Source organism: Castanea sativa, chromosome 7 (assembly GCF_040712315.1).
Source record: "Castanea sativa cultivar Marrone di Chiusa Pesio chromosome 7, ASM4071231v1".
Classification (NCBI taxonomy): Eukaryota; Viridiplantae; Streptophyta; class Magnoliopsida; order Fagales; family Fagaceae; genus Castanea; species Castanea sativa.
This window is the reverse complement of record NC_134019.1, coordinates 42710654-42782742: the sequence shown is the minus strand read 5'-3', so window position 1 is coordinate 42782742 and position 72089 is coordinate 42710654. Positions and strand designations below refer to the sequence as shown.

Genomic DNA, 72089 nt, shown 5'->3' with positions numbered 1-72089 from the left:
TCGCCTGACTTACAGTGGATACAGTTAGCACAGTTGGTGATCTTTCTCCTACTCAAATTAGACATAATAGGGAGAGATTCAGTGCATGCTCTCCGCATGAAACCTTTGACTTTATTTGGAATCCTTAAATTCCACAAACCTGACCAAAATTTCTTGGTGCTTTCCACGTCTGAGGACAAATGTGTCATGTGTCGACTTAAGTTTTTTAAATTTTGCGCCAAGTAAGTTAATGAGTATAAAATATTAAGAATTTAATATTAATGAACTATAAAATTATTTAAAAATTAAAATTAATCACATACACTCAATAAAAATCACCACAAATTCTATCTTTTTAAAATTTAGAAAAAAATGATCATTAGTAGTATTAAATTTGGGTAAGAGTTCTAGTATGTGACTAATTACATTTACTTTTAAAAAAAATAATTGACTAATTATTTATATTTTTATGATAAAAATTGGGTTTAATTTTACTTTTATCGATACTTATACATATGTGACAAGCTATTTTTTTTTATAATTTGATTAATTATTTATATTTTTATAATAGAAATTATGTTTGATTTTAATTGCATCCATGCATCTACATGGATTATATGCTCATATATATTAATGGTTCATGTTAACGAATGCTCTTAAAGCAATTGTTAATAAACCATAATAAAAAAGTTTTGACACAATTTTTATAAAAAATGTAAAAAGCTATTAAAAACATTTGGGGTATGTTTGGTAAATTTTTTTTCTCTTTATTTTCTATTTTAAAAAACAATTTTCTATTTTTGAAACTAAAAAACTTATTTAGCAACTCAAAATGGACTGAAAACAAAAACTGTTCTTAAAACTCATTTTGTGAAGGAAACTGAAAACATGCAAAATGTTGTTTTCAATTTCTAATTTCCAAAAATCAATAAAAATATGCATTTAATTTAATTAATCTGTCTCATTTAATGAGTTAGCATTAAAGTTCAAATCCTAATAACAATATATTTTTTTACTTTTTTTCTACAAAACTCTTTTTTTTTTTTAATTTCATCTAACCAAAAATGTTTTTAATTTCAAAAAATATAAAAAAAAATTATTTTTTCTTTATATTCTCAAAAACAAGTTTTTGAAAATAAAAAATAAAAACTGTTATTACTAAACATAACTTTGTTGTTTTATCATTCTTTTAATAAAATATTTCTAAAAAAGTTCAATCAAAATTTTAAATTAGAATCTAATTTTATATATATATTTAAATTTTATATTTAAATTTATGTGATGATTCACACCATAATTATCCTTTCTAAATTAGATATCTAATTTTATGCCACCAATCCAATATAACTTTTATTAATTTGTGCAAAAAACAAAGAGACTTTTCCCATAGCCCAGAAAACCTCCAACCAATTACTGTACGAAGAATTGAATACGTATTATGTGCTCCTTTGAATTATATTATACATGTGGAACACTTGAACGGCGTGTTCAATTAGAGAAAATGAAAGCTGAGGATAGTTTCCAGAGAAAGTTGTTGTTAGTGTATGTTTTGATAAAATTTGTCTTACCATTTGTGTTTCAATGAGCTTTAAATTCAGTTTATAATTACGCGAGCCTTTGCTCTCAGTGGAATAGTTTACCAGGAGACTAAGGCATGCTTAAACATGGTTTTGAAATCCGGACCGGACCGTACGGTCCGACCGAAAAAACCGTAAACCTCTCAGTTTTGCAGTTTATTTAGTTTCAAGAACCGTCCTAGGTGAAAAAAGCAGATCCGTACGAACCGTGACCGGTTTTTGAGGTTTGGACGGTTCCTTCTTTTCGGCAAAGTTTCGACCAATACTTCAGCAATACTTTGGGTTTTTTCAGATCTGGAACCAAATGAAAGGGAGAAAATTAAAAATAAAAAATAGAGAAAAGAAGAATCAGTAGAGGAAGAAGAAGACAATGAAGAAGAAGGAAAAAAGCAAAAATGAAGAAATCAACCCTCACATGTCAAAAATATGACGGAGCAAGAGTGGCTCCATGAAGCAGTAGCTTCTTCTTCTTTCTTCTTTTTCTTCTTCTTCTTCTTCTGCTGTCTGGCTCTACTCCTCTGTAATCACAAATCTCCTCTCTTTCTTTCCTTTTCTTTTTTTTTTTGGGCAGAACACCTCAGCGTAAGTTATATGCGGTTTCTCTTTGTTTTATATTTATTTTTAAGTTTCCTAAAAGCCTCCACACGTGACTACAGCCTGGCAGTTGTATTGGAAAGGTTGAAAATTTGAATTTGTGAAAAGAAAGGAGCTGAATGTTCAGCCTTGGGAGGTACATGATATGACTTGATGATAATAAAAATTATTGTACTGTGTATTGCTGTTCACAAGTTCATATATTATAATAAGTATTGTACTGCTATTATTATTATTATTATTATCAAAGTTTTACTAATTAACATATAAATAAATAAGTACTATATTTATATTTGCTTAAGATATGATATATATATATTTTTTTTGTAAAAATTATAATACGAGAAATATATTTGAAATATGGATCTTTATTTTAATTGAACGATTTTAGTTAATTTTTCAATTTATATTAATTTTATTTATTTATTTATTTATATTTTAAATAATTATTAATTAATTATGACATCATCATGGTTCGATCCCGGTTCAATTTCGGTTCAACTTTAAAAATTTTAAATATTTTCCTTTTACGGTTCAATGAACGGTTCGAATTTCAAAACTTTATACTTAAATACAAACAAAAACAACAAGAAGAACAACTTATGTGTGAGAGATTTGGAAAGAAAAAAAAAATTGATTTGGGGATTTAGGGAGGGTGGAGCAATTGTGTCACGGTGGTGGAGGAGAAGATATTTCTGATTTGGGGATTTAGAGCATCTCCAACTGTGTAGCTAAAAGCAAAACAATGTGCATAATAGAGAATGAGACCATAAAAATGCTCTCCAATGGATTCTCTAAACCCTGAATTTTTTTTGGCTCATGAATAGTAGTTCATCAAGTTTGATGGGCTACCGTACATTAGCAATTGGATTTCTTGGATTAAAAAATTATACCAATTTCTTATTATATCAATTCTCTCTCTCCTCTGGATTTCTTTTTTTCTCTCGTCTCTACGTTGCTTCTTTTTTTTCTCTTATTCTCTCACAAAACAATTCTTGCTCTCATAAAATTGATATAATTTAAATAAAAAATTTATAAAAAAAACAAAACAAAACAACAACAACAGCAGATCAAGAACAGAAAAAAAAAATAGAACAACAATAAAAGTCAAGAAAAAAAATAGAAGCCGATCTGACAAATCTAAAATCAGAAACAACAACTAATCAAGAACAAGGAAAAAAAATAGAAGCCGATATGACCCTTGGTTGCATGCACTTTGCAGTGAGGAGGAGGAGCGGTGGTGGTGTGGTGGAGCAAAGGTGATTTCTCACTTCTCTCCATGCGTGTCTGTGTGTGTTTGAAGATAATGACACCAAAAGGCAAGCAAGATTATGTGAGACGTATCACAGAGAGAGCTAGAGAATTTATGGAATCAAGTAGAAAAGGAAAAAAAAAAGTAGAAAATGAGAGATCTAGAGAAAGAAAGAGAGAGGGAGGTTCTAGAATCAAGTGGAGAGTAAAGAAAAAAGAAGAAGGAGAGGATGGAATCCAATGGGTATATGTGTGGTGGACAAAATGCAAGAGAAAAAAAAAAAGGAAACGTATGGATGAAAGAAAGGCAACGAATAAGAAATCACAATTTAAAAATACTACCATAATATTTTCACAATAAATTTTAAGTAATTAGCTAATATTGGTGAGTAAAAATATAATTTCAGTGGTGGGTTCAAATTAGAACTTGTAACAACTTTCCATATAAGATTTTGTTATGATTCTTGTGAAAGTATTGCAAAAAATATTGTGGATGTAACACTTTTTGTTGAAAAATATAGTTGTTGAAAATGAATAGAGGAAGAAAAAATAAAGAATAAAAAAGAATAAAGAATAAATGAAGAAATAATATTTAAATGATGAATCTGTTGGAATATGTATTTAAAAAAGTAAGTAGGTAAAAGGTAAATATCACTGCTCATTGTCTAAATAGTACAAAAATTTGACTAATCTGCTGAAAATGCTCTTAGGGATAGAGGGTTTTGAAAGAAGCTGGAAAAAATAAAATGAAAGAAGCTTTTGTTTTAGTTGATTGTGAAGGGTTTTTTTTTTTTTTTTTACTTAAGCAAAACATGTGTGTGTCATGTGCATGAAAGTTCCATCTAAAATAACAGTAAAACTAACATTAGAATGCAAAGTGTAACAAGTGTCATAGTTTAGAGTGCAAACTGCGCATTCGAATAGTTTAGGGTGTAAAGTGTAATATAAGGTATAGTTTAGGGTGGTAAAGTGTAATTTCTCCTAATAATTAATTAATTACAATAAGCTATATATTGACTTCTGAGCGTCTTTCTTTAGTTGTTCAAATCTATATGTTCAACCTCTTAACAATGGTGTTATGGCGAGTTTAGATAGGTTGAATTTCTATACTAGCATATTTTAAATTATGTTTTTTTGTTAATACGTGTTAAAAAGGTATAAATTAAGGTGTATTTAATAATTGAGTTTTTATATATTGTTTGAAAAAAAATCAAATTTCCCACAAATATTAAGAAAAACACACATAGCCACAATGAATTATAGGTGCAATCCAATAAATTATTAACAAAAAAACTATATAATGGTTATGTGTCAAAAAAATATTTGAATTGCTAAAATAATACTTATCAAATTTATTAATTTGTAAAACACACAATATTGACCAACTACATATTTGACCGATAACATGGCTTGTCCATTCCATGTGATAAAATGAGAAAAAATATATGGCTACAGTGGGAAATATGTATAATAATGAGAATCTTGACATAAACAATATCATGAAAATTGTCATGAAAATAAAATTGTTTAATAACCCAAGATTAACATTAATAACATCATTTCAATTGATCATTCCCATGCGTAAGCACAAGTTACATACTAGCTAGATTTAATCTCAATATATTAAGAGGATTCAAAAAGTTAATTATGGTTAAAATTGTAATTCAACAAAATTAAAAAAAAAAATTGTCAGATAAACTTTTTCCTAAAGACTAGCACACAATAAACCCAGCAGTTTACTCTTTTTCAAAATCTTAAAATTTAGCTTCTTTAAAATCCTTTTACATGTAACCTCACTAACAATTTAAAAATTCAAATTGAAAATTTACATTAAATTCAAAATAAAAAAAGAGTTTCATCGCACATGCGAAGCATGTGTTACAATTGACCATCCTGTGCATAAGCACGAGTTACATACTAATTAGATTTAATAGGAATTAATGATTTAAAAGAGTGTCGCTCTTGGTGTAACACACACACACACACACACACACACACATTTGACGCAAGATTGGGCGGGGTGAGCAAAACCTATTCTCGTCTCATCACTCTTTCAGGGCAAGGACGATATGGGGTGAGGTGAGCAAAACCTATTCCTATCCCATCACTCCTTTAGGGCAAGGAAAACCAACATAAAGGCAAAGCGGAGTAGGACATGTAAAGCAGGGTAAGGAATTTTTGTCATCCCTATTTAACAATCAAGTGATTTTTATGAAATTACTTTTACAGATTAAGAGATTCAACTTGTAGCTCAACTTAAAATCTTTAGTGTTTTTAACAGAGATGTCTAGGGTTCAAATCTCTCTCCCTCAACCATTGAAGTATAAAAAAAAAAAGTGCAATTAATATTAATTAATTCATTACAAAATGGTTTGATAAATATATGATTTCAACAATTACTTCAATTGCAAATGGGGATTGGATATACCACTTTTCCTCTGAATTTTCAATGTTAAGCATGTCAGTAGTGTTTATCTTGAACTAAGATCAAACTCACCATGAGATTTATGATTGCATTACTTATAACTTCAATGTTTGTAAACTAAACATTCAACCGTTTCAGAGCAAAAACCAATATAATAATTCATAATTTATTAGGAAGATATTTTTTTGGTTGTTCAATTTCTAATTTGGTCCTTCGACTATTACTTGCATCAATTTAGTCAATGTCATCCTTAGGTTTTCTCTCCATTTAAATTTGAAAAGTACGTGATTTGAAATAATTAACACATCATGAACTAATCTTATGCAATTAATAGCCGACCAAAAAAATGGAAGCCCTATCATTTTCACATAGAAATACAACTAACGCATGTTCTCATTCATAATATGTGACGTAGATGATGATGAAAATGCGGCGTGTCCACCCCTCTACTTTGATTGGAGATCTAGTTATAATAGGCATAGAGATCCCCTCTGATCAACAAAAAAATAGAAAGACTTAGAGATCCCCAACAACCTCAAAAAATTTTAGGCCCAATCCCAAATAATGAGAAATGAATACCTCAAATTTGGGGAATTTAGTGGACAATGTATTGTCTGGTCCCATTAACCCAAATTTTCTTCAAACTTCAACATCATCAACCGTAAAGCTGTCGCTCTTAAAACCAAAGCTGGCCTCTTTAATTTTTGCTTTCAAAGCTTTGGAAAATCAAACCGTTTGACAAAAATTACTGTCAGGCGTCAAGGACCAAAATTTCAAACCTCTTTTATTACTTTCTGTTTTTTCTAGAATGGTCACAAACTCACACCTAAAGTGGTCAATAACAATTTGCTCAAAAAATAAAATAAAATAAAATAAAAGTGGTCAATAAGAAACAGCAATATGAATAACATGGAAGCTCACTTTATGTGTTTTTTTTTTTCTTTATCTTTTTGTTTGTAAGAAGTAAACAAAAATATAGCATAAATAGAAATGGAAAAAATGGACTTCTGCACGTGTATATATTGACCGGGAAATTTCCCACAAACAGACAGGAGTTTAACAACAAAGCATTGAACTTGAAAGGTTTGTCTTTCTCTATTTCAGTCTATAAAGCTTTTGTTGGGTTTGGGTTTGGGTTTTTAATTCCAAGTAATTTTCTTTCTTTCTTATCTTTTCTGGGCTTTTGAGGTTCAGTTTTAGCTATAATTTGATGGGTACATAAACTCTCTCTCTCTCTCTCTCTCTCTCTCTCTCTTTTCTCTTTCTATGTTGTTGGGCTGAAGGTATGCTCTAAAGTTTGTTTGGTTTACTTAGTGATCTTTACCTAATTTTTTTGTCCTTTCGGCTTTTTTAGCTTGACTAATGCTGGGTGGAATTTACTTTGAAAAAAAGTTTGGTTCTTGATATGTGGGTGCGTATTGTTTGTGAGGCTTCTGTTACTCTTGTTTGGTTGGTCTGATAAGGTGGGAAAAAGAAAAGAAAATTTATTTTTCCTGAAATACTTTTTTTAAAATCCTTTTTTGTGTTTTTCTTTTTCCTATTAAATTAAGAACTCAACCTCAACCATGCCAAGTGGTTGAATTATGTTTAGTCTAGATGAAAAGTAGAGTTTGCCTACAAGTTCTCAGCAACAAAACAGATATTTAAGGGGGTGTTAATTTTTTTTTTTTTTTAATGATTGTTTTTATAATCAAACTGCTTAAATTTCTGAAACAGTTTTTAATTTAATTGTGGGAGTTTTGCTTTTTATCTTTGTAGTTTTGCTGATTGGTTTTGGAGAGTCTTTTATAAAAATCAAGTACCTTGACTTGTGTTGGGGTGTGCTTGAGTTTGTTTGAAAAATTTATTCAATTGAGACTGAAAAATTGACCACTCATGTTTTTGTAATTAGTTACTGTTTCGTTTTGAATAATTGTATCAACCTATGTATAGTAATACTTTTCAAAGTATAATTATATTGGTTTCTTAAGGTAAAATTTTGTTTCACAATCTAAAAGGAATTGAAATCGAAAGGGAAAATTGAATCCTTGGTTTCTTGTATCTGTTTTTCAGTTGCAAATGGAAGAAAACAAGAAAGCTAAGTTAAGAGCTTACTGTTTCATTCAGCAGGAAAATTTATTGAATTTTAATATGTTATTTTCATTGGATTTTCAGGGGTACAGCCAGAGCTAAACAAAGAGATGGCTGAGAAAGTAAAAGTACTCCCGAATTGCGTTTATGTAGATAATCCCTTCCACGAATGCAGTCAATCTTGCCTCAAAAAGATTGCTGAAGGCCAGACACGCAAGGAGAAAAAGAAATCAAGTAATTTTTTATACTAAATATGCTTTGAGCTATGCAAATTTAGCAACTGTAATTTTGCACCTGCAACTTTAGCAAGCTTTCCTGATGCTACACTTTGGGTTTTAATTGCCCTTGAGAGTTTATTAAATTTGAATTTGGCAGAGTAATCTTGTTTGTGAAATACTTAACAAATTGAATTATATACAGTTCTCATTTCTTATCTTTTGAGCAACTGCAATCATTTTATAATGTTAAATTCATGAATTGTGTTGTGATATGAGGTTAATATTAATATAAGTAAACTTAGTAAGGGAGTGTTCTAATTTTATAAGGGTTTCCTCGATAACTTTTTGAACATAGGTGGAAATTTTGGATTTTTTTTTCTATTTTTTTTTTTAAGATGATGGCAATGGAGTAATAAGAACACACCCAGCTTGTCCTAAGGCATCCAATCCTTACCATGAATGTGGTGAATTATGCCCCAAAAGAGTTGCCGGAGCTGAGGTGCGGAGGGATAAGAATGAATCAGGTTGTTCCCCTTTTTTTGTATGGTATTTTCTGATGAAACTCTTCAGTAAATTAATAAAAACGAATCAGGTTTTCACCTATTTTTTATATGGTATTTTCTAATGATACTCTTCAGTAAATTTTTCTTTGCCATCTTTTGCTTTCTAGAAAGGGTCTGCGCAAGTCTATAGGAGTAGGAAAGAAAAGTGGTCTGTTCTTACAAAAGAATGTTCATATAAATAGGAGAACTAAATAAGGAGGGAGGAGCATTGAGGAGGTGAAAGTCTCTTTTAGCATGAAGATCCATCACTTGTTGGAACCAAGGAGAACTATGGAAGAAATCTGATGTATTGATGAGCCTGATAAGCAATCTGATTGTAGACCAAGTCCAATGGCCAGTTCTTGTAGGCTTAGGAACATTTATAAGTTCTTTCTTTTAGTATGAAATTTACAAACCTTTTGAGGGGAGAAAAGAGCCAATAGTTCTAGCATTTTCTTTGGTTATTAGAACATAGAAAGAGGGAGAATACATATGGTTGCAGGATTGCAGCTTGGCTGCTTTTGCTTTTAATTTATTTTATTTTTTATTTTGCTATGTAACGAAAATTTCATTAATCAAAAAAGGGAACACCCAGGTTACTTGAGTAGCAGTATATCAAACTCTCAAATTACAAAAGTCAATCAAATCTAATAAATTGGAACAGGGGAGAGAAAAGAAAGTACTTTTGCCTTTAATTAGAGAGAATGTTTGCTGGCTGGAGGATAAAAATTGCATGGTCATTGGAAAATGCAGTTGGAATGGGAATACACACACACCACACACCCAAAAACACTGAAAATGACTTGCCGTGTTAGTAAGGCAAGTTCAAGAATGCAAGTATCTCAGCCTGTGACTAAAGGGAGAGGTTGCTCTCTGAACTTGTCACAGAGCTCACTGGACTGCCACTCACCACCATTCAGCCATCAGCAGTTCTCTCTTTCTTTCCTCTCCCTCACTTTTTCTCCTTTGGTCTTGCTTTCTTTGCTCTCTTAGGTTCGTTAAATTACAGATGAAACACCATTTATTTTTCTGAAGTTTTCTTCTTCCTCTGGAATGGCTTGGATCTAAGAGAAACGCAAATAATTGCCTCTAAAGATCTTAAAAATTCAATTGATCTAGTAAATCCAAGTTTGTTGGCACCAAATTTACCCCCTTTCAACTTTGATGTATTAGGAATTCAATGCTGTATGTTAGGAAGCATGATGAGGCATGATACTGAACTCTTTTGATGTACCTAGCGATCAAGTCAATTAAACATTTCCTTCTTCGCTTAAACCCTACTAAACTGTAGAATTGCAATTAGGATTCTGCCTTGCTATTGCCTATTTGATCATTCCATTGGCCTGAGAATGTATGTTATTAACTGGTTCATTCATCCCATCTTGCACATGGCGCATCCACATCCACATGTGATGATGATAGGTTCCTAATTATAGTTATTTTTAATCGCAGACTCCCTCATCCTTGATGTGTCCAAAAGTTTTGGCAGGAAAAAGAAGGAAGTTTCCCAGCCAAATTCCCCTCAGGTGCCTGACAATTTAATTCTTCGAAACACAGTCGACCCTTATAAATATGCTTCTAAGAAAAAGGTGGAAGCAGAAAATGGAAAGGATGTTCCTCATTCTCAGCGACAAGTTAAAGCAACTCATGCCCAAGATCCTTCTTTCAACAAGGAGCAAGTCCAATCCATTCAGTCAGTGCCTGCATCTGGATTTCTCTCAGTGGTGCAGACTCTCTCTCTCTCTCTCTCTCTCTCTCACTCACATATATATATATATATATGCACACACGTATACACTAATGTTTCTTATTTCTTGTAGCGCACATATTATCAATTTTCAGTTCTTATAGCTATTTGTCTCCTCTCTTGCATTGATAGCCGGACCTTTTCAAACTCAAAGACCCTCCAAAGGAAAATGGTACCCTCATTTCAAAAGAAACACCAAAAGCTGAAGATGATGATGAAAAGATCCATGCTCTACCTTACAGTGTTCCTAATCCTATTATCAGTAATGTGGGAGATGAAGATGAAGATGAAGATGATGATGAAAAGCTCCATGCTCCACCTTATAGTGTTCCTAATCCTATTATCAGTAACATGGGAGAACGTGGTGCTGCTTCAGCTACCGGTTCTGCTTCTGGGTCCATAAGCTTTAGTTTCTCTGGTATTGCTGATGCTTTAGAAGGCAGTGATGACGAAGAGGCCCATTCTGTAATTTCTGATTCTTGCGTGTCTGTTGGAAAATATCATGTAAAAGAAAGCCTTGCTTCCATTCTGCAGTCTATCTTCGACAAGTATGGAGACATAGCAGCAAGTTGTCACTTAGAATCAAATGCCATACGCTCTTATTATCTGGAGTGTGTGTGCACTGTGGTTAAGGAGTTACAATCCATTTCAGCTATGCAGCTGACGAAGTCCAAAGTGAAAGAACTATCAGCTATTCTTAAGGATGTAGAAAATTCTCAAATTGATATTAGTTGGCTGCAAGGCATAATCAATGATATTACAGTAGATGTTGAGCTCATTAATCATCATCGATCCATTGAGGTGGCAAAGGCCGACTGTGATCATGATATAAAATCAACAAGAGAAGAACTAGAATCGCTACTGGAACAAGTAGCTGATACCAGAGCTCGATTGAGTGAGCTTGAGCTCAAATCTTCACAATTAAATGAGACTATGTTGTCTATCAAGTCCAAGGCTGAAAATTTTCGGGGCAGATCCTTGTTAAGTGAATTCTAGCAGTCTCTAGTCATTTTATTTTCTCATGGTGTACAAGTGAAGCAATAGAACACCAAAAAATAGGTGATTATATTTTAGCTTTTTGAACAAGCAATGTGAAATAACTGGATTTGAGGCTGTACTTATTTTGCTAAATAAAATTTAGTCTCATAATACAATTCATCCTTATTTATTTTTCAAGATTCTAGTTACTCCTGTTGTAACTTCATAAAAGTTACACTCTTTTTTGTATCATTGATTTATGTTAAGATTTAAGGGTGAAAAAAAACACTCAAAGAGATTGTCATAATTGTTCCCTAAAAATTAGTAATTAAGTCATTAACTTTTCTTATTAAAAATAGAAAAAACAAAAAACAAAACAGCATTAACTCTCTACTCTCTATCATCTTCATCCTCTCTCCCCCTCTCACATGGTCTTGTGTTCTATGTACTTTCTCCCTCAACAATGGAAATTAGGGGCGAGTTCAGGAACAAATGAAAGTTTTTTTTATCTTTTATTTTTTTATTTTAAGTGTAGGAGTGTTTGATTGCTTATCATTCGCTACCATTAGTGAAGCTATTCTTTCATGGGGCCATGGCTTCCATGTTGCACCACCAATGACAAAGTGGGAAATTTTTTTTTTTGCTGATCAGTACATTATATCTGTTCTTCCCTTCCTTCTCCGTTTCTTATAGATATAAGACTCTTGTTCGGTTTTAGTTCTCATAAAATATTTAATATAACATATCTCGACCTTGAATCACAAATCTGAAATCTGATTTTAATTAAATAAATGCTCTTAAAGGTAGCATATATAGTCTAGCTTTATGGTTGGCATGGTGATTGATTTACTAAATAAAACAAATCCATTGAACTTTGGGGTTAGCTTGACAACTTTGTGTTTCTTGTTGTAGAGCTAGCGATTTGCCCTTGGATTTTAGTTGGGTATACAATTTAACAATTTTATAATTAGAAGTTGCTTTCTTTCATGTGGTAATGCCTTCATTGAGAAGTGCTTTCTGTCCGTCATCGGTGGTGCCACAGCTTCCCATCAAATGTAAACTTGAACTCATCTCTCCCTCAAAACAAATCCATTAATTAGAGAAAAAGAAAGTAAAAAAATAAAATAAAAAATATTCTCTAAAATTAATTTGTTTAGCTAGTGTGACAAACAATAAATGTTTAATGATAACATAGATAATTGACATTTTTTAACTGTTAGATCTCATAGAAATCTACGGTTTAAAAAGAATGTAACTCTTGTGAAACCATACCAAATAAAACTTGAACTCATTTCTTATTTTTCTCTCTATTACATTATTTGAGTAATGTTCGGAACACACACAACTATTAACATGAGTTAGATGTACCATTAATACCATTTTTATTATACACCAATCACAACATATGCTTCCGCAAAAAATATTATGCCCCCTTATTTATTTAATATTACTTTCTCCCTTCCTCACTTGGACAGTTTGAGAGCATTGTTATCTATTTATTTATTTGTAGGTATTTTGAACATTGGAGGATTTTTCAGACCCTTTATGAGTAAGGGTGAGTTTGGTTCAATTTGTTGAAACTAGGCTTTTTTAAAAAGTTGAGTGTTTGGTAAAAGCTGTTAGAAAGTGTTTTTGAAAAAACTGAGTGTTTAGCTAGCACTTATAAGAGTGGCAGTCTGAGGAATAAATTATCAAAAAGGACAATGTATATATAAGGGAGTTTATTTCATACTTAAATCAATATTGTGAAATTATTTTTTCTCACCAATATTAGCTAATAATAACCTACTACTTAAGATTTATTGTAAAAATATTGTGATAATTGATACTGATTTTAATTTGAATGTATTATTACAATTTTATTTTTTTCTTTCTAAATTTTTTTTTCTCACCAATATTAGCTAATAATAACTTACCACTTAAAATTTATTGTGAAGGTATTGTAAAAATATTGTGATAGCATTTTCTTCTCTTTTTTACCTTTTTCTTTTCCTCTTTTTTTCTCCTCCACCCACGTACCCTCACTCTTTTCTTTTCTTCTTTCTTTCCTCTCTTTTTCCCAGCCACTTCCTCCATACTCCAGGATGTTCCACAGAGCTCTCCTTCTTCCTCTTTTTTTTTTTTTTTTTCCCTCTGCAAGAACTCATCCGTCTATAGAGCTACCACAAGAAACCCTTGTGTGGGATGGCCAATTACTCATCCGTCCATAGAACTCCATTTGAAAAGGAATGAGGAATGGTGTGAAGGGCAATTTGGTAATTTCACTCAGAGTCCAACTGTAGGATTGCTCAACGCGCATGGGTTTTTTCCCAAATGGTGCATTGAGCTCCTTTTTCCAAAACGCTGGTTTTGCGCGTTTTCTTCACAAACCCAAAACATACATTTTTTCAAAAAGTTGCGTCTTATACCTTACCAAATAGACTTTGTATTTGCTTTTTTCAAAACGTGCTTTTTTGGGTTGAAAAAGTAGAAACAAATAGACACTAAAGCTTAGTTTGGATACTGCGTTTTGTGGCCACGTTTTGAGATTCTGCGTTTTTTGTACTGTTCATGCACGTTATTTCACTGTGCGGGAGACCAATTTCACTGTTTACGCACTGTAGCTGCACTGTTCACGCACTATTTATGGGACCCACAAGCATTTTATTCAGAAAAAAAATATTAAAAATGGGTCCCATAGCACTATTCACACATTTAAAAATTATTTTACTACAGTGTTTTCAGTTTTCAGTAATAAGCTCTATCCAAACGGACCCTAAGAGTTCCTTCTAAAATGCTACTCTTTTATTACTCAAGGGTCGTTGTCCAGTAGTTTTAGGGTTCTTGGCATGTGGTAAGTGTCATGTTCGAATATTTAAAGGATGATGGCGTGACACTACCATTGCCTGAAATCACTAATGTCTTGGGTGAGGTTGAAGTTGTAGTTATAACATACATCTTAATTCACTTAGAGAAACATATGCACCTATTTAGGCCCCTCAAGTATTGGTTTTTTAGTGGATAACTGTATGATAATGTCTAGGTAAGATCGTCACAATTTATTAGGTCTCTCAACCTTTTACTTCAATAATAATAATCCTACCCTTTTAATCCTCTGTGGAGTAAATTTTGTTTAGTTGACAAAAACTCTTATACTAAATTATTGAACAAAAGACCGAATAAAGACCTTTTATTTAAGGGTCCGATTAATATATGTCTTAAAGATATACATTAATAAATCTATTTTTGAAAAAAATTTATCAAAATTTTTTTTTAATTCTCAATAAAAAATTTTTCAAAAATAATATACTAGTGCCTTTAAGACAGTAAAATCATTTATTTAAAACTTTACTCTTTAAATTAGATCACTTGACTAATGGAAAGCCTTGTGTGGGCTCCCACGTATGACACACATACTAGACTCAAATAACACGACACGGCGAGGCTTCATACAATCCCAACATGCTAACTTTTACAGCACACACCAACTCTATGACACTACTGACACTAGGATACTTATTTTGACTTTGCTTTACTTTACACTCTACAACACTCGGAGCTTTATAGCACACACTTCACTTCACGGCTTCACCTCACTTCACACAAGTATTTCTCTTCACTGACACTTCACCTTATTCCACACGTCTCTCACACACCTCATTACATCTATTTATACTAGGATGTATGTCGGTTAAGAAACCGACTTGAAGCTTGTAGCTTCCTCCTTTTTATTCGCATTAAATTAATGCCTTTCTACAACCTAGACATCTTGTAAATAATGGCTGAGATTAACTTATGCAAAGGAAGCTCTTAGAGAATTTCAGAGAGAAAGATTCCATGAGAAATTCTAAAAATTTCTAGAGAAAGAGAGAGGCGGTGCTTGAAATATGAAATGCCTTCAACTAGAAGTCACTGTTAGCAATTGTTTGGCTACTTGGTAATTGCCTATATATATGTGTGTATGCACGTGAAAGTAATGCCAAATTATTAACAAGTACAAAAATCCTTTTTACTCCCTTACCATTATTACAAAATAATTACTATCTCACTCCCTTACCATTATTACAAAATAATTACTATCTCATCAAAATTTTGAACCACAAGATAGGAAGTTTGAGAGAAAAATAAGAAATTTTGTGGTTATTATTCACAATTGTTATTTGTAGAACCCAATAACTTGGTTATATTCTGGAGTCAAATTTACGATAAATCTTTACCAACAAGAGCGTGGGGCCAATGTTGTCTAAGGATTCTATTTTTGTTTGTCTTCTATGTTATCCTTGTTCTCCTTTTATTACTTTGTGTATTATTCTCAACAATTCGCTGATTACTTCTGCATCGGCAGGGATCACATTTTGTGCATAGGCTAACTATCAGTTAACAGCTTATCAACTAACGAGTTACTTATTAAGTAGTTAATCATGCACTTCTTCATTCTCCTCTGCAAAATAGTTTTAGGCTTGGGCCAAATTTCATCATCCTTTTCCACCAGAGGCAGAGTAGGTAGGGGAACAACATGACTACCTAGCTTAGGTTTTAAGGAAGATACCGGATGAGTTTTGGAGTGAAATGGCAAGAACAGCTTATAAGCCACTTCTCCTTCTAGTTGCTAGTGATTTTTGCTTATTGGGGCACTAATCTAAGGAACACCCAATCACCAGCAACACACTCTCTATGCTGCTATAATATTATGCTTGAGAATAGCATCCCTGGTTCTCAAGTGAGCATCTACAACCTCAAGCTTTGAAGTTTGAATTGAAAGGAACATATTCTATCAACTTAGTTGAAGCGTAGAAGTTGGTGTTGTACCAAAACTCTGTAAAAGGCAGCCATGTTCATTGTTCACCATTGCTTGCAATGTTCACCAGCATAGCATCTTGGATAATGCACCACTCCCTTGTTAATTATTTCAGTTTGCCCATCTGTTTGTGGATGATAGGCAGTAGACATTGCAAGAACAGTACCTGTAGCTTGAACAACTCCAGTGAAGGTAGAACCCCCTATCACTCACTATGGATCTTTTTAATCCATGCAATTTGAAGACATTTTGCATGGATACAGGGCCGCCTTCCACTTGACAATTGTCTAATTGGCCCAAAATTTTAGGAAAAAAAGGGTAATAGGGGCAAAAATAATAAAAAATTTAGTTTTAGATGAATTAAAAATATTAGCACATCTTTATAACAAAAAAAAAACAAAAATTTTGGTAAATTCAATTAATCATCGGTTCTAAATAAAATTATTGCCCAAAAATAACATTATTATTAACAAGTTGAACTATAAATCCAGCCTAGGAGATTAACCAAAAAACAATTACAAATCAAAACAAATAAAACATCTCAACTCCCTAAAATTTTTAGTTTTACCGTTGCTCTGCTTCTTTGATTGTTTCACTATGCTCTCCGCCTCTCCTATCTCAAGGCTCAAGCAAGCTTTCTCAGCCTCTCTCATTCCTTCTCTGATTCTCTGCTCTCCGCCTCTCTCAACTGCTTAATGCTCTGGGCCTCTGCTCTAGGTTTTGAGACTGGGTTTTATGCGTTACTGATTTCTGCGTATCAGGTATTTGGGCGCTTGGCTTTCAGGCTGAAAGCTTCAGGCTTTCTATTCATTGTATCTGTTAAGATAAAAAAAGATTGGGATTGGGCCTGCCTCCTGCACGTTTTTTTGGGCCTTCAAGGTCTTTTTTTTTTGGGTTATAGATATAAGATATTAGATAAGATTTGTTTTGTGGGTGGGTCTTATTAAGAGCATCTCTAGTAGTTTATTTAATTTTTTATACTGTTTAGACAGTGAACAGTGATATTTAGTTTTTACTTACCTACTTTTTCAAATACACTTACTAACAGATTCTCTATCATTTTCTCCATTTCATTTAAATATTATTTTTTCATTCATTCTTTATTCTTTTTTTAACTACATATCTTCCAACATTTTTTAGTCAATAGCTGATTATTATAATAGCTAAAAATGTTTGAAGGGTGAATAGTAAATGCTGCAATGTTCTCTACTTGTAGAGAAGCATTGTAGTAATTCGAATCTAAAAAATGGAGATGGAGAAGCTGTTGGAGTGAGTTTTTGGGGTGTTTTCTCTCTAAATTGGCTTTAAAGAAGCCATTCAAGATGCTCTAATAAGTCTTGTGTTATGGATGTGCTTAAATTTTTGTTATGCTTGTGCTTAATTTTTTTTTTTTTTATTCTTGTGTTTATATATATATATATATATATATCTATATATATATATATATATATATATATATTAGGTAGTGGTAATATATTGAATAAGTCTTTATTTATGCAGGTTGAGATTGCTAAAAACTTGTTATTGTTCGGTGAAACTACAACAATACTTTTTATATAATTAAGATTTTATTTCTCATTTGTTCTATACTTGAAAGTTATTTTTTATTTTAGTATTTATAAATATATTGTTTGATTAGAAATATCTACTAGAAAATATGCATCTAGATATGAAAAACTTAAAAAAAAAGAATAAAAAATTAATTGAGTCTCAAAAGAATCGATGGATAAATTTTTTATTAGTAATAAACAAAATATAACACAAAATTTAGATGAAAATATCACAAATGAGCAAGAAATTCACCAAAAATAGTTAGAAGATAATGAAATGATACAATTGCAAGATAACAATGATGTTCAATTTTGCAATACAACAAATCTTGATAATGAGCTTCAAAATAATTTAGAAGAAAATGAAAATAATGAGATGTTAGAAGAACTTGAATACAAAAATTTAATTAGTCAATTTGCATTTCAAAATGCAAGAAAAATATATTTTAAATGAAATATATCATAATATAAAAATCTTAAATAAATATTAATTTAATTAATATACACGTATAAAAAATGTCACATTTTTAGTTCTCGCCTAAGGCTCCAAAATGTCTAAGGCCGGCCCTACATGGATAATTGAGGACCCTTTGTGACTGTTGTCTCCAGCCATGAAGGCTGTGATAGTGCCCTTGAGACTTTCATCTTTTCTATAATCATCTTTCAGTTCATTAATCCATGTACCTTAGGGAAATGATATAAGGAACAGCACTGTTGCTTCTTGAGTCGCTTCTTCTTGTTTTGAGTAATAGGTCTCTTTGTAGTGGAATTGTTGGTTCTAAGCTATGAATGTGCTTCACAGGTTAAACTTTGTTTATTTTTGTTTCAAGATAATGATTATCCCCAAATAATTATCGTTTTGAGAATTGTATTTATGTGAGAATTTTGACATGTAACCAGGATCAATTAGAGATACTCATCAAAGTTCAGTGTAATAATTTTTTTTTTAATTAAGTAAAACTTTATTAGAAAAAAGATGGAAAGACATAAAGTGTGTACTAGCCCTGCTAAAAGAATACAACTCAAAAGGATAGAGGATCAACAAAATCAACAAAAGACATGGAGGGGATGCCACCTAGAGCCTGCATCCAATCGAACAAAGTCTGCAAAATTTGCTCCTTGATTACAAAGGCAGAGATTTCTACTCAATCAAAATTCAGTCTATTCCTTTCATACCATAGATTCTAACAGATGCACAAAGGCATAGCTGGCCACACCTTGGCGCCTCTATGATGCTTAAACTGGCCATTTTGATTTAACAATCTGCCATTCAAAGGATCTGCAAGGCCTTGTTGACTATTATCTAGTGGATTAGCAGCCTCCAAGCACAAGTGTCATGAGTACCTATTCTTGAGGCAACAGATATCCTTAGCCCCTTTTGATGCTAAAAAATAAGCTTGCCATCAGGTAGAGCATTGAGTGAGGTCTATGACATGTAAGCTGTGATTTATAGTTGAGAAAAATTGTAGTCGTAGTCGTTTCAAATCATTGAGAGGATATTTCTATGCCCATTAGTTTTTAACCTGAATAGCTTAAGTTAATTGTTCATTAAGATCTTAGGTGCAATTTAAATCCGGTGAATTTCCTATTGGGCTGTGCTATTTTAATAAGATGGTGTACAATCATGGTTTTATTGATTACAATGCCCAGTGAAATTTAAACAGTATATATGTGAATTTTTTTTATGTCATTCATAAATATTCTCTTATCATCATAGCTTCTTGTGTGAAGTGCCAATTTGGATACTACAAACAACAGGTACAAAATCAATTCGAAGAACTGTGCTTGGAAAGTGAAGATTATTTTCTTGGTTTTGTGGCCCTATAAGGTAAATTTCCAAATAACTTGAGACTAGCAAGGACCTTTATTGGTGACTTTTGAAATGCTTGATCATTTCAGAGAACCACAAAGAACCTCCAAGAAATAATTTACTGAAAATGAAATCTAATGAATAGTAAGCAATTATGCAAAATATCATTTAAATTAAAAGACAAATATTAGTGAATGACATTATTCTTAGCTGTTTGTGTTACATCTAGAGCTTCATATCTAAGTTACTACAATACTACTTGTAGCAACTAAAGCTCACAATATAAGTATATTATTATATGAGGCCAAAACTTATATTATCTTCGAACTCCCCTTAGCCTTACAAAGTCTCTAACAAAATTTTTTTTGCATTGAATTTGATTTGAGAGGACTTATTCAAAATTATTTGAATCAAACCTCACAAATTAGAAAGAAAAAATAAATAACATTACAACATTGTAGCTGATTAATATACAAATAAACTACCAATTTAACATGATAAATCACTATTAGTAATTTAGAAAGCAAAAATTAACAAAATTAAAGTTGTTACCCATTTAACCTAAACCTAAAGTTGTCAAACACCTATTAACAAATATCTATTGATATAAAATATTCAGTAATTCCTTCAACACCGCAAGTTGTTCATGCTATAAAAACTTTGAGAGAATAACATAGAAAACATCTTAAACTCTTTCTTGTTTGGATCCTACAAAACAATATAAATATATATATATATATATATATATATATATATATATATATATATATATAGAGAGAGAGAGAGAGAGAGAGAGAGAGAGAGCAATGGATACAGAACATGCCATAAAAGAGAAAACCAATTACAATAGTGTTGGAGGCAAAGTAAAAGATTAAAAAAAAAAATTTTAAAAAAAAAAAACTGAAGAAGCAAGCGGGCTAGCATACCAGCTAGTTAATTTATATCAAAAGACATAAAAATCTTACAATCAAATAGAATTCATCTTAAAAGTAAAATAAATACATGTGGTACAATTAGATGACACTTCCAGTAGGAAAAGATCAGCAGCATGAATCATTTTGTAATCTTAATTACCCCGTCACTCGCACATGGATTCCAAACTAACTTCAGAAGTTCCAAACTTATCTTAGTGCTATACTCTCTATCTTTGGTAATCCGCAGTTCTTGTAAACCAGGGCTAGGCAATTGTTATTGGTGACGCTCTCAGTAGGAAAAAGATCAGCAGTATGATCACTTTGTGATCTTAATTACCCCTTGTCACTTGTGCTTGTTAGTGACATAATTTCTCTCTTTGGTAATATGCACTTCTTGTAAAGCAAACAATTGCAAGACCATTGATAGCTAATGAGAATTCCTGCAGGCCAGTAATGCAGAACTCAGCAATTGGTTGCATCATCTGCTCCAACACGTGACCTATATATGTCTAATGCATCCTGGACAATAAAGCAGTCATGGGAAAAGTTGCATGACATATTATGCCAAAGCAGTCATCTTTAAAAAAAAAAAAAAAAGAGCAGACATGGTTATTTAATCAGCATCTACAATTACCTTTTTTTGCCACTCCAATGCACAAAAGCACAAGCCTACTTGTATTGTTGATGCAGAAAATGCATAGTTTTAAAAGACGATATTGGTGGCTTTTGTCATGTAACCTACAAATTGTGAGTCACCTGGCTTAGTTAAGACAAAACTCCACATTATAATCTATGCTCCTCACCAGTATGACAAATGAAATCATTTGATAACTTCATATGCAAGTCGTCTGATAAATATAATATCCTTTGGATGGAAAAGAATTAGGATTTACTCTAATCTATTTGTTAACCAATTGAGACTGATTTCATAATTTGAAAGGAAATATATAGTTATGTCACTTACTTCTAATTAAACCCGAAGGTGCACTTTCTCTTGGTATCTGAAAACTGCTTCTAGACAGTACTGTTGGAAGAAAGCTTTTATGTTTGCTTGCACAGAAATTTTGTTTCCTATAGGAAATTTCCACATATTTCTAAGACGAACAAGTATCGACATAAGAGTTCAGGTAGAAACAAAAGAAATTTGTTCAGTAGAATTGTGCAAGGGTCTCACCTTCACCTTAAAAGCAGATTCTTGCATGGGCATTCAAAGAATAAGTTGTTAAACGGAATATATCTTCTGTGGACTTGTGCTCAAATCCATTATCATCAAGACAACAAGCTCCACTACCAGGAAATGTGAACATAATTGGAAAACATATTTAGAAAAGAAACCATGCATGAAAGGTCTTTTTTTTCTTTTTTTTTTTGGTAACATGAAAAAGGTCTAATTAGTATCTGGGCATTCTTGATAAATTTTTCTGTGGTTCCCAAATTTTAGAAAAATGATAAAAAAAAAAAAAATTTCTCTCCATTCAATAGATATTGTTATATAGGATTCACTTTGAAAGATTTTTGACAACCTGTGAATTTCTATGCTTGATTCAAATGATATTTCATAGATTTCATATAGTTAAATTGTCCATGGCTAGATTATAACTTTATGGCATGCCAAGTATATGCAAGAATGTAAGGATACTTAAAAGACGAGTATTGCATGCTTACAGAGTAGAAGCACCGAAGAAACAAACCTTTATCAAGGAAGTCCTAAAAGCCATCTGATTGAGAAGATCACACTTTTTTTGCCCTGTACCAACAGCAAGTCAGTCCAATATGAATAATAAAATTGACAATCACTTAATTCTTTTTTAGTAAGTTGTACCAATCACTCAGGCACTATGAACTGATTGCTTTGACACTAAGTCAAGCACATACACATCTGGACTTTAGAAGAAGAGAAACTAACAAACATTAGGACTCACAACATTGTTGTAATTGACAAGTTTGTCCCAGGTAAAATATTTCTCATGATAGTTCTTTTAAGTAAGTAATTTTCAAACTGATGCTTTTAAGTACTGTTATGTACATAGTAAAAAAAATTAGAATAGGAAAAACATTAAAAAAAAATTCACCACAAACTTTTTTAACCAGTAAAACAACCACACTAAGATAAATATTTGCAATCTTTTGAAATGAACATAAAGCTTATGTTTCACAGGGTTGTTGAGAAGTCCAAGAATCAGTTACCCTGAAATTAAGCTCTAATTGAGGCTAGGTAGTAATCTTGTTGCTGACACCAAGCTGCAGTGTCCATCTCCAACCTATCAAAAATAAGTTTGAGAATTAAATTAAAAAAGGGAAAGGGAGGAAAATAATACTCGTTCTACAGTCTTGCATTCACATTTCCAAAATTAATATAAAAATATATATATATATATATAGCCTGCAGCAAATTCCCATTACCCGCTAGTATACTCATATTTTCGAAATTCAAGCTACTGCATACAGAATCCAATAACTGATCACTAAATCTAAAACAAAAAGGAAGAATGAAGGGAGCCAGACTGGTATTTGATAAATTCAAAGTGAATTTAGAAAACAGATACATGAATGTAAGAAACAGTGGAATTAAATCCCTCTGACCAACTGACACCAGATCTCAAGTTTTTTTTTTTTTTTTCTTCTTTACCTTATTTTTTCTTTTATTTTTTTCAATAAATTCAAAATATTGGACTTGTGAAGCATATGCCAAAGTGAATGATAAAGTGAGATTTTTTACATTTTAAATGAGATATAGAATAAAGCTAGGGATTGAACTTAGGATCTCGTGCTCTAAGACTATGATAAATTACTAATTCTCCCAAAAGCTTAAGCTATTAGGTAATGGTGAATTTAATCACTTAGCCATAATTCTAACAGTGAAAACAATTCTTTCCTTCCCCAAAAACAATAATGGGATAAAAAGTAAATAATTGATTATAGTTATATTGGAAGAGAATAGCATAATTACTAATTCTATGATTCATATAGTTAAAGAGCGAAGCACGTTACAGAGTAGAAAGCATCAAACTGAAATCATGGCCAATCTGTTTTGCTTAAAAATAATTATAGCGAGTTAGTAACTTATACCTGATTAGCTTTGCAATATTTCAATATGAACAAAAGACTGATGCGCACATGATGAAGACATCCTTGAAAAGGAACAGCTAATACAATTAATGTCAGGCTGTGATCTTTATTCATGCCAAACTAATAGATATAAGATTCACCGTAGAAAAGAAACCATGCATGAAAGGTCTTTTTTTTTTTTTTTTGGGTAACATGAAAAAGGTCTAATTAGTATCTGGGCTTTGTTGATAAATTTTTCTGTGGTTCCCAAATTTTAGAAAATGATAATTTTTTTTTCTCTCCATTCAATAGATATCTATATAGGATTCACTTCGAAAGATTTTTGACACCCCGTGAATTTCTATGCTTGATTCATATGATATTTCATACAGTTAAATTTTCCATGGCTAGATTATAACTTTATGGTATGCCAAGTATATCCAAGAATGTAAGGATACTTAAAAGACGAGTATTGCATGCTTACAGAGTAGAAGCACCGAAGAAACAAACCTTTATCAAGGAAGTCCTTCCCATCAAAAAAAAAAAAAAAAAGGAAGTCCTAAAAGCCATCTAATTGAGAAGATCACATTTTTTTTGCCCTGTACCAACAGCAAGTCAGTCTAATATGAATAATAAAATTGACAATCACTTAATTCATTTTTAGTAAGTTGTACCAATCACTCAGGCACTATGAACTGATTGCTTTGACACTAAGTTAAGCACATACACATCTGGACTTTAGAAGAAGAGAAACAAACAAACATTAGGACTCAAAACCTGTTGTAATTGACAAGTTTGTCCAAGATAAAATATTTCTCATGATAGTTCTTTTAAGCAAGTAATTTTCAAACTGATGCTTTGAAGTACTGTTATGTATATAGGAAAAGCATTAAAAATAATTCACCACAAACTTTTTTAACCAGTAAAACAACTACACTAAGATAAATATTTGCAATCTTTTGAAATGAACATAAAGCTTATGTTTCACAGGGTTGTTGATAAGTCCAAGAATCAGTTACCCTGAAATTAAGCTCTAATTGAGGCTAGGTAGTAATCTTGTTGCTGACACCAAGCTTTAGTGTTCATCACCAACCTATCAAAAATAAGTTTGAGAATTAAATTAAAAAGGAAAAGAGAGGAAAATAATACTAGTTCTTGCATTCACATTTCCAAAATTTATATAAAAATATATAAATATATATATATATATATATATATATATATATATATATATATATATATATATGTAGCCTGCAACAAATTCCCATTACCTGCAAGGTTAAAAGAGACATGCTAGTATACTCATATTTTCGAAATTCAAGCTCCTGCATACAGAATCCAATAACTGATCACTAAATCTAAAACAAAAAGGAAGAATGAAGAGAGCCAGACTGGTATTTGATAAATTCAAAGTGAATTTAGAAAACAGATACATGAATGTAAGAAACAGTGGAGTTAAATCCCTCGACCAAGCGACACCGAGATCTCAAGTTTTTTTTTTTCTTCTTTACCTTATTTTTTCTTTTCTTTTTTTCAATAAATTCAAAATATTGGTATTGTGAAGCATATGCCAAAGTGAATGATAACGTGAGATTTTTTACATTTTGAATGAGATGTAGAATAAAGCTAGGGATTGAACTTAGGATCTCGTGCTCTGAGACCATGATAAATTACTAATTCTCCCAAAAGCTTAGGTAATGGTGAATTTAATCATTTAGCCATTATTCTAACAGTGAAAAACAATTCTTTCCTTCCCCAAAAACAATAATGAGATAAAAAGTAAATAATTGATTATAGTTATATTGCAAGAGAATAGCATAATTACTAATTCTATGATTCATATATTTACAGAGCGAAGCATGTTACAGAGTAGAAAGCATCAAACTGAGAATCATGGCCAATCTGTTTTGCTTAAAAAATAATTATAGTGAGTTAATAATTTATACCAGATTAGCTTTGCAATATTTCAATATGAACAAAAGACTGATGCACACATGATGAAGACATCCTTGAAAAGGAACAGCTCGTACTATTAATGTCAGGCTGTGATCTTTATCCATGCCAAACTAATAGATATAAGATTCACCGCACATACTTTTATTTGTGGCTATATAATCACAGTACACATTCGCTATGGAGAATCACCAACTCGTCTGTTTTTATCTGCCACGTTTTTTAATATTCTGCACACAGAATCAAATGGTGAATAAGTTGCTTCTACTTTTAATTGAGGGAAACAAGAACAAGTTCAATACTTGATTAATATAGAGGATTGAATTTTAAAGGAACAAGGACCTATAGAAACATTCTGGACCACATCATCCTTCTGCAATACATTTAAATCTCTGTATTTGTGCTGTCTTGGACCATTTCCCACCAATTTCTGCCTGGCATCATTCCAATAAGTGAGGAACAGAACAAATAACAAAGTTTCTAATATTATGTTTATGTCAGTTTAGTGTATAGAGAAGAACTCTGCATTTGATGAGAGAATTCACAAGAGTAAACAAACAGAGGATTAATGCATCTTTCCTCTTGGGTGTGTGAATCATATCTAGTATTTTAAATCTTATGTGAGGGAAAAAAATAATAAACACTAAACAAGATAATCACCTAAGCTGTTAACTTGTTGCACTTGTCCATTATCCATAAGGTTCCAGATATGCTCAGATATTTACACCTCATTTTTTTATAAGCTTCCAATTTGTTCCACATCCAGGATTGAATAAAGTGAGAAGTCATCACAACACACAAACAAAGTAGGAATTAACATCATTAGCATTTGAGCTTCTAAGAAGGATTAGGATTAATAATTAATGTGTGTGAAAACACTGAAGAAGAACCCAGTCATCCCCTCCCAACTCTGGGAAGTGAGCAATGTTATATTGACCCTATCTGTTCCCTATTGCTGACTTCGTAATACTACTGCTTAGATTCTTTGATTTGGAAGGAAATCGATTAACTCAACCACCATAGTGTTGAATGTCACAAATAAGAGAAATCAGAAATGAATAACAATTGATAGATGAGTCTAACCAAGTACCTTAGCTACATTAGCTTCCCAAATCCTGAAAGTATCCAAGCAATGCATCCCATCACCATATTTCCACAGAATATATATATATATATATATATATATATATATTTTTTTTAATTCTTCTGCTTGGCCCGAAACCTCTGTTAACAGAACACAGCATGTACTTTAACGTAATTAAAATAATAATAATAACCCATCAAAGTAGAGCTCAGGAACAAAATTCAACAGTTTGGTTGCTGACAAATTAAAAATTTATGATTTTTAAAACTCAACAAAACCCAAAACTTCACTAAACCGAACCCAATTAAATTATATACCATGGTTGAATATATTGGAAATCCAAAAAAAAAAAATTATAAAATAAAAGTAAATACAATAAAAAAAAAATTAAAAAATTAAAAAAAAAAACCTAAAATTTTATTAGTTTGGAAATCAACAAAACCTAAAAATTGGATTCCAAAAATTTTATTTTCTTTCCTTTGATTGCACCAGAGGATTGAGATTAGAGAATGTACCTTAGAAAAATTAATGAATTTGCATGTGTGGTTAATATTGCGGATGTGAGCAATCTTGGACCAATCCTCACCGATTCCTTTTCTGCACCATTTTGCTAAGAGAGGACAATATTCAATTTTCAGCCTTCGTAAAGACCTAAGACATTGCAATCCATCAGGAAGTGATGCTAAATTAGGGCATCCATCAATTTCAAGTGTTTCAAGTGATGTGAGCTTGCTAATCCACTCCGGCAAAATCGTCAAACTGGGACAGTCTCTAATGTAAAGGTCTTGCAGGTTGGTAAGATGTTGAAGACTTGCAGGGAGAGACTCCAGTTTCGGAAGTTCTTGGAAAGCCAAAGAACGGAGGGAGGTGAGATATCGCACAGCTTCAGAGAGAGATGTTAGTCCAGGGCAATGCCAGAAATCTAATATCTTGAGAGACATTAGATTTGACGGCCAGTCATCTAGCAGAGGTACTTCATCCTCTCTAAAAGACACTGTCATAATCTTTAATTTAGAAAGAGGGGATGAGGGGGTCACCAACGAAGCCATTGCCATTGTCTCTTGCAAAGGCACGAAGCTAACATTATACAGAGATAAACTTTCTTCAAGATATGGAAATAGAGGCATGGAAGTCAGATTAGGACAATCCTCAATTTCTAAATAAGAAAGACAAGGAAATGAAGGCAATGAGTGGTGATGATGATCTTGCATTGATGCACTCCTCCGCCATCCCTTCAGCTTAGGGCAATTTCGGATTTCGAGAGACTTCAACAATGGGAAGAATGGTGTTGATGACACTGTGGATGAAGCAGGTACCTCCTCACTTGTATCACCATCTGACATGTACTCCAAATCCATCATATGAAAAAGCTGTAGAGATTGTAGAGAGGGGAGTTGAGATAACCGTGGCAAATGTTGACATCTTTCACCATTGGATATATTTATTTCAACCAGATTGGCGAGCAAAGAAAGCCAACTAGAAAACCTCACTCCCCCGTACCCTCGCACCGACAAATATTTGAGATTTTGATGCGGTTGGAGGCCATCTAATGACTTCTCATCGTCATTATTAATATTACCTTTTTGACCCCATCTTAAAATCAGCTCTTCAAGATGCTGTTTTCCACTTATATTTGCAGCCTTGCATTCTGAGTTAGCATCTTCTAGTCGCTCCAAATGTGTGATCTCTAGTGTTCCTCTGATGTTGTTTAGCTGGTTTAATTCGCCTAGGCCACCAACGTGCTTGGAGGTGGAAGAAGAGTCCTTGCTCACAACAAATAATGGTAATGTTTGAAGACAAGTCAGTTGCCCTAATCCACGAGGCATATTATTCAAAGCACCACATTCATTGTCATCAAGGTGCCTGAGGTTGACTAATTCTTTAATGTCTTTAGGTAATTCTTCAAGACTCATGCATGAAAAGACTTTTAGTGTTTGCAAATTCCATAGTCTAGTAATAGATTCAGGGAGAGTGATAATAAAATTGCATCTAGAAAGATCAAGGTATTTGAGATGTATTAAGTTCCCTATAGAATTTGGCACCCTTGTGATCCTCAACCCACCTATACCTAATGCACGCAAGCTTCTGAAATTCGAAGTAATTGTATTCAACATTGACTCGTCTGGCTGATTGAAGTAATTTGATGTTAGAAGAAACGTACGTATTTTTTTTGCTTTAGCCAATAAGCTTAAAGTTTCATTAAAAGAGGAGCCAGTAAAAAATTGACAAGATACATGACGAATTTTTTCATCAACATTTTTGCTGTCCCTATCAGCGTGCTTGCAGTCTACCATTGCAACCGATTCTGCAAGATCATGAATTAGATCATGCATTTTGTATTTTAAATTTCCAAACATGTCCCCTACTTCTTCAAAGAATGACCTCCAAAGCAGATCCTTGAAGTACTCATTAGCAACCTCCTCTAATTGTTGTTTTGTGTTTGACAATTGGATTAACCCTTGTGCTATCCATAGTTGCACCACCATTTCCATTTTTATCTCATAATCTTTTGGAAACACAGAGCAATAAGCAAAGCAAATCTTTAAATGTGAGGGCAAATGATCATAACTCAACTTTAGGATTGGAAATATGTCTTCCCCGGGTTGAAGTATATTTGCGAGCACATTATCCTTGACACGTGACCATTTAGACTCAGTTTTCTCTAAGCATAATACACCTCCAATGGACTTTATGGCAAGGGGTACCCCCTGACATCTGACTAAAATTTCCTTTCCAATTTCTATTAGTCTAGGATTGTTGGTCTCTTCTCCTTTTCTAAATGCTATTTGTTCAAACAAAGACCAAGATTCGCCTTCAGAGAGACCTTTAAGGGTGTATATTGAAACTGGACTTGTAACCTTAGCAACCAATTGGGCACGTGTTGTTATTATAATCTTACTTCCCTTTGCACCACCCATTAAAAGACGCTTCAATTCATCCCATTTGCTATTCCTTTCATTCCACACATCATCCAACACAAGTATTTTTTTTTATCAATATTTTCACGAAGAAGCTTTTGCAATTGATCCATATGAAGGTCTTCTGGCTTCTTACCAGTAGCAGAAGCAATTATTTTTTCAGCAATAATTTTCAACTCAAACGCATCAGAGACACACACCCACATTTTTAGCTCAAAATGTTTATTGACGTTCTCGTCATTGTATACAAATTGAGCAAGCGTGGTCTTTCCTAACCCACCAATTCCCACTATGGGAATAACTGAAAGATTCTCTTCATTATTAGGCTCCAATAATAGTTCTATGATGGCCTCTTTATCATCTTCTCTCCCAATAACTTTTTCATTAGGTACAAATGAGTGAGTCTCTTCCCTCTGCATATTCAAGCTATATTTCTCTGGCGGGTTTACTTTCAAGTTGAAGTCTCTGTTTTCTTTTGCAATGGCATCTAGCTTCTTCCTCATCGCCTTTATTTTACCACTCATCTCAATATGAAAAGCAACTGGATTCGAACTTGAAAAAAAAGTGCGTACCTCTTTTTTGAATTTATTCCCACTCATTGCTCTTCGTCGCGAAGCTTCAGTGAAGAATTCACCCAGCAAGTCATCAGCATCATAAACAACATCCTTGAGCTTCTCGAGCCAGTCCCTGACTTGATGGTTGTGGTTTTGCTGCTCTGCTGCATCCTGAAGTACAGCTTGGATTCTGGAAACAGCGCTCTTGATGTTTTGAAGCTCATCTTTAACGCCCCAGAGCGATAAAATCTCCTGGAAAATCTGAGATCCCAAACTTTCGATCATTTTCTGTGCTACGCCAAAGAGGATTGCTTCGGCCATTTCTTCTTAGTTAGCAAAAAGGAACACTGAAAGTAAGAGAGCGAGGAAAGCTGGAGGTGTGGGTGTGAAATGCTTCAATGTTGATCTATGTAAGAGGATAATATGGTTTCTCAAAAAAACAAAGAAAAAAAAAAAAAGAGGATAATATGGAAAGCCGTGTGGTGTGGACCAAAGGGTACCCCTTGTCGGGCGTTGGGCCCTTTCTTCACCGAAAGAAAACCGTGTGGATCCAAGTGATCCCTTTTTTTTCTTCTTTCTGTTTTTTTTTTTTTCAATGATAAATAAAAATAAAAAGTCTCATACTCTTTACTTGATAGACCCGGCTCACTTGAATCTGCATAATTCTTGGCGAGAGATACTTGGGTGTGTTAGGACTATCCACGTTATAGGGTAGTATTTTTGTGAAGTGCATGATTTGAACTAGATAACTTTTAAACCTGAAAGTATGACCAGTGACGGCTCTAGGATTGTTTCTCAAGGTGTTTTTTGGTGGGCTTGTTCCGTTACAATTTTTTTTCTTCAGATTCTTTATTACAATTTTTTTTTTTTTTAGATTTTAGTTCAAATTTTTTTTTTAGCTTTTTCTTTTTGCTTGAAAGCAATGTTATGAATACCGTTTTGGACCTTGTTTCGGTTTGTTTAGTAGAACGGAATATTTTGGTACTCATCTATTTCGACGTACCATTTCAGGGTGTTTCGGGGTTTCTAAAAAAAAATAAAAAATAAAAAATATTTATATTTTCTTATACAACATAAAATTATTGATTCAAATAAGTAAAACTCAAATAAACAAATCATTAGTTTTTCTTTTTTGACACTCAAATCATTTAGTTATTACATAACAATTATTGTTTTAGAATATTAAAACATAAATATGTAATTGAATAATGAAAAACAACAACAAAAAATAGTACAATAAGAGTGTATATATGTATATCATATTGGGAAGAGGCAAGACTCAATAAATAAATTTGAAATCAAAATCTTTTGTTAACTTTTTGAGTTTTGTCATTTCCAAAGCTTTGTCATGTGGGTGGGGTCAGCAAGCTAAAAGTCTAAAAAACAAACTAAAAAAAAAGCTTGACAAAGCAAAAACTAGAGTAAAAAAAGAAAAAAGAGGTAGACTAGTAGAACATACAATAAGAGTGTATATATGTATATCATATTGGGAAGAGGCAAGACTCAATAAATAAATTTGAAATCAAAATCTTTTGTTAACTTTTTGAGTTTTGTCATTTCCAAAACTTTGTCATGTGGGTGGGGTCAGCAAGCTAAAAGTCTAAAAAACAAACTAAAGAAAAAACTTGACAAAGCAAAAACTAGAGTAAAAAAAGAAAAAAGAGGTAGACTAGCAGAACATCTGAGACGAAGCAAAGAAGAAGAAGAAGAAGAAGAAGAAGAAGGGACGACCTTTGCGATAGTTGGATTTATTTTTTAAGCGTTCGACGCAAGTAATGACATGCTGTGCTGACGAGTTTGTCAGTTTAAGAGTTTTTCTTTTTTTCTTCTAAAAACTGGTACCAGCCAAAATGTAACAAATAATCTACCAAAATTTAATTTTATTGGCATAAATTTTTTTTGAGAGTGTTCCTAATTTTTTTGAGGGTGTTCCTAATTTTTTGTTATAGGTAGATAAATAAATTTTTTTTATTATATATATATTAAAAAAAAAAAAAAGAATTCAGGTCAAGGGTCCTGGGACCACCCTGACTTATATGTGGCGCCGCCACTGAGTATGACCCAGTCCAAGACTCCGTCCGACAAACCACGCTCCATAGTACCTCTTGTCGTTGAAGCTAAAGCCTAGGTAATTGACTAACTGTTAAATAATATGAATGCATGCCAAAAGTCACGGTGGAACAAGTAGATGAATAAAAGGAAATAGGTTTAATCATTCCAGGCACTCGTTAACGGGACATTATTTGTTATTGATTTTTTTTTTGGGTCATTTTGGTTAGGAATGTAATAAAAATAAAAATAAAAACAGCAACAATTAGGGTCTTATTGATGGGTGACATAAACATAATATAATATCGCAATAACGTGAAGATGTTTGTGTTAAATTGAAGTAATATCAAATAAACAAGATACAATAGTATTTGAGAGTATATTATAATTGTTATATGAAATAGAAAATAGTTGAAGTAATACATTCATCATCATCATAAAAGTTTATAATGGCACAAACATTTCCATCACAATTGTTCACTTGAAGTAACAATTACAAGGTAAAAGAACACCAATAATAAAGGAATATTAGTAAATAACTAAATATAGCAAATGATGTAGAATTTTTATTTTAAATACTGATAAAAGAATTTTCATTCCTATGAAGCTGGCTTTCTTGGATGTTAGAGAATCAAATTGAAACAATTTCATAAATTTGACTTTTTAATTGATAAAACTTTTTTTTTTTTACTTTATATAAAAAAGGTATAAAACTGCTTACTATAACTTCTTTTTTAAAAAATGAACTATAACATTTTCTAAACGCTACAAAAAGAGAGTTTTTTTTTTTTTTTTTTTAAGAATAGAAAAGGAGTTTTGTGCACTAAATATTGATTTTATTTTAAAAAAAAATTATAAATGATTTAAACTCTTGTCATTTTTATATAATTTTTTCCCTATGGTCAGAAATACAGTTAAAAAATCTTGGGTTGTCTGGAGCCGAATGCTCGTGAACCTCTTGGACTTCATTAGTCTCAAGCCCTAACTCAAATAAAGTCACCAACGTTTGACAGTTGGGCTCTTATTTTTATGGGCTTTCTACTAAGGACTTGGACCAAATCAGTTTGAAAATTATCTGAAAGCAAGAAGGACCAAGGAAGTTTTCGGTGCAACCAAGAAGTCAAGCAAAACAAGCTTTCCAGCGAAAAATATATGGCCCCAATATGGTGGCAACCCATGGTGTTGTTTGGTTGCACCAATTTGGGTCAAGGTTATCGCAGATGGTTGCAATGAGTGGTTCATGACATGATGATCTTTGCAAGTGAGTTATTGAGATCATGGTTGGATTATTTTGAACCCAAGGTACTAGTTTGGATCGTTTTAGGCCAAGGAAGAAGCAAATGGATTCAAAATAGAATAGAAATAAAAGAATTACTCCGACACATTACAATCTTTATGTGTAACCCTTTAGAAGAGATTAATAGAAGATAGGTTTTTATTTTTATTTAATTTAGGTAATTGAAATAATAGAAGACATAATTTAGCATTTAATAAAATAGATGAACATATGACATGTTTTTATTTATGAAGTATAGAGTGGAACAGAAATAGTGGGACAGAAGATTTAAACTCACTAGTGCACCATGCATTAACACCCAAGGCAGCATCTTGGATTTGTTTCAGCAATTGGGTTTTGACACAACTGAGATTTAAAGCAAATTACAATTTTGAAGTCACGTTACATATGATCAAACAAATACAATCTTTTTCCCACCTCATCCAACCACACTTTTATTTTTAGCTCATTTTCTGAAATTCAAAAACAAACTTTGGCTATGCTACTAAATGGTAAAATGTAATTAGTAGACAGTACATGACTACAAAATCAAATATTTGAATATGCAATCATCTAATAAAGTGTCTCTCTAAAAAATTCAATTGCATTGAAAGTCGAATTACAAAATTTGGCATCCATGTATAGAGACTCACCCAATTTTCCTTATCCTTAATTCAAGTACTAAGATGTGCCTTTAGAGATTGATTCACCAAAATTCTTCATCATCTACCGTATTAGTAGCTACAAAGAACATGTAATTGCAAAAGCCAACAAATATAAGAAAGTAGAATTGTATGTTCAATTCATTATAAAAACTAGTATGTAACCTATGTTTACGCATAAGAATTTGTCAATTGTGGTGGTGATATGGGTTATTTTATTTTTTTCAAAATATGTAAAATTTCTTAAGTCATAGGATTAGCTAAAAATCATGATAAAATTTTATAAGTAAGATATAACAACACTTATTTATTATTTTTTATTGTGTTAATTCTTCGAATTTTTTTTTTTTTTTTTTTGGAAGACTTTTGGCAGTGCCTGAACTTCTTTGCATTTTTTTAGAAGTAAATTTTTTTAAGAAGTCTTTTAGTTATAAGATAATGAAATTCCTTTTAGAGAGATACATTATTTTAAAAAGTATTTTAGTAGTATGACAATAATTTTACAAAGTTGGCTCTGCCACCTGCTAAACGTATACCAAATTAGCTATGTCACTTTATATAATTTATATAAACCATATGGCTGTTACCAATCTTAGCCAAACAAAGATAAGTATATAGGGAGATAATTTTTTTTTTTTTTTAGAAAGAAGTCATCCATTATATAAAATTAAAGGGCGGCCAAATCAGCCTGAATAAAAGGTAAGGTGCGAGGTGAAACATCCTCTATCCACACAGTACACTTGGACATGATCAAAGCTAGCCTAGCTAAACTATGAGCAACTTTGTTGCCATCTATCCATATGTGAGAGTATGAAAATTCTGAAAACAAATTTGAAAAGCTAATAGAAGGAATTTTAAATTGATTCCAATGATGAAGGAGTGATTCACTTAAATGAGGAGACCAAGAAAAAAAGAGAAGTATTAGTTCTGAGTATAGTATTGAATTTTAAACTCTATAATTCAATTTGCTAACTACTGAAATACCTTAGCAAATTGAATTTCTACAGGCACGGATACTACTAAAACTCCATCATTCAATTTTCCAATAGCAGAAGGTAAAAGTTCGGAGGAGTTTGCTATGACGGCTTGGTTAATTTGGAGTCCAAGAAATAAGTTAAGAGCCAATGAACCAGCTATCCCAAGCTCAAAGCTTGCTCACTCCGCGGTGTCTCTGTTAGCTAAGTTCCAGCAGGGGAAGCAGCGGCATACTTCTTATCAGAGGGCTCTTCTTGTGAGATGACAACCCCCTCCAGCGGGTTTAGTGAAGGTGAACTTTGATGGGGCGGTGTTTGCAAAGGAGCAAAAGGGTGGCATTGGGGTAGTCATTCGCAGCAACGAAGGGCAGGTGCTAGCTACTTTGTCCAAGAAGGTCCCCTTGCCAGCATTAGTGGAAATCCTGGAACTGTTGGCTTCCCGGAGAGCTGCTATTCTTGCTAGGGAGCTTGGGCTTCGAAAGGTGTGCTTTGAAGGCGATGCTGAACTCGTAGTGAAGAGCCTGCAGCCTGGGATGGACTCGAATGCACTAGCTGGCCACTTAGTAAAAGACTTTACGTCTATAGGGGTTTTTTTCAATCCTATCCTATCATCCATGTAAGGCGGCAGGGTAATTATGTTGCCCATGCTTTAGCTAGGGATGCTAGGTTATCCTTTCCGTTAAGCGTTTAGGGTGAAGTTGTTCCTCCAAACATTTTCAAGTTTGTTGTAAAAGATTTGCCTTAGTAATATTTTCAGCCCGGGTGGGGCTGTTTCTCAACAAAAAAAAAAAATTCCAACTACTAAAACTCTATCACACGGATAACACAATATAAAACAATAATATTAATCCTGTCTCAAACATAAAAAATAAAAAATAAATAAAAAACCAAATCAATTTTAAACTTAGAAACAAACAATCATATATCAATACAAATACCCACAACACAAAAGAGGTAGTAACAAAATTAAAAAAGAAAAAAAAGAAGCAATAAAAAAGAACAATACTATTAATATAATTCTTACATTGAACTATTATGCAGGGCAATCACAAGAACAAAGGTCAAGAGCAACCGGGATTTAGAGATGCCTGAATTGAATCATCCAGCTTTTTAGTATTAATATAGTGTGAGGAGAGGAAGAGATGGAGTTGGAAAGCCAAAGTCTAGCGTTATGAAGTTGAAGGGTTGCCATTTGAGATTCTAACCATGGAACACAAAGGGTTCACCAGTTAGAGAGACCATCTTTAATACATTAAGAAAAGATGTTCACAAGGGCCAAAAAGACTATATCATAGGAACTTAGACCACCTATGCGTTGGTAAATGAAAACCACCTCAACCGGATCAGGATAAACAACAATTTCGAATCAGGCCGCCCCTTGCCTTGAAAGAATTCACATGCAGTCACTAGCTTCCCCAAAAAAATGAGATTTCTAGTATCATTGTTTAAGTGTTGTGGAAATATGCGCGGGTTAAAAAGTGTTGTGGAAATACGTATTGTGGTGTTTAAACATTGAAAACGGTTGTTTAAACACCCCTACCAAACACCCCGTAGTAATCCCAAATTATAATATACTAAGTCTCTGAGCATACGCATGCTTATAGGCTTTTTTATATTTTGGGGAAAAAATTAATAATTTTCATCCATTATAATTTGATATTACTACATTTTCTAATCACAAAAAAACCTAGAGGCGTGATGAGTATTATTCGTTTACGGGTGAATACATAAAATAACCAAAATAAGTTAACATGATCTTTTGGGTAATAGTAAAAAGAGTTAATGAGAAGAGGTTAAAGAGGCTAAATGCAATATTAGAGTGCCACATGGCAAGAGGCTTAATGCTTGATGTCTTCTAAAATGGTGAAATCTAAAGCTTGATTGAAAAATATGAAAAACAATTAGTGTGCATTTGCGTAGCGGCAGGTGCGCATTTTGCATTTTTTTCCTGAGTCCCGCACACTGTTCACGGACCAACAAGTACGAAAAAAACACAGCAGTAACTTTAAAACTAGGTCCCACAAGCACTATTCATAGTTTAAAAATTATTTTGCTACAGTGTTTTCAACAATAAGTTTTCAGTTTTTAGCAATAAGTAGTATCCAAACAAACCCTTAGTATTGTGCTAAATTTTTTGTCATAGATGATGGATGATTGTATCTAAAATGTGCACTGGTATATATATCATTGTAAAACTTAATAAATAATTAATGTATGAGTGAGACACATTTGAAATAATAGATAAACAAAGAGACACATTTGAAATGTTAATTTTATCTACTAAAAAAATAATAAATAATTTAATTTTGACAATTACTTGAAATTAGAAAGAAGAAAACGAAAAGTTGAAATCAATTAAGGTCGTTGAATAGTCAAATATTTGTATCTAATGAATAATGATGTTTGTATGTGTATTTAATTATATTATATAAAAAAAAATCATAAAGAGAAAAAAGATTTAAAGAGAAAGAAAAAAAAAGGTAAAAATGCAAAATTGACCCTCTAATATTCAGTCTTTTTCATTTCAGTCCTCTAACTTTCAGTTTTGTCATTTCAGTCTTCTAACTTTCATTTTTTATCAATTTGGTACTCCGTTAAACTCTAATTATGTCATACCGTTAATTAAGCATGTCGTTTTGGCTCTTTTTTTTATATATAATAAATTTCAAAAAAAGAAAAAAAATAATCATTCCACACCCAAATCACTCGCTGAAAAAGCCTGGAACGCTCTAAAGAGAGCTCCGCTTTTGATTCCTATCTTCAACCATTGCTACGTTCCTTGTAACCCGTCTTTTGCTGGGAACGCGATTTTCTTCGTGGACGAGAATCGGATCTTCTGTTGCGGTTTGGATCCATCCGATTTCTTCGAGCGCGAGTCTCTTCCGGAGCTCCGAGTCCGATCCTCAAATTCTCTAAAGGCAAAGATCCGTGAGCGAGAAATCGGCCGGTTCGTCCTCCAATTTCTCACGTAGAAGTCTGTACCAAGTTGGATAGGCCGGAGAAAGGACACCGAGATGGGTGGAGTTCTGGAGCGACGCAGCCGTAGCCCGGCGCCGGAGAAACTCATCGTCGTCGTCGTCTTCATAAAATGATTATACATATACTCTACTTTAGACATTGTAGACAGTGTAGAGGACATACTTCTGTCAAATCCTATTATGTAATATCTTTCAATTTTCCAAGGAAGAACTTTGCCTGTAAATGGTTCCTTGGGTTTTTAAGTAAATCATGCACCTAGTAATTGATATGTGACAGCAAGCATGTTGTACTTAGAAAACTTAATTTGATTAGTTGAAAATTGTACCTGAGTAGTGTCACCAATGTTGATGATATAAGCATCTGGGGTGGATTTGACTCGAACCCACTCTCCATCTGTTTTTCGCTTCACTTCCAATCCTCCAACATCATCTTCGTTGAGGATGGTCAAGACACCACTATCCTGGTGTATACCAAGACCAAGAGCTAAATGAGGGGAAGGGGAAGGGGAAGGGTAAGGGTTATAGTGATTGAGTCGGATGTAGCTGGTTTGATCTTTGAAGAAGCCATGGAACCTATCTGCTGGCAAGCCTAGGCTTAGAGCAACAAGTTCCATCAACTTGTAAGCTAGCTTTACCATCTCTTGAGTATATTCTTGGCATACCTCCCTGGTTAGTGGTCAAGGGAATCCATCAGTTCACATGGATTGAATCCTTAATTTGTCCTCAAACCAGACTTCAAATTTGTTTTTCACTCTAAAAGAAGAAACAATTTTTTGCATAAACTTCTCCTATTTGTTAGTAGTATTTATTGCATGACTGAAAACAACAATCCATACTCAATCAGCACTCATATGGAAGAAAGAGATTAGTATTAGAGTGAAGCCAAATTTGATATAGTACCTTGTCAAATGATCTAGTATACATCTTAAAATACAGATTATTATTATTATGATTATAATTTTATATCTCTCTCCTTTAACTGTCTATTCAAGTCATCTTCCATCTGTCACTAAAGGGACTTTGTTGCCATTTACCGTTAGACATCTAACATTTTCGTTAGTTGTCACTGTTTAAAAGTATGTAGGAAACTAGCATCTCGAGTTTTATAAACTCGAGATCCAAGTAAAAATCGAGCTTTTAAAACTCGATTTTTAGTGGTCGGCTATACCTTGACGTGGACAAATTTTCCACGTGTAGCCACGTAGAAATCGAGTTTATAAGACTCGAAATCTACACTCCCATTTTCAAACCCCCCGCCCCCCCCCTGAAACAATCACACTCTCTCAACCTCACTCAAACACTCAGTCACACTCTCTCAATCTCTCAAACGCTCTCTCTGAAACACTCTCACTAAAAATTAAAACACTCTCCCTCAAACACTCAGTCACCCTCAACCCCTCGGCGTGACCCAACTACGCTCAATCGCCAGGTGGGTTTTTCGGTTTTTTGTTGAAATTTTGTTCCTTTTTTGTTTTGGGTGTTCAATTGTGAAGAAATGTGATCTGGGTTTCTCTTATTTTAATTGGTGAAGGTTGATTTCCTGTCTAATGTTGGTGGTTTTGTTTGATCATATGGGGAATTGATGGTTAATTTGTGTTTTATTTGGCTGATTTTTTTCTGGGTTTTGGTTGGATTTATATGAGATTGGTTTTCGTATATGAGGGACACAAAGCAAAGATTGGATAAAAGATTTTGCCAGAAATTGTGGGAATCTTTATAGTGTTTTGATTGAAATGTGGGCTTTTAGAGATGGGATACTATTGGCCAAGGAACTAAAAATTACAAGTTTGATAGTGGAACTTTATGCGTTAGTTGATGAACAACTCCATTGTCAAATTTTTATTGGAGCCAGTAATCCCTGGAACTTTTTGAAGACTTCCCTAACTTGCAGATTGTGCACACATACTGGGAAGCCAATTTGTGCTGATGATTAATATTAGTCATACTCTGGATAGCTGAAATTAGCTCAATATTTTATCTTAGTTATTCATTGGTTACTAAATTATGGTTATGAGCTTTGGCATGAGTGAGGTTAGTTGAGTTGAGTTGAATATCTTTGTTCATTGATGAGATAAAGAAAACATTACACTGACCTTCCCTCTTTCCTCGGTTAGTTGATGATACAAGGATCTCCCTTGTATTTGCAGAAATTTTATTTACCTTTCTTACCATTGTTAAGAACGAGGAATGGTTGTTGTGCTGGATGTAGGGTTTATAATTCTGCAATTAGAGGTAAAGGTTTCAGTTTTGTAGAAGGTGCCAGAAATGGTGAAGGTGATTTTCTTGATGATGTTGGTTATTGGATGAACTTTTGAATTCAGTGATAGAGATGAGTAAAGGATTGAGGATGAAGACAAGAACAATGGTATCTCTTGAGCTGACAACTCTACTTGGGATATATACTTCTAATTTTAGAAGTATAAGGGAGGTCTTTGTATATTTATCTAGGACCTGGGGCCAAGGGGGATTCTCCCTAATTTAAACTACGAAATATAGATTCTTAGAGCCTCAATATTTTAATTTTTCTTCATCATCAGAAGGGTAAAAAAGTTTTAAATATTTGTGGCCAAAAGTTAAATGTTTGAAATGTTCATTGAGGTTAATGAACTCAGAATTTTCCTGTAGATAACATGTCTATTTGTATATCTTTTAGAATAAAAAAAAAATTGAAATGAATCACTTTGCTTTGAAGTGCTTATTATTATTATTTTTTTGGGCACCCAACTTGCACATTTCAGATACTTCCCCATGAACATTAAGGACCTTGCTGGCAGCATAGCAACATTGGCAGATTGGCTAATGTGGACAAAGTTGGGTGTTTGATGGATATAAATTATCTATTATGTTCAGATTTTATTTTAATTTTTTGCTAATTAGCTCTGTAAATGACTCTGATTGTGGTTTTGTTTATGTCTCCTCTATACATTGGTTTTTTCTTTGTTCTTTTTTGGACACATTAGGGGATTTTTTATTTATTTTTAATCAGATGTTTGTCTGGGATTTCCTGGTTTTGTGGTTATTTTTATTCATTATCATTTAGGACGTGCGTGGCTATTTTTCATCCAAGAAGTCACTGTATAGCTTTGAAGTGTATTTGTTCTGACTATGTGTCTGGCAACTGCTGCTTGATCCTATTAGTTTAATATGCTGTTATTTACTTATTTTTATCTTTATTTTTAGTTCTGCAGATAGATACAACAAGAGAATAAACTACAGAACCTTCTTTTCATTTTTAGTCACATTTACTTGCATGTAGAATAGCATTCCTTTGCCCCCACACTATTAATGATCTCACAGTTGAGTATCTGAATGTTTGCAGTATGGAGCCTCGGATTGATGACGAGCCACAGGTCTTGCACCCTGGTCCACTTGACGAGTCATTGTTGACGCGACAACGATATCATCGATCAGAGGACATTTGGAATGGCGAGGTGAAATATCTAGTTCTAACAATCGCTTTAATTTTTACGTTGTCTTTGACTTTTAGTTAGCAAGTTCTTTCAAAACACAATTTGTAGTTGTAATAACCGCTATAATTTTTATGGATTTTGCAGGACCCGGGCCCACTTACGTGCCGTGGTCGCACTAAGGAGATGGCAAGCATTCAGATGGAAGATAATCGGGTGATTGACATTATCAAGTTGCTAAGGCTGGAAGGATTGTTTAGGGCCCCTTCCAGAGAGATAGATCATTGCCTAATTTCGGCCCTAGTTGAGCGATGGCGGCCGGAGACGCATACGTTCCATCTTCCACATGGTGAGATGTCAATCACCCTACAAGATGTGGAGGTCATTTTCGGACTTCCTATAGATGGTGAGGTCTTGGTTGGGCCGACTGCTGTGGTGGATGGGGATTGGCGAGATCTGTGCATGGAGTTGCTTGGTTTTACTCCGGCGAATGACAACAAAACTTTGGTGGGGCAAAGAATTCTCATCAGCCGCCTTGTTCACGCCATTGCAGTGCCAGCATCGCCTCATGACGCAACGGAGATGCAGATACACCAGTATGCTCGGTGCTACATTTTAGCGCTGCTAGGGGATAAGCTTTTCATGGACAAGTCGGGAGATAGGGTGCATTTGATGTTCTTGGCGTTCCTGCATGACCTTCGTGATCCGCCACAGTATAGTTGGGGTAGTGGTTGCTTGGCCTGGTTGTACAGAGAGTTGTGTCGGGCAAGCGAGAAAGGGGCATCGCAGATTGGTGGGGCGTGCACATTGGTCCAGTATTGGGCATGGGCAAGGTTGCCATTCTTGTGCCCGAGGATAGAGCCCCCACCTGGATGTGATTATGGCCCATGGCCATATGCTCCACTTGCATTTAAGTAAGTATTTTTCTAATATTGTGTGTGCAATGTACTTTTCTTAGTAACTATAACATGGGTATTATCTTATCTTATGTTATTCGCTTCTAACTGTAGGTGGGTGCGGGTGCCAAGCTCGAAGAGTAGGCCATCCGGCATGGCCTTGATCCACTATCGCGAGCAATTAGTTAGAATTCAGCCGGACCAAGTATGACAAACAAAAATTCTGTTTGGTTATGTTAATTTTCCTTAAGAATATGATTGTTTCATCCTTTAACACATCTTCTGTTTCAATTTTTGTTTTTCCCTTTATCTATGTATTCTCCCTTGTTTTAATAAACTTGATGTTATGATAATTGTTTTTTGTTTCTATTGTAGATTGTGTGGCAGCCATACGAGGCAGACTTCGGCCACCTTCCTGACTTTTGCGTTGCAGGGAGGGATACGTGGACGGCAAGGGTGCCACTTGTGTGTTTTTGCATAGTAGAGATACACCACCCAGATCGTGTCCTTCGTCAGTTTGGGTTGGCGCAAGAGCGACCCGACCATGTTGTGTACGATGAAAGACTGCATAGAATAGACTTGCGTGGGAAGGTGGAGAAGAATTGGAGGGAGGAGCATGGACCGTATATCCTTACATGGGATGAGAGACGACAACGACTTTGCCATGCACCTCCTCAGACTGGTGAGATGCCTCGCGATCATGACTATTACCGCTGGTACCGTCCAGTCACTCGAAAGTATGTCGACCGCAACAGCGCAAAATTAGATATATCGGTAATGTGTTCTAATTAGATATATCTTAGTTGAGTGTTTAGGTAGATTAATAAGTACTATATTATCCATTCTACAATTGATACGTAATTGTCTCAAATCTAATTGTACTGGTTCTTTCTCGGTTTCAGATTGAAAGCCATTTAGCGCTGTTGGAGATGCTTCCTGTAGGCAGCCGAGCCCACAACCATGTCCGACGCGTCCTAAATGATCTGGTTGGGCTTGGTGGTGGTCCTGCACCAAATGGAGAGGCAAACAATGGGCATGAGACTGAATCAGCAGATATTGCAACCCCAAGCACAAGCGCAGCACCTGTACGTACACCGACCCGTGCTACTGCAAGTAGGGGCCGTGGTGGGCCTGCTACAGCAAGCCCAAGCACAAGCGCAACTAGGGGCCATGGTCGGCCTGCTACAGCAAGCCGAAGGACAAGTGCAGCTAGGGGCCGTGGTCAGTGTGCAACAACCGCTCGGGTTGTAAGTAGTCCTGAGATACCTGCACCCATCCCGCACGCATCTCTCCAGCCTGAGGTCCCTCCACCCATGGTAGATGCATCTCCTCAGCCCGAGGTCCCTTCACCCACCCCACCTTCACAGCCCAGTTTCGATCTCGGTATTCATTCTCAGTTGACCCCTCCTATGCACCCCGAGACACCCTCAAACCCATCCACCAGCTCCAGTGCACCCACTTTGCCCATAGACCCACCCCGTACTGAACCCATGACAATGATCCCCACTCCTAGCCTGTACACAGAGCATCATTACCCACCTACCTCATCCTCATCTGACCCTCTAGGACCTCCAGTTGGGATTGACACTCTTCTTCGGATGCGATGTACCGGACGAGCATCCCCTTCATCGGCCCTCACCCCCACGAGGTCGACCGCAACGTGCTAGAAGAGCTCCCACTTGTGGGACGGTGGACACAAAATAGGACACAAAGGCAGCTCTATGGTACGATACCATTAATTACGATGTATAGGCCTATTTTGCGGTTCACACACCTTATCATTTCACCAAATATTGATTGTATGCATCTAATGTCTTTGCGGCACGATGATGAGCCTAAGGATGATGCCCCGCAGCCTCCTCCCCCGCCCAAACAATACACGAGGGTTAAAAAACGCAAAATTTGTGAACATTTAAAAAGAGGTTTGTTACAGAGGTAAAGTCTAATTAGATCTTTTTTCATGTTGGGGCTCGTATTTTGTGGCTGTGTGTGTTTGATGATTCATATTTTTACAGGTGTATTTTTAAAAGGAGAGATTTGCTTTTCTTAAATGGGGGTCTCTTGCTTTCCGCAACATGCTCGTTGTTCCTCCCAGTTACAGTATTGTGCATCGGGTAAAGTAGTTTGGAAGGAGAAGTGAAAGATAAGATAATGTTGGTTTAAATGTCGACCTTTGTGTATCAATCACATCACTTTTATTTCTCATTCTACATATTGAAATCATATCCTTTTTTCTTTCAATTACTGTATGTCAAATGAAAATTGAGTGTTTGATCATGACATTTTTAAAAAGATGTGGCCTGGAATGACTTGATGTGTTGAATTCACAGGTTAATCTTGAATACCTTGGACGGGTTGTGTTCAACACTGAGGGCCTACTCTATCCTGATAGTGTGGTTGGAACTGATTCCCATACAACCATGATTGATGGGTTAGGAGTTGCTGGTGGGGAGTTGGAGGTATTGAAGCAGAATCAGCAATGCTTGGCCAGGTAATTAAATTCTGCTGCTCATTTATTTTAAACTTCAATATACACTCTGTGGCTCACTTTCATCCCTGCTAAGGGAAGATTTCTGCTGCATTATACTTCTAATGCCTTCTTATTTGTCATTGACAGCCCATGAGCATGGTGTTGCCTGGTGTTGTTGGGTTCAAGTTATCTGGAAAATTGCACAATGGTGTTACTGCTACCGACTTGGTTTTAACTGTGACACAAATGCTGAGGAAGCATGGTGTTGTTGGCAAATTTGTTGAGTTCTATGGTAATTTAACTTTCTGGAAGTTGAGTTTATCTAATCTTAAATTGCAATGATTTGGTCCATGGAACTAGATAGATATGAGGTTATCATGTTTGTATATACTTGTAGGGGAAGGCATGGGTGAATTATCACTAGGCCGACGGGGCCACTATTGCCAACATGTCTCCCTGAATATGGTGCAACCATGGGGTTCTTCCTCGTAGACCGTGTCACTTTACGGTATCTCAAATTAACTGGAAGAAGTGATGAGACGGTGGGTGATTCACCGTATTCGTTCCCTTGCAATGTGAAATTCCTATAGCATTGTGTAACTTCTTTCCTTCTTAAATTTAGGTCGAAATGATAGAAGCATATCTCCGGCGAACAAACTGTTTGTTGACTACAATGAGGTAAGGGTCCTAATATATTCTCTATATTTCTTAATTGTCCGAGGTATATTTGCATCGATTTTCTTATAGGGGTAATGCTAACTGATTTCCCCTAAATAAGCCTCAACTAGAAAGAGTATACTCCTCTTATCTACAACTGGATCTTGCGGATGTTGAACCTTGTATTTCAGGACCAAAGAGGTATATACTTTATTCATGCACAGACTTGCTCTCACATTGACCCTACTTAATTCAAATTTTGGTTCTTGAACATTCCTTTGTTGTACTATTCGTTTTATAAGTAACTGCTATCTTTTGCAGACCTCATGATCAAGTGCCTTTGAAAGAAATGAAGTCTGACTGGCATGCTTGTCTTGATAACAAAGTTGGATTCAAGGTTGGTCAAAATTTTTGAATGTTGCAGCCTAATTAATTTACATGGTCTTTTGATTTTTTTTTCTTGGAAGATGATTTATTTATTGTTCTTTATCAGATAACTTATTAAAAAATTGTATAAATGATGCTTTTAGTTTTGATGTGTATGCATTATGGAAGGTTGAACCAATAATACAAATATTCAGGACAGGATTAGTTCCTTATCTGTTACTAGACTGGGGTATCTGGTCTAATCAAGGATTGTGTCTTCTCCTTTACAAATTGTAAGGACCAAATTTAGATATCATCATCTTAACAGTCAATGCTGGATTTCTATTGTCATTTCTATCAGCACGTTCCAGTCCCAGTCTCCCCTCACTTTTGGCCAGATTCCATGATCCTCATTGCTGTGGTTACCTCATGTCCAAATCCATCGTAATGAACTATCATTGACTGTCTCTAATTGACCATTGGCCCCACCTATTGGACTATTGCTGAACGTTAATTCCACAACCATTTGGCTGCTCACTGCTGTCCCATCATCATTCATTCAGCTTTGTATTGTAATAAAAGACCAATATTTTTTTCTCTGAATTTTAGTATTGTAATAAAAAAAAAGGGTAGAACTTCAAGGACCATTCCAATTACTCCAAAATATAAATAAAATAGAACTTATGTGAACTGTATAAATGGATCTTGAACTGAATGATTATGTCAATTCTGAGACTTTTGAGTGTTTGGCGAAGGTCTAGAGTTGTAAATATTCTCATGTCTGAAAGGTCTACTTAAGGCTATTTGTACAAACCTCATAAAGCAGCCTCTTGAGGCATTTATTTATGTTGAAACATGGCTGCAGATTGCCCCATTTGATCCCACTAAAAAGAAGAAGAAGAAGAAGGTTGTAATCCAGGACTCTGCTGATGATTCTGTGGACAGCTTAGCCGAGAAGACTGAAAACTTGTCGTGTATCTGAATTGAATGAATTTTAATTATCTGATGTTGTTCTTCCTTTAATTTTATGTTAGAATGCCATTGCATGCATTAGATAGCTAGAGGCTTGATATTTTCCTCATTTGTAGTTTCTGATGGGCTGGAAAGTACGTTCTCTGGTTTGAAAAAGAAGAAGAAGAAGCCAGTAAGTGGTCTTGGTACCTACAATGAACAAATGTGTGTGTGTATTTATATGTCGGCAGCAGTAATAAAATTTGATGGTTGGTGTGATTGTAGGTTGAAGCCAGTTCCTTAAATGATGAGAGTGGGGATGCTACGGAAGATTTGGATGGTAATTTGATGCATGTATAGTCTTTGAATTATGTTTTGAAAATGTTTTCACACTAGAAATCTTATGTTTTCCTTTTAGATCACATTGGTGAGGATGAAGAAGGACAAGGAATATCACTACAACCACGTTATCCTTGGGAAGAAAGTGACCGTGATTATGATTATGAGGAGGTATATTATTTACTTATGTTTTGCTTGAGCTCCCTTTTAAAGTTCAAATTATCCTTAGTTATGTGTCATAGGTTTCATATACAATGCATTTTTCATTTATTTTATTTCTTACTTGTTTTTTCTATTTCTTAACTCTGTAGATGCCTTGATGACTTAGGATAATGTGTGCCCATCAGACTATCTTGAATCATTGGTAGTTATAGAATTTTGTACTTGGACTTATGCCAACATGCTTATGATACCTTTTGTTAGGTAGAGAGCAGGGTGGAAGGATCTTTGTATCTTCTTAGTCTTGTTTATGGCAGGCTTGATCTTTCTCCCAAACCTATTTCTTCCTTCCTTATCTACTTCCTTTTTTCACATATCTTCAACAACAAAAAAATTAGCGCCTCCCCTCTATTTCTCCTCCCTGGATCAAAGTGGTGAAAACAACCCAAACTCTTTTTAACTTTGCCTCTCTGCTTTCATTATCCTGGGTCTCAGCTACTGCCATTATCAAGTGCCCTCCTACTTTTTGCATAATTTTCTCTCTATTTCCTCCTTGAGTAAGTTGGTTTGTCAAGTCAAAGTTCTGACTGTGCTCCAAATGACCTCCACACCAATATTTGCTGAATACTTTCTTTTTATTAACTATCTATCTCTCTTGCTTACTGCCTCTTCATTTAAGTGGAAACTTTGTTAAATTGTTTTGGTTGGACCTTTTTATTTTTCACTTGGGTATGCTATTTTATAGCTTTTACTATGATATGGAATGTTTACTTTTTATTGATTATTTGATTGCGCGATTGAAAAATTGAATGAGTCAAACCAATCTGAGTGCTGTGTGAAATCCTTCAACTAACATGGCTTTGTTGTATTACTTGGCCTCTGTAACAGCCGAATTTTTTTGTAGCTTGTTGAAGTGTACCCAAGTTCTTTTCCATGAATTTTATGCAATCCTTTAAGTGTATTTAATCATATCATTTATATAAGTTGACAGCATCTCATAAAAATTGATTAAGTGCTTGAGGAAAAAAAAAGACCCAACTGATGAAGTATTGATTACTAACAGGATACACCATGACTATAAGTTTTTGACTGTATGAAGAAGTAAAGAGTTTAATCAAGCATATAATGGAGATGGAGTTACTATGTTTGTTATGCGGGGTTTGATATGGGTTCATCTTCAATGGGACTTACTTTGTTGACAATGATTCTGACTCCAATCTGACTTCATCATTGAAGAAGAGCAGAACATATTGATTGAATTTGAAAGAAATATGCCTCCATTTGAGCACAGCCTTGAAGCTATTCTCTCCTTTGTCGTTTCCATTTGAGTGTGCAACTTCTTTTGCATTTTATGACAAGGTTTGTCTCCTTTAGTTCCGTTGTTTCATTTGCCCTTGTTATTTTCTTCTCTCCTCTATTTTTATTGATGATACTTCTCTAGTACAGTTGGAATTGATGGATAATAAATCTTAATCATAGATGATAATACAGCATACAGCATGCTATTGCTGTATGAGAGCAATGGGTAAATTTGAAGGATAGAAATCTACAAATCATAGATGATAAGTTGAGTGATCGTTCAGCTTAACAAACTATTTTTAGAGGAGAGTAAAGGGGCCTACAGGCTGTAGTTTTCAGTAGAATCAGTAGCCATAGCAAATGAATGACACATTTTCATACCCCTTTTTTCACTTCAGAACTGGTTCATTTGAACCAGGCTTTTAAGTAGCTAATATAGTCTAAGCCCAGGTGAAAATGGCTATCGGGCCTGCTACTAGAGGTTCTTCCTCAATCACATTTTTTGTTTTTGTGTTTGTTTTTTTTTTTTTTTTTCCCAATTTTGTCTCGTTGGAGTCAAGTGTTAACCTTTTATTGTTGTTGTTGTGCTCATGTTGCCATTATTGTGGTAGAATTGTTTGACTATGAAAACAAAATGTCACTACATTTGCGGTGTTAATCTATCATATATCAAACTGAAGTTAAATAAAATAGTAAAATATTATACGAAAATAGGCTAGCGAAAAAAAAAAATTGTAAAAATGCCTTGATATTTTTACAAGAGTAGGTCTCAGTTCAAGAGTGGCTTAGTTAATCAGACCTTTGCTGCTACACTTGGGCACTCCAGCTAGTTTCTATACATTGTAAGTCAAGTTAATATTCAATGTAGCTTCGCTTTTGATGTTGAATTATCATGTTTAAACAACCAAGTTTGGCCCTGCTTTGAATGCTAGTTCTTCTCTATTATATCTTCCAGTTGGTTAAATTAAAAGGATACAATATATTAAATAACAATTTAGTTTAAAAAAAATAAAATAAAAGTGAAGATGAAAGGAAGAATAATATGAGTCCCTTAACATGTGTGAATGTAAAGACAAAATGGTAATTTTGAGCTCAGAGAAACAAACTACAAACTCAAGATGCGTATAATCTTCATTGCACTTCCTGTTTTCTAACCAAGGTTTGAAATGGCAAGATGTGTATAAACCATCCTTCTTATTGGTTAACCTTTCAAGTCTACAATGTTCTAGATTGCCTAAGTATTTAGCGGTGTTTAAAGTAAATAATAGGGAAATGTCTAGCAAGCCATTTGTGCTGTTACAATGAATTGGGGGGTTTTGCTTTGAACCTTTCAAGTCTATGATACTTTACTAGGTTGGTAGGTCATTTAAGACAGGCTAGCCAAAAATTAAGTTACTGGATTTCCTAAATGCCTTTGGGTGGGATCTATGGAAGAATATAATTCTACTTGATTGGTTGAAGAGTTTCTTTATATATAAACCAGGGGTATTTATATGTAATTTTTTTCTATTAATTGGTAGTATTTGAATTAATAAGGATGGCTGCACTGCAACCTCGTCACAATTGGGATAGCAACTATGGCTGCTAATGAGACTCCTTTGTCCTCAAATTTTTGTGCCTAAAATTGATCTTTCTGTCCTTCAGGACCCTGTAGTTAGCTTATTTGGTAGTTTGTAACCTATACTGTGTGTATAACTTACTAATAAAAAAAGAAGAGAGATATGTGGGTTGAATTAGCATTAGTTTAGATAAATTCTCAACTTTTTTTGTTTTGACTCAGGTTGGCATCAATGTTCCTATCCCAGTTCCTTTGCCGTTCTTCTCATTTACTGGCTGTAAGGCATCTTTTGCAGGCGATCTCAATTTCTATGGTAAAATATCTTCCTTCCTTTGATCTGTAACTACATTTTTTTTTCTTTCACTGTAGTGGTTACTTGTATTTAATTGATTTTTTTATTATTTAATTTTCAGGCAAGGCTGGTGTTAATTTTTTCACCCAAATCAAAACAGTCACTCAGCAATGGAAGGATTTGCCAAGCGGCACTGGAGCTAATCTGGCAATGCCAACTTCTAAAGTGTAATAATTTATGTTAATACTTAAGAGTTTCTATTCCAGAACTTATTGTGAACTGTCCAATAAATTAATAACAAGATGCTCTTTCTTCTAAAGCTTGTGCTCAGTGGTGAAATCATATAACTTTTTCAAGGGAGACCATGGTTGTATATTGATGTTAAAATTTTTGAAGTTAATCACTTGTCTGAATAATAATAAATTTTTGACAATTTAAGGTCTATTGACAAGGCAATAAAATTCAAAAGCAAATTTTAACCATCATGTTTGATTAGCAAACTTGACAGAAATAACAACCCAAACCAAATTGATTTTTTTGTTCTCTTCCTCTTTTTTATTAAGAAATCACATTGCCTAATATTAGGATTTGTTCGTAATTGCAAGTTATCTCATATATTCGCTGCCAAACGACAAGAGAAATTTGACATATACAATTTCAAGTTCTTGGAACTCGAAAATTATCGATGCAACTACAACTCTAAAGTGGTGGTTTTTAAAAGTTTTGTTAAGATCCATTTGCACAATTGATTACCTACATGACCAGAGTGTCCTATTCCATCTGTTGCCTATAATGCGAGTGCAAAATGATGAAAAAAAAATTTGCCCAGTGAAAATCGAGTTTTAGAAACTCGAGTTCCACTGGGGAAATTTTTTTGAAACAGGGCATGCCTCTCTGCCTCTCTGCCTGAAACAGAGCATGCTGTTGGGGAAAAAAATTTGCCCAGTGAAAATCGAGTTTTAGAAACTCGAGTTCCATTTGGTCTAATTTGGTCTGATTAATCTATTTTGGTCTGATTTGGTCTGATTTGGTCTTATTTGGTCTTACTTGGTCTCATTTGGTCTGATTTGGTCTGATTTGGTCTTATTTGGTCTAATTTGGTCTGATTTGGTCTTATTTGGTCTCATTTGGTCTTACTTGGTCTGATTTGGTCTGATTTGGTCTGATTTGGATATTTTGGTCTAATTATTTGGGGGTCAGCTGTCCACCATTGCTACACTGATATTCATAGTGCTACATGTGCTGCTCAATAGCTCGGCACTGTTCAACCCTATCTAGTCATATCATTCACACTCACGTCAATACACAGATCTGCATCATTTTGCAATGCACTGTTTTCAAGGATGCAGAAGACCCCTGAAAAGTTTATGATGCATTTAACACAACTCGGTATTGTCTTGTCAAGTTCATGTCAGATGAAACACAAGCATGCTAAATACTCTTCATATGAATACTGTTCAGCTGAATAGTCATGGCAGTACACTGCAACTACTGCCTTAATAAGAGAATCTCACCGTGACATTGGGAACATTTGAACAAAAAATTCGTGTAGTGGTTTTCCGGCTGTATTGACATGACAAGCCTGAATATATTAAATTTTATTATTGAATACACAGTGGAATGAGGTTATAAATGTACCACAATTCTTTTCTTATTCCTACACCACTAACTTTGTAGGTTGAGTAAGCTATGAGTCGCAACGCCTCAACATCATCTCGTACACATAGAAACAAGTTTCAATCTACTTCAACAAATGAATCATCACAAGTTCCAGCAGATCAACAACTACAAACATACACAGACCACTATGGAGGGAAATGGGTTGGAAAGAAGAGAGATTTCGTTAATATGCCAATATACACGTACGAGAGTCTTGGAAGCGTTGGCCACATCATAGTCGGCAAACCTACAAAACTAAGTACAGATACCACCGCAATGGAGTTCACCGTAGCAAAACCACCATGGTCAACCCTATACGAGAAGAGGTGTGAGTTGGAGGTGTATTGTCGATGGCACGGGTTACGAGTTCCTAAGGCACGCTCAGCCGAGTTACCTAGAGATGAACCTGCCAACATACTTGCTCGCCTTGAACAAGAGAACAATCAAATGCAAAGGCGGCTAGACCGTTTTCATGCAGTCCAAAAAGCTAGGAAGCATCTAAAGGGGAAGGCGCAAGAGCGAGCCATGAAGTCTATTAATGAAATTACTGCGTTAGATGATGAAAGTGACATTTCGTACTTCTCGCATTCAAGCAATGATGACTTCCAAAAATTTCTACCTACGAACATTCAACGTTGTTGTTGATGTCTACACGTTTTGTGAACCTACTTGTATTAGTGTTGTTGTTGTTGTTGTTGTTGATGTCTACTTGCTCATTTTTTCCCTGCTGTTCGTTGTTGGTATGTTATGAAAAGGTGTACTTGTATTAGTGTTTGCAAGAATTATAAGTGCTTGGTGAAAATTATGGTCTAAACCGCACAACTGTGATGCATCAACACACAAGACGGCCAAAAAACTTATATTAGATCAGCAACATTCATAGGCATTTTGCACATCTGAGAGAGAGAGGAGAGTTAAAAGAGTAAGGTTAGGGATCACAAAACATAAACTTACAACAATTAACAATTTGATGTGTGTAGTTTTCAGTGTTCTCCTTTTGATCATGTCACAAACTCTGCCTGGAGTTCCAGACACCACCTGATGGCCTAATTCTAGCTTTCTGATATCATCACCCACACTCTTGCGTCCAATGCATGCATGTACTTTAATACTTATGAAATTACCCATTGCCAATATCACCTTCTCTGTCTGAGATGCCAATTCTCTTGTTGGTGACAAGATCAAGGCCTGAACCCTGTTTAATTTTAGACATTTAAAAAATAATAATAAACCAATATGATCATAAACCAACTGTAACAGAAAAATGAAACCAAAACATAGAAGCATCCCAATAGCTCCTAGCTATAGAGGTAAGTCATCATGAAACACATGATAATGCTTAGAATGGTCCATTAAGTGATATTTTGTTTACCTCAAGAAGTCACATGTCCTGATCATTAATCGATTAAAATAGTGAAGATTGTAAATCCTTTCAATGGTCTAATCTAAACTTAATGACAATGCAAATATGGACATTGTTTTTTTCTTATTTCTATGAATATCAGTGTAGCAATGGTGGACAGCTGACCCCCAAATAATTAGACCAAAATATCCAAATCAGACCAAATCAGACCAAATCAGACCAAATCAGACCAAATGAGACCAAATAAGACCAAATCAGACCAAATAAGACCAAGTAAGACCAAGTAAGACCAAATTAGACCAAAATAGATTAATCAGACCAAATCAGACCAAATTAGACCAAATCGACCGATTTTATTTTCCATTATAACTCCAGGACTAAGGGAGGACGTAACCAAAGGAACTCGAGTTTTAGAGACTCGAGTTCCACTGGGGAAATTTTTTTGAAACAGGGCATGCCTCTCTGCCTCTCTGCCTGAAACAGAGCATGCTGTTGGGGAAAAAAATTTGCCCATTGGAACTCGAGTTTCTAAAACTCGATTTTCACTGGGCAAATTTTTTTCCCCAACAAGATGCTCGTTTCAGTGCAGAGGCAGAGAGGCATGCCTGTTTCAAAAAAATTTCCCGGTGGAACTCGAGTTTCTAAAACTCGATTTTCACCGGGCAAATTTTTTTTCCCAAGGAACTCGAGTGTGTAAAACTCGATTTTTACCGGGCAATTTTTTTTTCCCGCAGAAAATGCTCGTTTCGTGCATCATTTTACAATGTAAATGCACTCAAATCACAACAAAAGTCATTCTCAATATATCACCATTCTAAACATGTCCAACCACGCTTAATTTGCAATTCTAACCATACTACTCAAATCACAATCTTCATAAAGGTACATTGGATAGAGAATTACAAGTACATTCAACAACAATCAAAAAGTTCACATAGAGCCAATACAACGTCGTCCATGGAAGGATGCCTGAAAAACGTAGAGTATTTACGTTAGGAGACAAGATAGTAAACATTAGGTAAACATCGAATGAACAACAATTATTTAACCGATGCATAAATTTTTGCCAACCTACCTAGTGTGGAACATGGCCGCTTGTGGAAGCACCGCGGACTGCGGACATTTTCTGCGGTTATGCCCGGAAGCATGACACAATCCACATGTCTGCTTCGGTTGACTCTCTATCAAATCTGCGTCCTCCCTCCGCCATCCCGGTTCTTGATCCTTATTCCTCACTCCATCCATCTCATTTCTTATTCGTGACTTCACCGGTCGACCTTTGGCCCGCAACAATGCCGGATTAGGCAACCACTTTGGCCCCATGGGATCCCTCCATAATGACTGTGACTTAGGAACCTCAAATGCATGCTCATAAGTGTTAAGGGCATGGTTCAAACCATAACATGGGTGAATATACGTGGTCGAATCAATATGTAAATAGTCACATACTCTAATTGCATGTGAACACGGGATCCCTATATTTTGCCATTTCCCACAACTGCATGTTTTTTCCCGTAACCGAACTTCGTTTATGTGGTTTCCCCCTCCTGCGCTAGACACGTTGAGTTGGGTAACTACTTGAAATATCAGCTCTTCATTGCTAAATGGCTTGAGATAGTGTTTCTCAGATTTACGCTTATTTCCATCCCACGTGGATAAGGCATATTCACTCCATTTCTTACCCTCTGACAACTCATAATGGTATTCTTTGCGCCGGTCGTGGAAATATTGAACAAGTTTGCTCCAAGTGAACTCAACCAACGCGGCAATAGGAAGGCCCCGTGCACCTTTCAAAGCACACCATTGAAACACTCGATATATTGGTTGTCATTGCTCCAAAACGTCTCCCACCATCGTATGACCGGGTCCACATGTCCACATCCTCGCTCATTAGGTATGTGTATGGAAGATAATCTTGATTCTTTTCCTTACCATCCCTCCCCGTCACCTTCTTCTTCTTCCTAATGGCCTCAATTTCCACCTGCTTAATGGAGTCCATTATGGTAGCAAATTTAACTACTCGACTAGCATATCCCGCTTTCAACGCCGCCGACTTTAGAGTCGAGTTCGAAAATGGGTGTTGAAGTTGCTAGCAACATGTCGAAGACAATATCTATGAAATACCTTTGCTTTTCCATCATCCCTTCTAGGCCGGTTGCAATGGCGTTTTTGATACCGAGATGTCGGTCGAAATTATGCAAATGCCGTCGTCGAGTATCGTGGCCAATCGTTTCTCCGAGGCATCGTAAAAACCACCTCCAACCGGACCCCGACTCACAATCCACAACAAGAAAGGCGAGAGGGAATACCTTGTTGTTAGCATCGGTTGCCATTGCGACCAACAACTTTCCCCGATATTTACCATACAGATGGGTCCCATCAATACCGATAACCGGCTTGCGTATTTGAATCCCGATATGCATGGACCGAAAGACCAAAACACATAATGCAACAATACGGTGTGATCTTCATCGGTGGGTGTGACACGATAGCAAAACTGGGTAGTCGGGTCCTGATCAATATACGCCATTAGCAACTTTTGCAGCCTTTGGTAAGATTCTTCCCAATCTCCAAACATAAGCGCAATCGCCTTTTGTTTCGCATCCCATACCTTGTAGTAAGAAGGCTTATGGCCATTATATTTCGCCTCTATCAGAGATCTGAGATGCTTAATTTGAGTGGTGTGATCCTCAAGTAACTTGTTATGGATTTCTGCTGCAATAAAATTACAACTCATCATTCTACCATCATTTCGCACCCCAGTCGGTATACACATGTGAGGACCCACATACACGGTGACCATCCATAGATTTTGGAGCTCGGGCTTCATAACTGCGTAGACATACCACTTGCACGACTCATGCACGCATTTCGCACAAAAATTTTTCCTCGTCGACCTAGTGATCTTAAAGTTTTTGTTTTCCTTGAGGGCACAAATTGTTAATACGCGCTTCACCTCCACTTTACTCGCAAAAGTCAACCCTTTGCACAAATTCATCCCCTCTCTCCAAGTAGACACAAATGGCATCTCAATATGCGAAGGATCAACCATATTTTCCCAAGTATTTGTAGAGAATGACAACGCAGGAGGTGCGTAGGCAGGGATTGTGTTTGTAATGTTTTGGACACTAATAACATTGTCTGCATCAGGTTCACCGCCGTCCAATGTCTCATCGTCATCAATGTCCCTCTCAAAGTCCCCAAAGTCCCGAAAGTCCCCTCTCTCAATCATGTCTTCATAGTCATCTTTATCGGCAAAATCTTCACCGTTAATGGCAAGATTCTCATCAACATAGTCGTCATCATCATCATCATCATCATCATCGTCATCATCATTGTTAACGACAGTAGTCTCATCAACATAGTCGTCGTCGTCATCATCATCGTCATCATCATTGTTAACGGCAGTAGTCTCATCAACATAGTCGTCGTCGTCATCATCATCATCATCTCCATCGGCATGAACATCATCATCCTCTACATGTGTAGAATACTCATATTGAGCATCCGGAAGCGCAACTTGTAAGCTTCTAGTTGTTTGTTGGATATCCTCTTGCCATCCTGCACGCGGCTCCAACTGTATGTACAACTCAATATTACTTACTTCAGATATACTCTCCAACTTGTCAAACATGATCTTCACATGTTTGTCTTTTTCTATCAGCATATACTTGTAATTAATCCGGTGCTTCATGATTTCATTTGGCATACGATAAGTAATTTGCATGTTGTACGCATCAGGATTCTTATCCAACTCTTCCATGACAAGTATCTTCAATTCATCAAGGGTTTTCAACCTACGATCAACTTCGGCATAATAGGTTTTCATACCCGGCCCCTCAAATGGCAATCCCTTGTTGGCATTGGGATTCTTAAGCGGACCACCATGGTATATGATTATAAGAATATCGTGCATTGTGAACCTGTTCAAGTCAAGTCCTATGTTAGTTAAATCACATAGTCGTAAAGTGAGGGAAAAAAGTAATGCAATCTTACCAATGAACATATTCAAGCCAGGTTATAGAGTGCCCATTAATATCTAAAGGCCAAGACGTAAACCTTCTAATCCTAGTGGATGGAGAGACGGAATTATCTATTACTCCATTGTGTGGTGACCTATAATGCCTAAAAGGGTTCTGAAAGAACTAGGTGGGTAGAGGAGCATGATTACATACCCATTCACTACATTCATTCACAACCCATTTCATACCCCAACCAATGATAAATAAAGTCAAAAAAAACTTGAAAGATCATGATAAAAATAAAAGCCTAGAAATGATGAATAAAATTTTGATAATTACATACCCATTCCCATTCATTACATTCATTCACTACCCATTTCATACCCAAACCAATGATAAATAAAGTCAAAGAAATTTGTAAGATCATGATAAAAATAAAATAATGAATAAAATTTTGATAACAAAAACTATACAAATAAATACTCAAAAAATTAACACTAACAAAACAAAGTTCTATAATTCACAATATTGATAAACTAACTAAGTTATGTTAACTATCTACAAAATAAATGGTAAAACTCTTTAACCCACACCCATAGACAACATACCCAACTACAATGACAATCAAATTATGCAAACCCTTACCTTAGATATGAATTTGCTGAGAGGGAAGAGCAGTGAGAGTGGAGAATGTGGTTTTGTGAGAGTGAGTGGTGTGAGAGTGGTGTGAGAGAGTTATGGGTGAGTGAGAGTTAGTGAGGGTGAGTGAGTGAGAGAGTTAGTGAGGCTGAGAGCTCTGTTTTAGGTTTTCTCTGTGTGTTACTGAGGGTGTGAGTTTCTGTGAGAGTTAATGCCACGGGCTGAGGTGTATATAATATGCCCAGAGGAAATCGAGTCTATAAGACTCGAGTTACTCATAAAAACTCGAGTCTCTAAGACTCGAGTTCCATGCGTATATAAACTTAATTTTAAACTTAATTTAAAATAAGATATAGTAAAACTCGAGTTTATAAAACTCGAGTTCTACCGGAAGTAAAACGAGTTTTAAAAACTCGAGATCCTGGTGGCATTTTGTCCACCTCAGCAAGCCCAAGCGCGCATAAAGCGAGTTTTTGAAACTCGATTTATTATAGAAAATCTCGAGTTTCAAAAACTCGAGTTGCTATTTTCCTACATAGTTTCAAACTATGCCTAACTTACTATATTCATGCCATTCACATGCCTAATCTGCACATTCCCCCGTCACTAAAGGGTCATTTAGGTGAAGCTTTCTTTGCACGTCCTACTTGGTGCTTTTAGTATTGGTCATTTCTAAAATTGAGAATTTGTTTCCAATCATTTTGATAGTCTTTATGCTTTGTAAGCAAGAATCAGATAGCATTTCCCTTCAAAAGGAAGGAAAATACTGTAGGAATGCTACAACATAAAGAATCTCCTAAAAGAGTTCCAATGACTTCTCATATTGTTGTTGTATACCCCAAGTCAAAAAACATGAAAGACTGAGAGAACTTTTTGTGCACATCTTTCAAATTCTAAAATGGCTTTTTAGCTTATCATGGGTATAATATGTTTTTAAATTTTTGTAACCAAAAGCTGCTTCACTCTGTTGGTGGAATGATGCTCTAACGCTTCAGCACCAAGAAATTTTTTTAGTGAACTTTGGTGGCTGTAACACTGGTTTAAGACCTTGAACAGACTTCATTTATGTAAATGATTTTTGGTCATGTTATGTAATTAACATAGGCAACGATGTGAGTGCTGTGAACAAAAATCAAGGTTTCACTTATGTCTTAGAATCCACCTTTGAGAGTATGGAGGGTGTTGCAGAGTATATTGCTCATCCTGCTCATGTTGATACGCAAAGGTGCTCCTGCCTCATGTGGAGAAGTACCTGGTGATTGACTACAAACCCACTACGGTTCATTTTGGATTGGAAGGGTGATAGAAGTCATCTTAAATCCTGTCACCATATCTGAATTAAAATGCAAAACTGACGGTGATGAATTTATTTGAATTTATGTATTTTTCAATGGATGTTGTAATTGTTACTCATGTTGAGGTAAATGTCTTTGTTTATTATAATTGCATGTTAGAAGACTATTTGCTTCTCTATAACTCTTATTGCTTTTTTTTTTTTAAGTAATATGAACCTATTGGGTTTTTTGGTAATTAGGATAAGGTAATCTACAATGTCATAAAAACAACTGCATGGTCATCAATCCTTATTAAATGCATTTTTTACCACTTGTTTCCTATTTTTCTTGGCTAGAAATCTGAAGGTTTCATTAAAAGATCTTGTCACTTAGTGGCAATGCTAATTTTGTCTTGGGAAAGGATATTCATGCTCTTCCTTCATCCTCCAAGACCATAAATAGGAAATGGCAGCAGACTAATAGTGAATTTCTTTTCCCTCGATTTGCATTAGGCAATGTGTGTTAAGGGGGTTATACTAAACCGTGACATAAATGGAAATCTAAACAGCAGAGAGCAAATGTTGAACTGGAAGTTTTTTATTTTTTTTATTTTTTATGGTTTGTGAAGGGGGGATGTTGAAGAAATTCGAGCTTTTTATAAGCTTAATGGTACTGAGCATCTGATGCAGATTGGTTAAGGATAAATAAAATATTTAATGCATATTGGCTAAGGAAGAATAAAATATTTTAATATTTTATGTTTTTCCTTAACCAATAACAGCATCTTAACTTTCTAACATCACATTGGTTCTTGAGTGCATACAATATGTTCTTTTAAAATAAATTGTGTTAGAAAGTAATTTTTTTTTAAGATTGGTAAATCATATAAGTGGAGTGGAGGTGACAGGTTTCAACTCACTTTTATCTTCTTCTTCTTTTTCTTTTTTTTCTTTTTTTAGAAACAACTCACTTTTATCTTTTAAGCATAGTTTTAAAAACCGGTATGATTTAAAAACTACTTTTGCTCCTGGTTCCCAATTTTATGGATTTTTATTGAACCGGATTGATGCCCGTTCCCTATTGAACCAATTCAACTGCCTGTTTCAGTCTGGTTTTTTAGAACTATGCACCAATCCAGTCTGATAAAAACTCCTAAAACTGGTCAATACCAGAACCAAGAGCAAAAACAATTCTTTGAACGTACCGGTTTTTAAAACGATTAGTAGTTTTCCTTGTTTTCTTTGTATTAGTAAATCATCAAGAGTCTAGTTATTGAGCCTTTTATTTTATAAGTCTTAAATGAAAGCAAAGATAATTTCAAGAATCTAAATACAAAGCTTTCGGTTTCTCAAAAAAAAAAAAAAAAATACAAGGCTATATGTTTTTATTCCCCCAACTTGCATCAAAAGCATAAGATACAATATGTGAATGTAAAGCTTTAGAACCCCTTTGCACTGAAAGAAACCATGACAGCTTCAAGAGTTCTGCATTGTGGAACCTTAAGTCATGGCCCTTGTTATTACATAATAAGTGCATGTATCAAATTTACAACTGAGCCCCTTGGCTTGGGTTGTGCCTCACAGGTTTGAATCCTTAGGGGTGCTTGTCCCCTCACTGTAGCAACAAAAAGCGTATATATCAAACTTTTAGTCTTTAACCACTCAGATTTCTTTCTTTTTGAACAAACACAAACATTTTTCCCTTAACTAGAGCTGGAAATTGGGTGAGACAGACGTGCTACACTTCAATACATGGAAGATCATGCATGACAATTGGAGAGTAGCTGTTCTTTGAATGAGATCATGCATTTTTCTATGCTGCAGTGGTCTTTGAATGAGATCAGAGAGTTCTTTGTGATCCATTCAATACAAACAAACTAGAAGCTCGTTTCATTTAGGTCAAGCACCCATGGTGTATATACATGATGATAATAGTAATTACACTATCTATAAATCATAAGTAATTGACAGATATGGAGAGTTTCCTAAATTTCCTCACCATAATTCAAGTACAAAGACGTACTTATAGATGGATTCACCAAAATACACCAATGTCTAAAATTATGAATGACTAAGAAAGATAAAAGCAACCTATGAAATACTCATGATCTAACTTACAGCAATAACATAGATTTGCCATAGCCAACCCAAAAAAAAAACCTTGATTGCAAGTTCAGTTTATCACGAAATGGCTAAAACCAGGTGTAAGCAATTGTCGTTGGTGACACTTCCAGTAGGACAAGATCAGCAGCATGAATCATTTTGTAATCTTAATTACACCGTCACTCACACATGGATTCCAAACTAACTTCAGAAGTTCCAACCTTATCTTAGTGCTATACTTTCTCTCTTTGGTAATCCGCAGTTCTTGTAAACCAGGGCTAGGAAACTGTTATGGGTGACGTTCTCAGTAGGAAAAAGATCAGCAGTATGATCACATTGTGATCTTAATTACCCCTTGTCACTAGTGCATGGATTTCAAACTAACTTCAGAAGTTCCAACCTTATCTTAGTGACGTAATTTCTCTCTTTGGTAATATGCACTTCTTGTAAAGCAAACAATTGCAAGACCATTGATAGCAAATGAGGATTCCTGCAGGCCAGTAATGCAGAACTCAGCAATTGGTTGCAGATATCATCTGCTCCAACATGCGACCTATAAATGTCTAATGCATCCTGGACAATAAAGCAGTCATGGGAAAAGTTGCATAACATATTATGCCAAAGCAATCCTCTCTTTTTTTTTCTTTTTTTTTTTTTAAAAGTAGACATGGTTATTTAATCAGCATCTCCAATTACCTTTTTTTGCCACTCTAATGCACAAAAGCACAAGCCTACTCTCATTGTTGATGCAGAAATGCATAGTTTTAAAAGACGATATTGGTGGCTTTTATCAAGTAACCTACAAAATGTGAGTCACCTGGCTTAGTTAAGACAAAACTCCACATTATAATCTATGCTCCTCACCAGTATGACAAATGAAATCATTTGATTAACTCCATATGCAAGTCGTCTGATCAATAGAATATCCTTTGGATGGAAAAGAATTAGGATTTACTCTAATTTATTTGTTAACCAATTGAGACTGATTTCATAATTTGAAAGGAAATATATAGTTATGTCACTTACTTCCAATTAAACCCGAAGATGCACTTTCTCTTGGTATCTGAAAACTGCTTCTAGACAGTACTGTTGGAAGAAAGCTTTTATGTTTGCTTGCACAGAAAATTTTTTTCCTATAGGAAATTTCCACATATTTCTAAGATGAACAAGTATTGACATAAGAGTTCAGGTAGAAACAAAAGAACTTTGTTCAGTAGAATTGTGCAAGGGTCTCACCTTCACCTTAAAAGCAGATTCTTGCATGGGCGTTCAAAGAATAAGTTGTTAAACGGAATATATCTTCTGTGGACTTGTGCTCAAATCCATTATCATCAAGACAACAAGCTCCACTACCAGGAAATGTGAACATAATTGGAAAATATATTTAGAAAAGAAACCATGCAAGAAAGGTCTTCTTTTTTTTTTTTTGGGTAACATGAAAAAGGTCTAATTAGTATCTGGGCATTGTTGATGAATTTTTCTGTGGTTCCCAAATTTTAGAAAAATGATAATTTTTTTTTTATCTCCATTCAATAGATATTTATATAGGATTCACTTCGAAAGATTTTTGACACCCCGTGAATTTCTATGCTTGATTCATATGATATTTCATACAGTTAAATTGTCCATGGCTAGATTATAACTTTATGGTATGCCAAGTATATCCAAGAATGTAAGGATACTTAAAAGACGAGTATTGCATGCTTACAGAGTAGAAGCACTGAAGAAACAAACCTTTATCAAGGAAGTCCTTCCCATAAAAAAAAAAGGAAGTCCTAAAAGCCATCTGATTGAGAAGATCACATTTTTTTTGCCCTGTACCAACAGCAAGTTAGTCTAATATGAATAATAAAATTGACAATCACTTAATTCTTTTTTAGTAAGTTGTACAAATCACTCAGGCACTATGAACTGATTGCTTTGACACTAAGTTAAGCACATACACATCTGGACTTTACAAGAAGAGAAACTAACAAACATTAGGACTCAAAACACTGTTGTAAGAAACATTAGGACTTCTCATGATAGTTCTTTTAAGTAAGTAATTTTCAAACTGATGCTTTTAAGTACTGTTATGTATATAGGAAAAGCATTAAAAATAATTCACCACAAACTTTTTTAACCAGTAAAACAAATACACTAAGATAAATATTTGCAATCTTTTGAAATGAACATAAAGCTTATGTTTCACAGGGTTGTTGAGAAGTCCAAGAATCAGTTACCCTGAAATTAAGCTCTAATTGAGGCTAGGTAGTAATCTTGTTGCTGACACCAAGCTTTAGTGTTCATCTCCAACCTATCAAAAATAAGTTTGAGAATTAAATTAAAAAGGAAAAGAGAGGAAAATCATACTAGTTCTTGCATTCATATTTCCAAAATTTATATAAATAAATAAATAAATATATATATATATATATATATATATATATATATATATGTAGCCTGCAACAAATTCCCATTACCTGCAAGGTTAAAAGAGACATACTAGTATACTCATATTTTCGAAATTCAAGCTCCTGCATACAGAATCCAATAACTGATCACTAAATCTAAAACAAAAAGGAAGAATGAAGAGAGCCAGACTGGTATTTGATAAATTCAAAGTGAATTTAGAAAACAGATACATGAATGTAAGAAACAGTGGAGTTAAATCCCTCTGACCAACTGACACCAGATCTCAAGTTTTTTTTTTCTTCTTCTTTACCTTATTTTGTCTTTTCTTTTTTTCAATAAATTCAAAATATTGGTATTGTGAAGCATATGCCAAAGTGAATGATAACGTGAGATTTTTTACATTTTGAATGAGATGTAGAATAAAGCTAGGGATTGAACTTAGGATCTCGTGCTCTGAGACCATGATAAATTACTAATTCTCCTAAAAGCTTAGGTAATAGTGAATTTAATCATTTAGCCATTATTCTAATAGTGAAAAATAGTTCTTTCCTTCCCCAAAAACAATAATGAGATAAAAAGTAAATAATTGATTATAGTTATATTGTAAGAGAATAGCATAATTACTAATTCTATGATTCATATATTTACAGAGCGAAACATGTTACAGAGTAGAAAGCATCAAACTGAGAATCATGGCCAATCTGTTTTGCTTAAAAAATAATTATAGTGAGTTAATAATTTATACCTGATTAGCTTTGCAATATTTCAATATGAACAAAAGACTGATGCACACATGATGAAGACATCCTTGAAAAGGAACAGCTCATACTATTAATGTCAGGCTGTGATCTTTATCCATGCCAAACTAATAGATATAAGATTCACCGCACATACTTTTATTTGTGGCTATATAATCACAGAACACATTCGCTATGGAGAATCACCAACTCTTGTCTGTTTTTATATGCCACGTTTTTTAATATTCTGCACACAGAATCAAATGTTGAATAAATTGCTTCTACTTTTAATTGAGGGAAACAGATTTTAATCGAGGGAAACAAGAATAAGTTCAATACTTGATTAATATAGAGGATTGAATTTTAAAGGAAAAAGGACCTATAGAAACATTCTGGACCACATCATCCTTCTGCAATACATTTAAATCTCTGTATTTCTGCTATCTTGGACCATTTCCCACCAATTTCTGCCTGGCATCATTCCAATAAGTGAGGAACAGAACAAATAACAAAGTTTCTAATATTAAGTTTTTGTCAGTTTAGTGTATAGAGAAGAACTCTGCATTTGATGAGAGAATTCATTAGAGTAAACAAACAAATGAGGATTAATGCATCTTTCCTCTTGGGTGTGTGAATCATATCTAGTATTTAAATTTTATGCGAGGGAAAAAAATAATAAACACTAAACAAGATAATCACCTAAGCTGTTAACTTGTTGCACTTGTTGCACTTGTCCCTTATCCATAAGGTTCCGGATATGCTCAGATATTTTACACCTCATTTTTTTATAAGCTTCCAATTTGTTCCACATCCAGGATTGAATAAAGTGAGAAGTCATCACAACACACAAACAAAGAAGGAATTAACATCATTAGCATTTGAGCTTCTAAGAAGGATTGGGATTAATAATTAATGTGTGTGAAAACAATGAAGAAGAACCCAGACATCCCCTCCCAACTCTGGGAAGTGAGCAATGTTATATTGACCCTATCTGTTCCCTATTGCTGACTTCGTAATACTACTGCTTAGATTCTTTGATTTGGAAGGAAATCGATTAACTCAACCACCATAGTGTTGAATGTCACAAATCAGAGAAATCAGAAATGAATAACAATTGATAAAGATGAGTCTAACCAAGTACCTTAGCTGCATTAGCTTCCCAAATCCTGAAAGTATCCAAGCAATGCATCCCATCACCATTGTTCCACAGAATATATATATATATATATATATATATATGTATATATATATATATATATTTTAATTCTTCTGCTTGGCCCGAAAATGCTGTTAACAGAACACAACATGTACTTTAACGTAATTAAAATAATAATAATAACCCATCAAAGTAGAGCTCAGGAACAAAATTCAACAGTTTGGTTGCTGACAAATTAAACATTTATGATTTTAAACCTCAAAAAACCAAAAGCTTCACTAAACCAAACCCAATTCAATTATATACCATGGTTGAATATATTGGAAATCCAAAAAAAAAAAAAAAATTAAAAAAAAACTAAAATTTTATTAGTTTGGAAATCAACAAAACCTAAAAAATAGGATTCCAAAAATTTTATTTTGTTTCCTTTGATTGCACCAGAGGATTGAGATTAGAGAATGTACCTCAGTAAAATCAACGTATTCGCATCTATGGTTAATATTAGGGATGTGAGCAATCTTGGACCAATCCTCACCGGTTCCTTTTTCGCACCTTTTTGCTAAGAGAGGACAATCTTCAATTTTTAGCCTTTGTAAAGACCTAAGACATTGCAATCCATCAGGAAGTGATGCCAAATTAGGGCATCCATGAATTCCAAGTGTTTCAAGTGATGTGAGCTTGATAATCCACTCCGGCAAAATCGTCAAACTGGGACAGTCTCTAATGTAGAGGTCTTGCAGGTTGGTAAGATGTTGAAGACTTGCAGGGAGAGACTCCAGTTTCGGAAGTTCTTGGAAAGCCAAAGAACGGAGGGAGGTGAGATATCGCACAGCTTCAGGGAGAGATGTTAGTCCAGGGCAACACCAGATATCTAATTTCTTGAGAGACATTAGATTTGACGGCCAGTCATCTAGCAGAGGTACTTCATCCTCTCTAAAAGACACAGTCATAATCTTTAATTTAGAAAGAGGGGATGAGGGGGGCAGCAACGAAGCCATTGCCATTGTCTCTTGCAAAGGCACGAAGCTAACATTATACAGATATAAACTTTCTTCAAGATATGGAAATAGAGGCATGGAAGTCAGATTAGGACAATCGAAAATATCTAAATAAGAAAGACAAGGAAATGAAGGCAATGAGTGGTGATGATGATCTTGCATTGATGCACTCCTCCACCATCCCTTCAGCTTAGGGCAATATTCGATTGAGAGTGACTTCAACAATGGGAAGAATGGTGTTGACGACCCTGTGGATGAAGCAGGTACCTCCTCGCTTATATCACCATCTGACATGTACTCCAAATCCCTCATTCCAGAAAGGCGTAGAGATTGTAGAGAGGGGAGTTGAGATAACCGTGGCAAATGTTGACATCTTTCACCATCTATTTCTATTTCAACCAGATTGGCGAGCAAAGAAAGCCAACTAGAAAACCTCACTCCCCCGTACCCTAGCACCGACAAATATTTGAGATTTTGATGCGGTTGGAGGCCATCTAATGACTTCTCATCGTCATTATTAATATTACCTTTTTGACCCCATCTTAACTTCAGCTCTTCAAGATGCTGTTTTCCACTTATATTTGCAGCCTTGCATTCTGAGTTAGCATCTTCTAGTCGCTCCAAATGTCTGATCTCTAGTGTTCCTCTGATGTTGTTTAGCTGGTTTAATTCGCCTAGGCCACCAACGTGCTTGGAGGTGGAAGAAGAGTCCTTGCTCACAACAAATAATGGTAATGTTTGAAGACAAGTCAGTTGCCCTAATCCACGAGGCATATTACTCAAAGCTTCACAATGATTGTCATCAAGGTGCCTGAGGTTGACTAATTCTTTAATGTCTTTAGGTAATTCTTTAAGTCTCCAGCATGAAAAGACTTTCAGTGTTTGCAAATTCCATAGTCTAGTAATAGCTTTAGGGAGAGTGACCATATCATAGCTTCTAGAAAGATCAAGGTATTTGAGATGTATTAAGTTCCCTATAGAATTTGGCACCATTGTGATCCCCCATCCACCAATATTTAACGCACGCAAGCTTTTGAAATTCGAAGTAATTGTATTCCACATTGGCTCATCTCGCTGATTGAAGTAATCTGATGTTAGAAGAAACGTACGTATTTTTTTTGCTTTAACCAATAAGCTTAAAGTTTCATTAAAAGAGGAGCCAGTAAAAAATTCACAAAATACATGACGAATTTTTTCATCAACATTTTTGCTGTCCCTATCAACGTGCTTGCAGTCTACCATTGCAACCGATTCTGCAAGATCATGAATTAGATCATGCATTTTGTATTTTAAATTTCCAAACTCGCCCCCTACTTCTTCAAAGAAGGACCTCCAAAGCAGATCCTTGAAGTACTCATTAGCAACCTCCTCTAATTGTTTTGTGTTTGACAATTGGATAAACCCTTGTGCTATCCATAGTCGCACCACCATTTCCTTTTCTATCTCGTAATCTTTTGGAAACACAGAGCAATAAGCAAAGCAACTCTTTAAATGTGAGGGCAAATAATCATAACTCAACTTTAGGATTGGAAATATGTCATCCCCGGGTTGAAGTATATTTGTAAGCACATTAGCCTTGACACGTGACCATTCAGACTCAGTTTTCTCTAAGCATAATACACGTCCAATGGACTTTATGGCAAGGGGTACACCATGACATCTGACTAAAATTTCCTTTCCAATTTCTTTTAGTCCAGGATTGTTGGTCTCTTGTCCTTTTCTAAATGCAATTTGTTCAAACAAAGACCAAGATTCGTCATCAGAGAGACCATTAAGGGTGTATATTGAAACTGGACCTGTAATCTCAGCAACCAATTTGGAACGTGTTGTCATTATAATCTTACTTCCCTTTGCACCACCCTTTAAAAGACGCTTCAAGTTATCCCATTTGACAGGAATTTCATTCCACACATCATCCAACACAAGTAAGTATTTTTTTTTATCAATTTTTTCACGAAGAAGCTTTTGCAATTGATCCATATGAAGGTCTTCTGGCTTCTTACCAGTAGCAGAAGCAATTAAATTTTTAACAATAATTTTCAACTCAAACGCATCAGAGACACACACCCACATTTTTAGCTCAAAATGTTTATTGACGTTCTCGTCATTGTATACAAATTGAGCAAGTGTGGTCTTTCCTAACCCACCAATTCCCACTATGGGAATAACTGAAAGATTCTCTTCATTATTAGGCTCCAATAATAGTTTTATGATCTTCTCTTTATCATGTTCTCTCCCAATAACTTCTTCATTAGGTACAAATGAGTGAGTCTCTTCCCTCTGCATATTCAAGCTGTAATTCTCTGGCGGGCTTACTGTCAAGTTGAAGTCTCTGTTTTCTTTTGCTATGGCATCTAGCTTCTTCCTCATCGCCTTTATTTTACCACTCATCTCAAAACGAAAAGCAACTTGATTTTCACTTGAAAAAAAAGTGCGTACCTTTTTGTTGAATTTAGTCCCACTCATTGCTCTTCGCCGCGAAGCTTCAGTGGAGAATTCACCCAGCAAGTCATCAGCATCATAAACAACATCCTTGAGCTTCTCGAGCCAATCCCTGACTTGACGGTTGTGGTTTTGCTGCTCTGCTGCATCCTGAAGTACAGCTTGGATTCTGGAAACAGTGCTCTTGATGTTTTGAAGCTCATCTTTAACGCCCCAGAGCGATCCAATCTCCTGGAAAAGCTGAGATCCCAAACTTTCAATCATTTTCTGTGCTACGCCAAAGAGGATTGCTTCGGCCATTTCTTCTTAGTTGGCAAAAACGAACACTGAAAGTAAAAGAGCGAGAAGGCTAGAGGGGTGGGTGTGAAATGCTTCAATGTTGATCTAAGTAAGAGGATAATATGGAAAGCTGGAGGGTGGGTGTGAACTGCGAAATGCTTCAATGTTGATAAAAGTAAAAGGAGGACCGAGTTACTTTTAATGTGGAAAGCCATTCCTTCACCGAAAGGACACACTGGAAAACCGTGTGGACCATAGGGTACCCCTTGTCGGGCGTTGGGCCCTTTCTTCACCGAAAGAAAACCGTGTGGACCAAACACCAAAGTGGTCCCTTTTTTTCTTCTTTCTGTTTTTTTTTTTTTTTTTTCAATGATAAAAAAATAAAAAAGGTCTTATACTCTTATGTTATTATTGACCCAGCTCACTTCAGTCTGCATAACTCTTGGCGTGAGATATCTTTGGGTGTGTTAGGAATATCCACGTAATGCATGCCAAGAGTCACAGTAGAACAAGTAGCTGAATAAAAGAAAATAGGTTTAATCATTGTAGGCACTCTTTAACGGGACATTATTCGTTATTGATTTTTTTTTTTTTGGGTCATTTTGGTTAGGAATGTAATGTAATAAAAATAAAAATAAAAACAGCAACAATTAGGGTCTTATTGATGGGTGACATAAACATAATATAATATCGCAATAGTGTGAAGATGTTTGTGTTAAATTGAAGTAATATCAAATAAACAAGATACAATAGTATTTGAGAGTATATTATAATTGTTATATGAAATAGAAAATAGTTGAAGTAATACATTCATCATCATCATAAAAGTTTATAATGGCACAAACATTTCCATCACAATTGTTCACTTAAAGTAACAATTACAAGGTAAAAGAACACCAATAATAAAGGAATATTAGTAAATAACTAAATATAGCAAATGATGTACAATTTTATTTTAAATACTGATAAAAGAATTTTCATCCCAACCATATTATAAATGTTTATCATGTGGTGTAATTAGTTTATTCTTTTCTTAATCATAGTTTTGGTTTGCTCAATGAATTGTGTTTAGTGGTCTGGAGACACATGCCATGCTAGTGAGGAATATATCATCATCATATGTTTTTACATCCTCAACACTTGAAGTTTGCTTTATTCCTATTTCTTGATGTTTCATAATTTTTTTTCCCACCACCGCTCTCCCTTGGTACGGTGGTCATTTTACAAGTATAAATACTTGTGGGTGTAGGGGCAAGAGCCGGGGTTCAAGTCTCCAGGAGAGAGTTTCACACATATATACACTTAGATTAGACTAGAATAGAAATTCTATCTTGGATAATAATAATAATAATAATAATAATAATTTTGTTTCCCTGAATTGCATCATCAATGTTGATTAATAACAAACACACACTAGAAAACTCTTGATTGGATCATGCAATATATGGACTTGAGGATGTTGCGGCTTAGATTTTATGGAGGTGCTTGTATCATCCGTGGATGTTAGAGAATCAAATTGAAACAATTTCATAAATTTGAATTTTTAATTGATAAAACTTTTTTTTTACTTTATCTAAAAAATGGTTAAGACTGCTTAGTATAACCTCTTTTTTTTTTTTTTTTTTAAGTAACTATAACTTTTTTTAAACGCTACAAAAAGAGAGTTTTTTTTTTTTTTAGAATTAAAAAGGAGTTTTGTGTGTTGAATATTGATTTTATTTTAAAAAAAAATTATACATGGTTTAAACTCTTGTCATTTTTTATATAATTTTTTTTCTCTATGGTCAGAAATAGAGTTAAAAAATCTTGCGCCATCTAGAGCCGAATGCCCCTAAACCTCTTGGACTTCGTTAGTCTCGAGCCCTATACTAAAATAAAGTCACCAGCGTCAGACTGTTGGGCTCTTATTTTTATGGGCTTGCTACTAAGGACTTGGACCAAATCCATTTGAAAATGATTTGACGTTCGTAACACTTCAGTGTAAAACATCCCCAGTCCAAGTCCTCAGTCTTATTCTTATTGCTTCACTCTATACTTCACAAATAAAAATATACTCATGTTCATTTATTTTATTAAATACTAATTTTATGTCTTTTATTATTTCAGTTACCTAAAATAAATAAATAAATAACCCACCATATTCCTATTGCCCCACGACCACTTTCGCCGAAAGCCACTAATGTCATGGCCAACCATTGCCACCAAGCCTAACGCCTCCGACGAAACTCATCACTCTTCCACTTTTGTTCCTCCCAAGCGCATGAAGAAGATGGCAACTAGAGCAAAACAAGCTTTCCAACGAAAAATATATGGCCCCAATATGGTGGCAACCCATGGTGTTGTTTGGTTGCACCAATTTGGGTCAAGGTTATTACAAATGGTTGCAATGAATGGTTCGTGGAGATTACATGATGATCTTTGCAGGTGAATTATAGAGATCTTTTTTTTTTTATTAGAGGATTGAGTTATAGAGATCATGGTTGGACTGTTTTGAACTCAAGGTACTGGTTTGGATCTTTTTAGGCCAAGGAAGAAGCAAATGGATTCAAACTTTAGACTAGCATTAAAGCTGAATAGGATATATGTCAAATCTCACCAATGACACTTCCTAAAATTAATGCCATAAACCTTGGTTGAGAGTAAATGGAATATTCTGATCTTTAAAAAATATTTATGTGCAGTTTCTAGAGTCACAGTGCCCTAACGAATGAGAACTTACTAGCCCACTTGATAAAATCATGCTAGTTAGCTCCAAAATCCAA

At 34.7% G+C, this 72089-nt stretch overlaps 3 protein-coding genes, 4 long non-coding RNA genes and 1 pseudogene across 19 annotated transcripts; 5 read left to right on the top strand and 3 right to left on the bottom strand.

The window, feature by feature from the left end:
- Window positions 1-6537: 6537 nt before the first annotated feature.
- Window positions 6538-11579, top strand: LOC142643366 (uncharacterized). Of its 7 annotated transcripts, none has more exons than XM_075817961.1 (5): window positions 6912-7040; window positions 7981-8130; window positions 8510-8638; window positions 10109-10380; window positions 10536-11579. In XM_075817961.1, the coding sequence occupies exons 1-5, from the start codon at window positions 7037-7039 to the stop codon at window positions 11397-11399; spliced, it is 1419 nt and encodes a 472-aa protein (XP_075674076.1). In that variant the 5' UTR covers window positions 6912-7036; the 3' UTR covers window positions 11400-11579. The 7 variants fall into 7 exon arrangements, with proteins under 7 accessions (XP_075674081.1, XP_075674076.1, XP_075674080.1 ...); XM_075817963.1 differs by having other exon boundaries at window positions 6966-7109; XM_075817964.1 differs by lacking the exon at window positions 6912-7040 and adding an exon at window positions 7141-7289.
- Window positions 11580-20317: 8738 nt separating this feature from the next.
- On the bottom strand, window positions 20318-65641 carry LOC142643003 (uncharacterized). 7 transcript variants are annotated; one of them, XR_012845795.1, is made up of 12 exons: window positions 65152-65212; window positions 64832-64923; window positions 64461-64699; window positions 24752-24805; window positions 24500-24573; window positions 23502-24079; window positions 22620-22693; window positions 22124-22179; window positions 21607-21719; window positions 21397-21526; window positions 21067-21170; window positions 20318-20951 (listed from the first exon to the last, which is right to left on the bottom strand). It is a non-coding gene; the product is annotated as an uncharacterized LOC142643003 (long non-coding RNA). The 7 variants fall into 7 exon arrangements; XR_012845794.1 differs by having other exon boundaries at window positions 21397-21503; XR_012845793.1 differs by lacking the exons at window positions 20318-20951; window positions 21067-21170; window positions 21397-21526; ... (4 more) ...; window positions 24500-24573; window positions 24752-24805 and adding exons at window positions 61200-61894; window positions 62018-62120; window positions 62348-62454; ... (2 more) ...; window positions 63544-63617; window positions 63784-63837.
- LOC142643001 (disease resistance protein RGA2-like) lies at window positions 26593-30325 on the bottom strand (annotated as a pseudogene).
- On the top strand, window positions 41918-43898 carry LOC142643103 (serine/threonine-protein phosphatase 7 long form homolog). The gene is made up of 4 exons (XM_075817647.1): window positions 41918-42249; window positions 42346-42436; window positions 42607-43005; window positions 43134-43898. Exons 1-4 carry the CDS (start codon window positions 41918-41920, stop codon window positions 43896-43898), a joined length of 1587 nt encoding a protein of 528 aa, XP_075673762.1.
- On the top strand, window positions 44565-45157 carry LOC142642142 (uncharacterized). The gene is made up of 3 exons (XR_012845596.1): window positions 44565-44722; window positions 44849-44993; window positions 45099-45157. It is a non-coding gene; the product is annotated as an uncharacterized LOC142642142 (long non-coding RNA).
- Window positions 45349-45825, top strand: LOC142642931 (uncharacterized). The gene is made up of 3 exons (XR_012845775.1): window positions 45349-45379; window positions 45480-45559; window positions 45680-45825. It is a non-coding gene; the product is annotated as an uncharacterized LOC142642931 (long non-coding RNA).
- On the top strand, window positions 46811-50121 carry LOC142642237 (uncharacterized). Its single transcript, XR_012845622.1, has 5 exons — window positions 46811-46868; window positions 46961-47015; window positions 47094-47185; window positions 48237-48532; window positions 49993-50121. It is a non-coding gene; the product is annotated as an uncharacterized LOC142642237 (long non-coding RNA).
- A 32-nt stretch (window positions 65642-65673) lies between the features above and the next one.
- LOC142643002 (disease resistance protein RGA2-like) lies at window positions 65674-69492 on the bottom strand. The gene is made up of 2 exons (XM_075817520.1): window positions 66073-69492; window positions 65674-65739 (listed from the first exon to the last, which is right to left on the bottom strand). Exons 1-2 carry the CDS (start codon window positions 69346-69348, stop codon window positions 65713-65715), a joined length of 3303 nt encoding a protein of 1100 aa, XP_075673635.1. The 5' UTR covers window positions 69349-69492; the 3' UTR covers window positions 65674-65712.
- Window positions 69493-72089: the final 2597 nt, after the last annotated feature.

Excerpts from the sequence above, each read along its gene's own strand:
- LOC142643366 (XM_075817961.1), top strand. Across the intron at positions 8,639-10,108 it reads GAGGGATAAGAATGAATCAG|ACTCCCTCATCCTTGATGTG; the intron begins GTTGTTCCCCTT and ends TTTTAATCGCAG. Across the intron at positions 10,381-10,535 it reads CATCTGGATTTCTCTCAGTG|CCGGACCTTTTCAAACTCAA; the intron begins GTGCAGACTCTC and ends TTGCATTGATAG.
- LOC142643103 (XM_075817647.1), top strand. The coding sequence starts at position 41,918 with ATGCAGATACACCAGTATGCTCGGTGCTACATTTTAGCGCTGCTAGGG. Across the intron at positions 42,437-42,606 it reads TTAGAATTCAGCCGGACCAA|ATTGTGTGGCAGCCATACGA; the intron begins GTATGACAAACA and ends TTTCTATTGTAG. Across the intron at positions 43,006-43,133 it reads GCGCAAAATTAGATATATCG|ATTGAAAGCCATTTAGCGCT; the intron begins GTAATGTGTTCT and ends TCTCGGTTTCAG.
- LOC142643002 (XM_075817520.1), bottom strand. The coding sequence starts at position 69,348 with ATGGCCGAAGCAATCCTCTTTGGCGTAGCACAGAAAATGATTGAAAGT. Across the intron at positions 65,740-66,072 it reads AATACGTTGATTTTACTGAG|CATTTTCGGGCCAAGCAGAA; the intron begins GTACATTCTCTA and ends TTCTGTTAACAG.